Consider the following 72,089-nt stretch of genomic DNA (forward strand, 5'->3'; position numbering starts at 1 on the left):
CAGTATATACTATATATATATATATATATATATATTAGTACAGTGCAGCATTTTGGTGACCACCAGTATAGTAGTACAGTACAGTAGGCCATTGCTGTATCTTGCAGCTCCGTGTCATTTCAAGTATCCATATCTGTCCTGCATTGTTGTGAGCAGTATATATATATATATATAATAGTACAGTGCAGCATTTTGGTGACCACCATTATATAGTTGTACAGTACAGTAGGCCATTGTTGTATCTTGCAGCTCCGTGTCACTTCAAATATCCATATCTGTGCTGCATTGTTGTGAGCAGTATATATAGTAGTACAATGCAGCATTTTGGTGACCACCAGTATATAGTTGTACAGTACAGTAGGCCATTGTTGTATCTTGCAGCTCTGTGTCACTTCAAATATCCATATCTGTGCTGCATTGTTGTGAGCAGTATATATAGTAGTACAATGCAGCATTTTGGTGACCACCAGTATATAGTTGTACAGTACAGTAGGCCATTGCTGTATCTTGCAGCTCCGTGTCACTTCAAGTATCCATATCTGTGCTGCATTGTTGTGAGTGCACAGTACAGTAGGCCATTGCTGTATCTTGCAGCTCCGTGTCACTTCAAGTATCCATATCTGTGCTGCATTGTTGTGAGTGCACAGTACAGTAGGCCATTGCTGTATCTTGCAGCTCCGTGTCACTTCAAGTATCCATATCTGTGCTGCATTGTTGTGAGCGGTATATATAGTAGTACAGTGCAGCATTTTGGTGACCACCAGTATATAGTTGTACAGTACAGTAGGCCATTGCTGTATCTTTCAGCTCCGTGTCACTTCAAGTATCCATATCTGTGCTGCATTGTTGTGAGCAGTATATATAGTAGTACAGTGCAGCATTTTGGTGACCACCAGTATATAGTTGTACAGTACAGTAGGCCATTGCTGTATCTTGCAGCTCCGCAGTGTCACTTCAAGTATCCATATCTGTGCTGCATTATTGTGAGCAGTATATATATAGTAGTACAGTGCTGTTCTCGCTGCTCAGTGTCAGTTATCCGTAGTATCATCAGTGCTCAGTAAAATCAGTGCTCAGTATAATCAGTGATTGATCAGTATAATCAGTTCTCAGTATAATCAGTGCGCTGTTAGACGTGCGCCCGTTTTCCGCCATTAGTGTATTGGGATTTAGACAATTGATGAAGTTATTGTGTCCCCGGTACAAAATCCCATCTAGATTCCACTTCACTAGGCAGGCGATAGCGAGATTTTACCAATTAATATCAGTGATTTATAATTAATTATTAATTACACTGATCTTGCCAAATGATTCCAGTGATTTTGTCATTTTCTTCCAGTGATTTGGACCAATAATACCATTGATTAGAACAAATAATTCCTGTGATTTTGTCATTTTCTTCCAGTGATTTGGACCAATAATACCATTGATTAGAACAAATAATTCCTGTGATTTTGTCATTTTCTTCCAGTGATTTGGACCAATAATACCATTGATTAGAATGAATCATTCCTGTGATTTTGTCATTTTCTTCCAGTGATTTGGACCAATAATACCATTGATTAGAACAAATAATTCCTGTGATTTTGTCATTTTCTTCCAGTGATTTGGACCAATAATACCATTGATTAGAACGAATAATTCCTGTGATTTTGTCATTTTCTTCCAGTGATTTGGACCAATAATACCATTGATTAGAACAAATAATTCCTGTGATTTTGTCATTTTCTTCTAGTGATTTGGACCAATAATACCATTGATTAGAATTAATAATTCCTGTGATTTTGTCATTTTCTTCCAGTGATTTGGACCAATAATACCATTGATTAGAACGAATAATTCCTGTGATTTTGTCATTTTCTTCCAGTGATTTGGACCAATAATACCATTGATTAGAACGAATAATTCCTGTGATTTTGTCATTTTCTTCCAGTGATTTGGACCAATAATACCATTGATTAGAACGAATAATTCCTGTGATTTTGTCATTTTCTTCCAGTGATTTGGACCAATAATACCATTGATTAGAACAAATAATTCCTGTGATATTGAGGTGTTTGTGTTGCTTAGCTTAGCCGTCCAGCGACCACAGTGCACCTCTTTTTCTCTTTTCTTTGCATCATGTGCTGTTTGGCCCAATTTTTTAAGTGCCATCCCGTCTGACACTGCAGTGCCACTCCTAGATGGGCCAGGTGTTTGTGCCGCCCTCTTGGGTCGCTTAGCTTAGTCACCCAGCTACCTCGGTGCAAATTTTAGGACTAAAAATAGTATTGTGAGGTGTGAGGTGTTCAGAATAGACTGGAAATTAGTGGAAATTATGGTTATTGAGGTTAATAATACTATAGGATCAAAATTACCCCCAAATTCTATGATTTAAGCAGTTTTTGAGGGGTTTTGAAAAAAAAACACCTGAATCTAAAACACACCCTAATCCGACAAAAAAAATTTCAGTGAGGTTTTGCCAAAACGCGTCCGAATCGAAAACACGGCCGCGGAACCGAATCCAAAACCAAAACACAAAATCCGAAAAATTTCCGGTGCACATCTCTAATATATAGTAACAAGGTCGCCGTAAGGTAAGGACACAGCAGGCAGTATAAAGAGTTTGTGTGAGTATTTAATGGCATACAGTCAGCATACAAATTTCTTACCAAACAAAAGAAACACATTTTTTCCAATCCACGGTCCACATGCACGGTCTCTCAGTGACTCCGGGCACTGACTGTCCAAGACACTAGCACTGTTACAAACTTTCCCTACTCGCTGGATGCATTTCGACACCAGTGCTCTGAGCAGGGTATAAATCCCTGCCAGTACAATTAGACCAATTCCCTGCTGTGGCTGGAAAGGTCTGAAAGTGAAAACCTGGACCAGAGCCATGTGGTTGAGAGCCCACCCTTCTCTCCCTCAACCACACCTCAGAGCCCCTGTCCGGACATTACACTTAACCAGGTTCTTTCACCTGAAAACAAAGCACTTACTCTGAGAATGGACAGCTTTTCTTTAACAGATTACAGGGAAATTGTGACCAGTGACCAGTGAACCACTGCATTCCCTGGTGAAACTAACTCTGTCTTACCATACATTCCCCCCCCCCCCCCTCATGCTTCTCCACAAGTGGGGAAGCGCCTTGCTCCCCTCGAGGGGTCAGTCATCCTTGTGGTCTTTCAAATTTCATAGACAGGGCATCAGCATTTTTATGTTGAGCCCCGGGACGGTGCTCCACTTTGCATTTATATTATTGTAGGGTTAAAAACCACCTAGTGACCCTGAGATTAACCTATTTGTTGAGGTGCATCCATCTCAATGGTGCATGATCGGTAACCAGGATGAATTCTCTTCCCAATAAGTAATATTTTAGGGTCTCAACGGCCATTTTTATGGCAAGGCACTCCAACTCGACTGTAGTATAATGAGTCTCCCTTGGCAAGAGCTTTCTGATTTTCTTCATTGTCTATTATTTGTGATAGGACAGCACCGAGTCCAGTGGTCAACACCTGTTTGTACTGTAGGAGGAACGGCAGAGTGAAGTCTGGTGCCTGAAGAACTCGATGAGTATATAGGGCCATTCTCAGGTCCTCCAAGGCCCTCTCAAGCGGAACAGTCCATACTATCTTCTCGGGACAAGCCTTTTTTAGTGAGTCAAGGGCAGGGCTCTTGCAGCAAAGTTCTGGATAAACCTCTTGTAGTATCCCAGTAACCCCAAGAAAGTCCGCATCTGTTTCTTAGTGTTGGGTTTTGGCCAGGTCTTAATTGCCTCTACTTTTTTCATTTGTGGTTTTACTTCACCTCTGCCAATGACATACCCTATGTAATTGACTTCTGATAGATATATATATATATATATATATATATATATATATATATATATACACTGCTCAAAAAAATAAATGGAACACTTAAACAACACATCCTAGATCTCAATGAATGAAATATTCTTATTAAATACTTTGTTCTTTACATAGTTGAATGTGCTGACAACAAAATCACACAAAAATTATCAATGGAAATCAAATTTATTAACCCATGGAGGTCTGGATTTGGTGTCACACTCAAAATTAAAGTGGAAAAACACACTACAGGCTGATCCAACTTTGATGTAATGTCCTTAAAACAAGTCAAAATGAGGCTCAGTAGTGTGTGTGGCCTCCACGTGCCTGTATGACCTCCCTACAATGCCTGGGCATGCTCCTGATGAGGTGGCGGATGGTCTCATGAGGGATTTCCTCCCAGACCTGGACTAAAGCATCCGCCAACTCCTGGACAGTCTGTGGTGCAACGTGGCGTTGGTGGATGGAGCGAGACCTGATGTCCCAGATGTGCTCAATTGGTTTCAGGTCTGGGGAACGGGCGGGCCAGTCCATAGCATCAATGCCTTCGTCTTGCAGGAACTGCTGACACACTCCAGCCACATGAGGTCTAGCATTATCTTGCATTAGGAGGAACCCAGGGCCAACCGCACCAGCATATGGTCTCACAAGGGGTCTGAGGATCTCATCTCGGTACCTAATGGCAGTCAGGCTACCTCTAGCGAGCACATGGAGGGCTGTGCGGCCCCACAAAGAAATGCCACCCCACACCATGACTGACCCACTGCCAAACCGGTCATGCTGGAGGATGTTGCAGGCAGCAGAACGTTCTCCTTGGCGTCTCCAGACTCTGTCACGTCTGTCACATGTGCTCAGTGAGAACCTGCTTTCATCTGTGAAGAGCACAGGGCGCCAGTGGCGCATTTGCCAATCTTGGTGTTCTCTGGCAAATGCCAAACGTCCTGCACGGTGTTGGGCTGTAAGCACAACCCCCACCTGTGGACGTCGGGCCCTCATACCACCCTCATGAAGTCTGTTTCTGATCATTTGAGTAGACACATGCACATTTGTGGCTTGCTGGAGGTCATTTTGCAGGGCTCTGGCAGTGCTCCTCCTGTTCCTCCTTGCACAAAGGCGGAGGTAGCGGTCCTGCTGCTAGGTTGTTGCCCTCCTACGGCCTCCTCCACGTCTCCTGATGTACTGGCCTGTCTCCTGGTAGCGCCTCCATGCTCTGGACACTACGCTGACAGACACAGCAAACCTTCTTGCCACAGCTCGCATTGATGTGCCATCCTGGATGAGCTGCACTACCTGAGCCACTTGTGTGGGTTGTAGACTCCGTTTCATGCTACTACTAGAGTGAAAGCATCACCAGCTTTCAAAAGTGACCAAAACATCAGCCAGAAAGCATAGGAGCTGAGAAGTGGTCTGTGGTCACCACCTGCAGAACAACTCCTTTATTGGGGGTGTCTTGCTAATTGCCTATAATTTCCACCTGTTGTCTATTCCATTTGCACAACAGCATGTGAAATTGATTGTCAATCAGTGTTGCTTCCTAAGTGGACAGTTTGATTTCACAGAAGTGTGATTGACTTGGAGTTACATTGTGTTGTTTAAGTGTTCCCTTTATTTTTTTGAGCAGTATATATATATATATATATATATATATATATACCACTCTTAGGTGTGTGGTTGGTCACGCTCTGATATACACATGATGTGATACTGAATGAGGAGAAGTATCATTCACCCCCTAGTTTCATTCGTTCTAGTGTAAGCCAGTCCTACTCTGTGGTACCAGCTCCAGGTATACTACAAACTCAGAATCTGACAATTGTAGGCAGTAGCGTAACTATAAAATAGGAGTCCCCATTCCCAAAAAGTTTCAGGCGCCCCCTCGCCATGGTACCAGCTCGTCGTCAGGGGTTCTGCTCGTTGTCAGCGGGTCTGCAGTCCTGTCGCACCTGCCCCTATTGAAAATGTCCCTCCTGAAATGGCCGCCTGCTCCTCTCGCATCCTTAAAAACTGTCTCCTCTGAGGCGGTGGCCATTTTTTTGAGGGACATTTTCAATGGGGGCAGGCACGTTGGGACCGCAGACAAGTATCTGCAGGTCCAGGCTGTGTGAGCAATAACCCCCACAAGCCACCCAGCGCCTCCAAGCCACCAAGGGCCTAGTTCAGAGTTGATCGCAGCAGCAAATTTGTTAGCAGTTGGGCAAAACCATGTGCACTGCAGGTGAGGCAGATATAACATGTGCAGAGAGAGTTAGATTTGGGTGGGGTTTGTTCAAACTGAAATCTAAATTGCAGTGTAAAAATAAAGCAGCCAGTATTTACCCTGCACAGAAACAAAATAACCCACCCAAATCTAACTCTCTCTGCACATGTTATATCTGCCCCACCTGCAGTGCACATGGTTTTGCCCAACTTCTAACAAATTTGCTGCTGCAATCAACTCTGAATTACCCCCCAAGTCTGTGGGAGCCATTGCTACACCATGACTGGAGGTGTGAACATACTACTTTATGGTGTTATGTATTTTCTCCCTGGGAGTTCTCCATTTTGAGAGCATCTTCAGAGGCAGTAAAGGTGTTATTTCCTGTTACCTTGCTGGTCCAGATAAGCTGGTCCATACAACCATTCCCGGTAGGGTTTTCAATGAGGTGCTGACTCTTCATATGACAGAATCCATCAAGGCATATAAGGGGGAAATAACTTAGAACCTTATTCAGCATGGGACGCAGAAGTCCGAAAATCGCAAAGGAGTGATTTTCGGACTTCTGCGCATGCACAGTGGCCGCAGTGCACGTGCGCGAACTTTCATAGTGTGATCGCATACCGGAAGAATGCGATCACACTGTGATTGACAGCGGCAGTGGGTGGCGACGCAGCACTTTGTGGGCGTGGCATTTTCCGGCCGACTGTGTGGCATTACACGCAGCCACTGTGAAGGAAAAAATGGAAGCCAGGGTCAACCTATGTTGCTTCTATAGCGATTTAATTGCGAATTTGCGATGCAATACAATTAGATTGTGATTGCCGTGCTGGGTGGCACTTTACATGCTGGGCGGCCTTGTCCTGTGCTGCGCGGCCCCCAGCATGCGATCGTTAGCAGTAGCAGTGTCTGCTGCTGAAGCTGAATAAGGTCCTAAGGATAATAAATTGTTTTGGTGGAGACACAGGGGGTAAGTCGGGCAGTACGGATGGTGTAATGGTTAGCATTACTGCCTCACAGCACTGAGGTCATGGGTTCGATTCCCACTATGGTCCTAACTGTGTGGAGTTTGTATATTCTCCCCGAACTTGCATGGGTTTCCTCCGGGTACTCCGGTTTCCTCCCATATTCCAAAAATATACTGGTAGGTTAATTGGCTCCTAACAAAGGTGGTCATTCCAAGTTGAGCTCTAGCTGCTATTGTTCGTTGCGTAGCGATGAGGCTAAAAAACGGCACTTCTGCGCATGCGTACGCGGTGCAATGTGCACGCACGACATACTATTACAACGAACAATGTAGTTTCACACAGGGTCTAGCGATGCTTTTCAGTCACACAGGGAGCCGCAGATTGAGTGACATGAAGTGGGCATTTCTGGGTGGCAACTGATCGTTTTCAGGGAGTGTTCGGAAAAACGCAGGCATGCCAGGAAAAACGCAGGCATGGATGGGCGAACGCAGGGCGGGTTTGTGACGTCAAATCCGGAAACTGAATGGTCTGAAGTGATCGCAAGCGCTGAGTAGGTTTTGGGCTGCTCTAAAACTGCACATTTTTTTTGTAGCCGTTCTGCGATGAAAGCGTTCACAGTATTGCAAAGCTAAGATACACTCTCAGAGGGCGGCGGCCTAGCGTTTGCACGGCAGCGAAAATCTGCTAGCGAGCGACCAACTCGGAATGACCCCCAAAGGCCCTCATTCCGAGTTAATCGCTCGCTAACTACTTTTAGCAGCCGTGCTCAAACGCATAGTCGCCGCCCACAGGGGAGTGTATTTTCGCTTTGCAAGTGTGCCAACGGCTTTGCAGCCGAGCTCTGCAAAAACATTTTGTGCAGTTTCTGAGTAGGTCTGGACTTACTCAGCGCTTGCGATCACTTCAGTCTTTTTTGGGGCCGGTATTGACTTCAGACACCCGCCATGCAAACGCTTGGACACACCTGCGTTTTTCCAAACACTCCCAGAAAACGGTCAGTTGCCACCCACAAACGCCTTCTTCCTGTCAATCTCGGTTGTACGAATGGATTCTTCATTAAATCCATCGCTCAGCAACGATCCGCTTTGTACCCGTACGACGTGCATGCGCATTGCGGTGTATACGCATGCGCAGTAGAGGCCTGATCACTGCGCTGTGAAAAATGGCAGTGAGCGATCAACTCGGAATGACCCCCAGCTTTGACACTAGCGTGAATGTGTGTGCGTGTACATGTGGTAGGGAATATAGACTGTAAGCCCCACTGGGGCATGGACTGATGTAAATGGGCAAATATGCTCTGTAAAGCGCTGCGCTATATGTGTGCGCTATATTAGTAACTGGTAATAAGAAAAAATAATAATAATTCAGACCTGATCGCTAGGGTGCGGTTTTTGCATCCCTGTGATCAGGTAGTCGCCGCCTACAGGGGGAGGGTATTAGCTGTGTGCAGGTGTGCGTTCGCATTCGTGGAGACCTGCACAAACATAAGTTTGTGCAGTCTCTGCATTGCCCAGGACTTACTCAGCCGCTGCGATGATCGGGGCCGGAGCTGACATCAGAAACCCTCCTTCAAAACGCCTGGTCCCGCCTGCGTTTTCCCGGACACACCCTGAAAACGATCAGTTGTCACCCACAAACGGCCTCTTCCTGTCAATCTCCTTGTGATCGCCTGTGCGATCGCTTTTTCGCACCATCTTGTCGCTATGCACCAATGCCCATTGTAGTCGTCTGACGCATGCGCAGTTCAGACCTGATCACAGGCTGTGAGAAAACGCAGCCTAGCGATCAGATCTGAATTACCCCCACAGTTTGTTGGTGAATGAAAAGACAATGAAGCCACACAGATGATATACACAATGTTGATGCTTGAATTATTTAATGTCTAGTAACAGATTTCTGCACAAAAATTATGAATCAATACCAGAGTCTGATTTCTTATACATAGAGGGCCTATGGGGGTTATTCAGTAAGGATTGCATGCTGGGGTCCACCCATCGCAGGGCAAGGCCACCCAGTATGCTGAATGTGGACGACCCCCTGCAGCCACAGCTAGGCTGCGTAAGCAGCCGGCGGTCCAACGCCATTTTTCCCATAGGAGAGGCAGCTGCCCCGGAAATGCAGCCAACACTGCCCCCATTTTCCCCATTCTGCCCCAACAATTATCCTATCATGAGGCAGAGGCGTTGGCATCCATTACGAACTGATGACATTCAGCGACCGCGTATGCGCAGGATGGACCCTGCGTGTGCGCATTGGCACCATGGAGGGTAAATTGAATTCGCATTGCGAAAGCTATGTGACCTGAATAACCCCCCTGATTCATGTTTGTAAGTAAAGGAAAAAAGCTAGCAATGGGGAAAAACCATGCTGAACTGCAGGTGGGACAAATGTAACATGTACAGAGAGATTTAGATTTGGGTGGGGTGTATTCAAACAGAAATCTAAATTGAGGTGTAAAAATAAAGCCGTGAAACTTTCATTGGCTACATGCAAAAGCAGCCAGTATTTACCCAGCACAGAAACAACATAACCCACCCAAATCTAAATCTCTCTGCACATGTTACATTTACCCCACCTGCAGTGCAACATGGGTTTGCCCCGTTGCTAGCTTTTTTGCTTTACTTACAAACATTAATAAGGCCCATAAGTGAAGATGAGTGAAATGTAGGATTTAAGTGTATTAGATTCCGGCCTGTGCTCATCTAGAGAAGACTTTAGGAAAAGATCACTGATTACTTCCTTATGCTAAACTGATACATTACAGAGAATTACAACACTTACGCCTGTTTGTCTTGAGAATAATGCAAATACAAATTGACATTATTTTTTATATTTGTTAGATAAAAAAACAAAAGTAAACATTGTATTGGTACCTGTTCAATAAAGTACATTTTGCTCTATATTGTATTCATTATCTTTAGTAAAAACAGTGCAGTCATTTGCTTTCATTTCCAGTTAGAGATGTAAACGCCTTTTTGTGATACATTATTGCTTTTAAATATATCAGAGCGGCTGTTGCTGTGGAATCTAAACTTTTTTGACTGTAAAAAGGGTCAGTTGTATCAGGAAATTTAGTGAATTGTAGTCAAAAATAAAGAATTTCATACCTCCCAATATTTTGAAACACTTATCACTCTCCTTTGGTGCTTGTTCCCAAAACGGGATGTGGCCTTTGCAAAAGGGTGCATGGCTTCACGGGCGGTCCCCGTTTCCATCATTGTGGGGGCATGCTGCCCAGTGCTCTATGAGCTGCTAGCATGCCCTCAGTCCCTATGTCTCCCGTGGGGTGGTATTCATGTGACAGGCGGTCGGGAGACTGACAGTCACATGACCTCCTCCAGCATCCCAACCCCTCAATATCCCGATGGTCGGCATGCCGACCAACAGGGACTATTTCCACTCGTGGGCACAGCATCTATTCACCGCTGCCGCAGTGACAGAAGCCCCAGTGACAGAAGCCTCCCAACTGCCAACCCCCCCCCCCCCCCCCTCTCCCTGTTCCCCCCACTCCTCCACCGCCGGACACTGCAGATGGGGCAGTTCTAAAAAAAAAATGGGACTGTCCTGCAAAAATAGGGACAGTTGGGAGGTATGTAATTAGTATTTCAAATTAGTTCCATATGTGACAGAGGTGCATCATGTAATAAAGACATTATGGGACTTAAAGGTCTTTATGTACTAAGCCTTTGAAGAAAGATAAAGTAGACTAAACAAAGTATCAACCAGCCTGCTCCTAACTGTCATTTTTCAAACACAGCCCGTAATATGGCAGTTAGAAGAGCTCATTGGCTGGTACTTTATCTCTCTCCAAGGCTTAGTACATAGACCTCTTTGGGGGACATTTACTAAGCAGTGATAAGAGCGAGAAGTGAGCCAGTGGAGAAGTTGCCCCATCAACCAATCAGCAGCTCTGTATCATTTTATAGTATGCAAATTATAGATGTTACTTCAGTGCTGATTGCTTGCTATGGGCAACTTCTCCACTGGCTCACTTCTTGGCTCTTATCACTGCTTAGTAAATGTTAGAGCCTGATTCCGAGTAGGACTCTGCAGCGTCTGTGTGTGTGTGTCCTCTGCTGTATGGGACTTTATGCTAATATCATTACAAGGCCTTCCCCGGTGTACAGCCATGTGTCTGAATGTGAGGAGCCCACTCTTTTGTATCTATAGATGCAACCAGAGTGATTGGCAGGAAGGGATCGTTTGGGGGAGGTAACAGGGAGTGGCAGCAAAAACGCAGGCATGTCACAGCTGTTTTTGGGATGTGTATCTGCCTTCAGCTGTGATCTTGTACGCAGAGAAACATGGGCCCTCATTCCGAGTTGTTCGCTCGGTATTTTTCATCGCATCGCAGTGAAAATCCGCTTAGTACGCATGCGCAATGTTCGCACTGCGACTGCGCCAAGTAACTTTACTATGAAGAAAGTATTTTTACTCACGGCTTTTTCTTCGCTCCGGCGATCGTAATGTGATTGACAGGAAATGGGTGTTACTGGGCGGATACACGGCGTTTCAGGGGCGTGTGGCTGAAAACGCTACCGTTTCCGGAAAAAACGCAGGAGTGGCCGGGGAAACGGTGGGAGTGCCTGGGCGAACGCTGGGTGTGTTTGTGACGACAACCAGGAACGACAAGCACTGAAATGATCGCACAGGCAGAGTAAGTCTGGAGCTACTCTGAAACTGCTAACTCGTTTGTAATCGCAATATTGCGCGTACGTCGGTCGCAATTTTAAGAAGCTAAGATTCACTCCCAGTAGGCGGCGGCTTAGCGTGTGTAACTCTGCTACATTCGCCTTGCGACCGATCAACTCGGAATGAGGGCCATGGTGCCAGCGTCGCTACTGTTGCGTCCAGTCTACAGTATGTGGCCATAGACTCACTCAAGGAGTCAATGTTCCTCATTATTGCTTCAGTGCGTATGTGTATGCAGTTGCTGTGGACCTTATGATGGCTTCGGTGGGCGTCTATCTTTTTTTCTGGGCAGCAGCTTCACTTGAGATGATAGGCAAGTCTGTATCCTGATAAATCAGCGCTGCATAGGCGCAAACATGAATGCAGATCTCTGTGCCTCCGCATAGCCATCTCCCTGTCACCACCCAGTCACCGCCAGAGAATACTCAGCACATTTCTGTATACTACTGAGACCACGCATATCATTCTGTACTGCGGCTCTGTACACACACACACTCGAAATGTACGTGCAGTGCGACTTTTTAGTGACTTAGATGCAGACACAGTATGAAAAAAATGCATGAACATCGGTGTTGCGTCTGACTCAGACTCAGGACCTAAGTGTAGTACGTATGCTCTGATATGATGATATATGGTATGATAAACATAGTTGCCTTACCTGTAAGATTCTTGGGTGCTTCTTATTTGTATCTGTGCACCAATTGGGTGTTTCTTATTTGTATCTGTGCACCAATTGGGTGTTTCTTATTTGTATCTGTGCACCAATTGGGTGTTTCTTATTTGTATCTATGCACCGATTGGGTGTTTCTTATTTGTAGCTATGCACCGATTGGGTGTTTCTTATTTGTATCTATGCACCGATTGGGTGTTTCTTATTTGTAGCTATGTACCGATTGTGTGTTTCTTATTTGCATCTATGCACCGATTGTGTGTTTCTTATTTGTATCTATGCACTGATTGTGTGTTTCTTATTTGTATCTCTGCACTGATTGGGTGTTGTATCAACGCACCAATTGGGTGTTTCTTATTTGTATCTATGCACTGATTGGGTGTTTCTTATTTGTATCTCTGCACTGATTGGGTGTTGTATCAATGCACCGATTGGGTGTTTATTATTTGTATCAATGCAGTAATTATCATAACCCCCATACAGCGTTCAGACACACGCAGGACCTTTCCTCAATCAGCTCCAGAGATGAGACATGGTTTATAGGAATTTACAAGTATTTTAATTCTTTAACTATCATGATTAAATATCAATTATTACTGTCAAATTTTTGCCTCATTACTTATTTATTCTTAGCCTATGGTAAAGTCACTGTCACTAACACAGTTCCTATTTTGTATGCGTTCATTCCTATCATTTACTGAAAAGCATTTCAAACAGCTTTTTTTACTACAGCGGTACACAGGGATGAGCTTATCAATTCTATCTAAAGCCTCACAAACAGTGTCTTTGCTTTGTTCTCTGTTATAGACACAATTAAAAACAAAGGATCTATCATTATTATGTTCAAAGACAGGAAGCCTGTCTACGATGTTCAGAGGACCGTTAGGTAAGGTACATGTGTTTGTACATGGAGATAAGTAAGTGTAGAATATAACACATCCTGCACTGGGTGCTGTGTTTAGCAATTTTTGCACTGGTGACAGACCCGTGGCATCAGGGTAAAGGAGGCGATATTCTGCATGTAACCTTTTCTTTTTCCTATTGTTATCTATTATGTCCTGGAATGAAGCAAACACCATGTTTGTCCCCTGATAAATCTCTTGCCTGTGAAATGCATTGTTAACCTTCTGAGAGCTATCTTTTTTCAGAGCAGCTGCGATATCTCCATTATTCAGTTGCTTGCATTGCTCTTCTGAGAATTTCACAACGTAGGCGTGTTGATTGTTGACATCTCTGCATTTGGAGGGAAAAAAATATGTTCATTAAAATAACTATACTACCAGGTCAAAGAATCGTACAAATATTCCGGCACAGAGTTGTTTTTTAAGCACAGTTGCAGCAGACATTAAGGGCTCTATGGCCCTCATTCCGAGCTGATCGCTCGCTACGGATTTTCGCAGCGCAGCGATTATGGCAGAACGGGGCTAATCTGCACGTGCATATGCACCGCAGTGCGCTCGCGCGTCGTACAAGTACAAAGAGCTTTGTGGTGTTACACAGGTTCTAGTCGCACTGGCGGTCGCAAGGAGATTGACAGGAAGTGGGAGTTTCTGGGTGGCAACTGACCGTTTTCTGGGAGTGTTAGGAAAAATGCAGGCGTGGCCGGGCGGGTCTCTGACGTTATTACCGGGATCTTCGTCGCAGCAATCATCGCACAAATAAGTAACTACAGGGCTGGTCTTGTTCTGCACAAAATGTGTTTGGTGCCGTGCGGCTGCACAGGCGTTCGCACTCCTGCAAAGCGAAAATACACTCCCCCATGGGCGGTGACTATGCGTTTGCACAGCTGCTAAAAGTAGTTAACGATCAACTCTGAATGTGCCTATGTGCCATTAAAGATTGTTGCTGGTAAGATATATCCTTTAGTACTCATGCCTCTCCCAGTGATAGCAGCTCATTTCTGTGCCAGCCCATCACAGTTAGTGTGGATTCACCCGCGCATAAATCCGGGAAGGTGTAGTTTTCCTCACAGCTTCAGGAGCTGCAAGGAAAAGACTGTGAGAATCGGGGGTTCAGGTGCAGGGAAAACCCTTTGATTCTGCACTTTATGTGGAATCAGTGACTTTCTGTAATCCCAGAGTTTAGGCGCAGAGAAGAGGATATTTAAGGGAATAGCCTATACATGCGTCATGTGGTAATTAGCCAGCAGATAATAGAAAATGCCCCTAACTGTTCTAACACTGGTATTTACCATTACTTACCTGTCTGATACGGTCCAGCACTGCCTGTGCAGCAGCCACCCATGTCCACATAAGTTAGTCAACCTGGTAGTTGCAAAAAATTGCGCTGAGAGTGTTAGCAATGGGGCCTTATCAGTAACAGGTAAGCTGCCATTCTCATGGGGATGGTGGTAAATAAGAATGAAGAAATTCCTGCAGCATTAACCCTTTGATATATAGTATAGCCAGTGCTTAAAGTGGTCCTAGAGAGGTGGTGGAACTCACCCCCCTCCCCACGGCGCCCATGAAATAAAGGTATTGCGCGCGCCGTAGGCGCGCGCAGCAAAAAGGGGGTGTGGTCTCAAAAAGAAAGGGGCGTGGCCACACAATAGTAATAATGCCCACAGTAGTAGTACCCAAGTGGAAATTTTGAAGTGGGGGTATGGAAAAGTGAAGGGTGCAATTATGTGCGCGCCGAAGGCGCGCGCACTCCTGACAAGGGGGCGTGGCCACGCAAAAGGGGGCGTGCCCTTCAGTGTAGTTTACCACACCATATACCCCTTATACACATTATGCACCACAATAGTAGGACCCCTTTCACATTATAGCTCACAGTATGAGCCGAAATTCACATTTATACCACACAGTATGAACCACATTCATATTACACCACACAGTATGAGCCAAATTCACATTACACCACACAGTATGAGCCAAATTCACATTACACCACACGGTATGAGCCGAAATTCACATTACACCACACAGTATGAGCCGAAATTCACATTACACCACACAGTATGAGCCGAAATTCACATTATAGCACACGGTATGAGCCGAAATTCACATTATAGCACACAGAATGAGCCAAAATTCACATTATAGCACAGAGAATGAGCCGAAATTCACATTATAGAGTGACAGAGTGACATGGAAAATGACAGCAGGGACATGGAAAGTGACAGCAGGGGAATACAGTAGGGACTAGGGAGAGAGAAAGGCAGCAGGGTAAGATTACCTGTTTAGCAGCGGCGGTGGTCTGCGGTGCTGTGGATGAGTAGGCTGTGGTAGGCGTGACGTAGAGGAGGCTGTGGGCCTCGGAGATAGTGCGGAGGAGGAGGCTGTGGGTGCGCAGAGGTCCGAGGGCGGGGCGGCAGAAGAGGCTGAGGGCGGCTGCAGTGGATCTGGAACCAGGCTGGCTTTATTATCCCTGCGGCCGCATCGAGCTCCTGTGACCACGGCGCTAATATTTCAAAACTGCTGCGGACCGGCAGCCAATCAGCGACAGATTTGAACTAGTAGTGCCGCGGTCACAGAAGCTCGATGCAGCGGCAGGGATAATAAAGCCGGCCTGGTCCCAGATCCGCTGCAGCTGGGAGTCTGGAACCTGGGCTTCCAGTGCGGCGGCGATGGTAGGGGCGGAACGCAGCTTCTTTGTCGGCCCATACAGTAATGCCCCCAGCAGTAGCATCCCTTATACAATGCCCACAGTAGTAGTGCCCCTTATGCAATGCCCCCAACAGTAGTGCCCCTTATGAAGTGCCCCCTTTACAATGCCCTCATTAGCTGTGCACCCCATCAGTAATGCCCTTAATGGTAATGCCCCTGTGTAGTATTGCCCCTAGTCGTTTAGCCCCAGTAGTCCTGCCCATACTGGGAATGCCCCTGCAGTTATGACCCCAGCAATTTACTCCCCCCCCCTCTAGTTTAGCCTCTGAGTGGTAATGCCCCCAGTAGTTTTGCCCTCATGTAGTTTGCCCCATGTAGTTTAGCCCCCAGTGGTAATGCCCCCTGCAGTTGTGCCCCCAGTTGTTTAGCCCCTGTAGTTTAGCCCCCATGTAGTTTGCCAAAGTTAGTAATGTCCCCAGTAGTTTGCCCCCTTGTAGTTATACCCCCAGTAGTTTAGCTCCTGTAATTATGCCCCCTTGTAGTTTAGCCCCCAGTAGTAATGCTGCCAGTAGTTTGCCCCTTTGTAGCTTGCCCCCTTGTAGTAATGCCCCCAGTAGTTTGCCCCTTGTAGTTTGCCCCAGCAGTAAAGCCCCCCAGTAGTTTGCCCCCAGTACTAGAGCCCCCCAGTAGTTTGCCCCTCTGTAGTTTGCCCCAGTAGTAAAGGCCCCCAGTACTAGAGCCCCCCAGTAGTTTGCCCCTTGTAGTTTGCCCCAGCAGTAAAGCCCCCCAGTAGTTTGCCCCCAGTACTAGAGCCCCCCAGTAGTTTGCCCCTCTGTAGTTTGCCCCAGTAGTAAAGGCCCCCAGTAGTTTGCCCCCAGTACTAGAGCCCCCCAGTAGTTTGCCCCTCTGTAGTTTGCCCCAGTAGTAAAGGCCCCCAGTAGTTTGCCCCCAGTACTAGAGCCCCCCAGTAGTTTGCCCCTCTGTAGTTTGCCCCAGTAGTAAAGGCCCCCAGTAGAAACGCCTGTGGTACACATATAGGAGAGAGGGAGGGAGGGGGGGAAGAACTATACTTACCTAGCCCCGCTCCCGCCGCAGTCCTCTCTCGCCGCCCGCTCCTCTGCACTATGAGAGAGACGTCATGACGTCTCTCCCATAGCGCGCACTGACAGAGCCGGAAGCCGGAGCTCAGTACTGAGCTCTGCCTCCGGCTGCCGCTGCGGAGAGGGAGACGGGCGCCCGCTGGTAACGCGATCTCAGCGGGCGCCCGGCATCTCCCTGCAGCGCCGCTCGGGACATCGGGTTAGGTGAGCCGGGGGAGGCTCACTTTAACCCCTGAGTATAGCCCAAAGCAATGAAAAGACTGTATTCTGACAGTTTAGCCAGAAAATTGCCATTACATTGCTTCTTAATGGAGATGTGTGTGTTCGGATTTACCTGGATTTAGTCGGATTTACCCAGATCTCAAAACTGCATCTTATTGGCTCTCGGATGTCATGTGTTTTGGTTAGTCAATATGAAAAAATCTGGATAAATCCGTACTCACGTTAATTCTGGCGTTAAAAACCGAGTAAATCCGAACCTGCACATCTCTACTTCTTGATAAGTAGAACCCTAAGTAAGAGTAGTTTATGACAGAGGTTCTCATACGTGGTCCTCAAGGCACCCCAACGGTCCAGGGGGTAAATTTACTAAGATGGGTGTTCTATTTAAGATGGGATGCCCATAGCAACCAATCAGATTCCTGGTATTATTTTCTGGAAGGTGCTAGATAAATGAGAAGTAAGATCTGATTGATTGCTATTGGCAACAATCCATCTTAAATAGAACTTCCATCTTAGTCATTTTACCCCCAGGTTTTAACTCTCTCTGCACATGTAACATCTGCCCCCCCTGCAGTGCACATGGTTTTGCCCATTAGTGTGCTTTTTTGAGTTGCTAATAAACCTGAATAACCCCCTTAGTTGGAGTAAATATTATGGGGTATATTTACTAAAGTGCTGGTTTTCAGAAGTGGAGATCTTGCCCATAGCAACCAATCAGATTCTACTTATCATCATTTATCTAGCACTTTCTACAAAAGCTAGAATCTGATTGGTTGCTATGGGCAACATCTCCAATTCTGAAAACCCATACTTTAGTAAATATACCCTTACATCTCAGATACAGAAGGAGACAGGGATAGTCCACATAGATAAATTATGGGATACGGAAGGCAAAGCAACTAGTCCATTTACTCTGAAGGCCACTGTACTGCCCCCTCTCCCCCCATCCTCACACTAGGTGTTACCAGCTGGCATTATCTCTTGTGCATACCTAGCGGCTGATTCTGCGTTGTACACAAAGGGCCTAATTCATATTGTACGCTGTGGCCGATGTTCATACAATTAAGCGATTGTTGGCAGACTGCACATGTGCTGGGATCGCACTGCGCATATGCCAAGGTGCTGCTGGGATGTCTCTCGCAATAAGGATTTCATGGTAAAGTAATTGACAGGAAGTGACCGTTCAGAGGTGTTAATGGGGAGTAGTTGTAAAAATGCATGGCCATTTCCGCTTCAGGACATGTATCTGCCGTCATCTTTTAATTACAAAAACATGGCACCTGCATCGCTACTCCTGTGTCCAGCCTGCATAGTCATAGGCCTACCCTTAAATCTGATAATCCTCATTTTTACGCATAGACCACGAATGTGTACGCAATTGTGAATGAGTTTACGATACCTCCGGTGGACGTTTCTTTTCATTTCTGGGTGGCAGCTATAGCATGTGCGTATAAACATGAATTAGGCCCAAATGGTAGGCAGTCACGAAGGCCTGATTTACTGCCTTATGCTAATGTGAAAATCCATAGGGCTAATGCATGGATTTGTACTTCTGAAACGGGAAGCTGCGTCAGCCATTGATTTTCCGCCAGCTGCAGCAACTGTCATCATTAGTGTCGACAACCTCCACCAGACACATGCTAGGAGCAAGAGACCCTGTCAGGAACAGGCTTCCCTTCCCCACATGCATAATCGCATGGAGCTTTTGATATACACCCACCACACTCTTACAAAATAGGGTGGTACCGTGAGCATGCATTGTTGCCACCCCAAAATGCCCAATTTCACCTAAACAGATCCAGCCTAGCTCCATACGTCTCAGTATAAGACGGAGATATGCAAAAATGCATACCTCTCAACTCAGGGGCATAAGTTCATCCCAGTCGCACAGAGGCAAGCTGAAGCTTGGTGCCCCCCTTAAATAAAGGGGAAAACAAATATGGTGTGTGTGTGTTAGTGTGTGTGTTAGTGTGTATGTGTGTATAAACATACACGACTTACACAATTATATAGATATCACTCTCGACCAGTTTTCAGGAACCGGAGCCCGCAGTGAATTGGCAGGGCTCCTGCTACACTGTGATTCAGCCATCTGCATCATGCAGAATCAGCGTTTACTGGCGTCATCTCACAGTCCAGCAGCAGCGGCAGGTGCACCGCCATCCTGTCCCCTATAGCAGGTGTTGCAGGGCTCCTGGGACAGAGCCAATTAACTATGCAGTAGCAGCAGCGAGTGAGCTGCAGACTCTGTTTGCAGAGCAGAGGTCACAATTGGATCCCGCTGTGAACCACATGGGTGCTGCTGTACATGCAGGTGTCCCTTCAGGGCTTGGAGCCTGGAGGCAGGTGCCTCCATTGCCTCTGGGAGTTACGCACCTGTCTCAACTGTCATGATTTTGGTGGAACAGTACCAATTTTTGGGCATTGTCTCACCCGTGGGTCTCAGTGTCCTGCAGTGGAGGGAAAGTTGGGAGGCCTTCTCTCAATAGCTGCTCTGCATGCACACAGTGTCTATTTAAAGAGGGACTGGGAGCATGGTGAAAATGGGGGCGTGGCTTATGATCGTGTGGAACAGTTGGGGGACGCTTTGAACACCCGCTGCCCTGCTCTGCAAAGCAGCGAGTGATCTCTGAATAGATGCTGTGTGCACGCGCACGGCATGTATTCACTGCTGGGAGAGGAGCAAGGGGTTGACCAGCTACTCGATGAGCGTTGGGCACGCCCCCAAAATGCAGAAAAACGGGTCCATGACAACTGGCCACACACACTCGGCAGAGGCCACGATGCCTCCCAGCATAAGCCACACAACAAAGCCGCACGAGCGTCCTGACACTATCCTCTGCAAAGTTGGAAGGTAAAGAAAATGCGTACATTGGCATCAGCGCATGCGCTGTATGGAAAGCTTCGCCATCTGCGATTATGTGCAGAGATCCGTCCAGCTCTGACTCAGGCCCCTAGTCACTGAGATTTCAGTTAGGATTTACCCCAACTGTACTTAGGACTGAAGCTGATTGTCAAATGATACAACCTGCGCACAGGGCCACCTCTACCATTAGGCAGCTTTAGGCGGCTGTCTAGGGGCGCCGGCCTCTAGGGGGCGCCATTGAATTAATCTAGCAAGAATCTGAAGGATGTCTCTGTATGCAGCCTTCTCTTTTTACACTGCGCTGGTTGCTGCTGCAGGTCTAATCATATGTATAATGATGCAATTCACCCCAGCCCACCTGCATCTCCCCTCCGAGAGGTGGTGGAGGTGGTGATTGCAGGTTAGGGGGCGCTAGGCTGAAGCTTTGCCTAGGGTGCAGAGAGACCGTGCACCGGCCCTGCCTGCACAGCCATGTATGGTAATATGTATTAAGCATTAAGGGCCTAATTCAGACTTGTATGCTAACCCAATGGTTAGCGTCGTACAAGTCCGATGGTGGGGACACTGCGCATGTGCAGAATGGGTGCTGTGTTCATGCACACAGGGGGTCATTTCGACCCAATCGCTCGCTGCAGTTTGTCGCAGCGCAGCGATCGGGTCAGAACTGCTCATGCGCCGGCGCATGGCAGCCGTCGTTGCCTACCAATCGCCTCTGAGACAGAGGCGGTCGCTGGGCGGGAGGGGGCTGAACGGCGGTGTTAATCCGCCATTTAGGGGGAGCGGTCTGGCCAACGCAGGCGTGGCCAGACTGTTAAGGGGGCGTGCCGCGGCGGCTGTGTGACGTAAAACGCAGCCGCTGCGGGCCGGGGAGCAACGAGTAGCTCCCGGCCAGCACGCTAAAGCTGCGCTGGTCGGGAGCTACTCTTGAAGTGCAAAGGCATCGCTGCTGTGCGATGCCTTTGCACTTCTGGGGGGGGGGGGGGGCACTGACATGCGGGGCGGGATAGCCCTGTGCTGGGAGTCCCCCGCATGTCAGTGTGAATGATCGTAGCTGTGCTAAATTTAGCAGAGCTACGATCAACTCGGAATGACGCCCACAGTGTCTACTAGCCTGGTCTGTTCCCCAAAACTGAGTTTTGCCTGATGTTGTGGAAGTGTCTGCATCTGGCGATTCAGATTTACTGACCTCAGATGCAGATCATAGACGGAAATCTGGTTATTCAGATGACCGATGGTCCCACAGAGTGATCTGATGGTGCGGATCATGGAAGAAGACAGGAGGCATCTATTCACAGCACACACCTCCTACCCCATTAACATATTAGTTGTACAGTTTTGCACAGCCACTTCCTTGTGTTTCCCTGCTGCTCTGCAATACCGTACGACTCTGAATCAGGCCCTACTCTAAGTTGTAAGTAATTCTTCATTAAATCCATCGCTCAGCAACGATCCGCTTTGTACCCGTACGACGGTGCATACGCTACGCATGCGCAGTTTTGACCTGATAGCACCGCAAGCTAAATAACCTAGCGTGCGATCAGGTCGGAATGAGGCCCCATGTGCACTGCAGGGGGGGGGGGCAGATATAACATGTGCAGAGAGAGTTAGATTTGGGTGGGTTATTTTGTTTCTGTGCAGGGTAAATACTGGCTGCTTTATTTTTACACTGCAATTTAGATTTCAGTTTGAACACACCCCACCCAAATCTGACTCTCTCTGCACATGTTACATCTGCTCCATCTGCAGTGCACATGGGGTCTAATTCAGACCTGATCACTCGCTGGGGTTTTTTGCACTGCTGTGAGAAGATAGTCACCGCCTATAGGGGAGTGTATTTTTGCTTTGCAAGTGTGCGAACGCATGTGCAGCCGGGGCGGTACAAAAAAGTTTTGTGCAGTTTCTGAGTTGCCCAGAACTTACTCAGCCCTTGCGATCACTTCAGCCTGTTCGGTCCCGGAATTGACATCAGACACCCGCCCTGCAAACTCTTGAACACGCCTGCTTTTTTCCAACCACTCCCAGAAAACGGTCAGCTGAGACCCACAAACGCCTTCTTCCTGTCAATCTTGCGATCGGCTGTGCGAATGGATTCTTCGTTAAACCCATCGCCCAGCAATGATCCGCTTTGTGCCCGTGCCACACGCCTGCTCATTGCGGTGTATACGCATGCGCAGTTCTGACCTGATCGCAGCGCCGCAGAAAAAAAACTAGCGTGCGATCAGGTCTTAATGACCCCAAGGTTTTGCCCAACTGCTAACAAATTTGCTGCTGTGATCAGGTCTGAATTACCCTCTAAGGTCTTGGTATAAACACTTTTTGAGAATATATACAGTATGAAGCTGTAATATACTGTATGGTGGCACAAATATTTATTATTTATTAGCAGTTTCTTACATAGCGCAGCAAATTCCGTTGCGCTTTACAATTGGAATTGTAAACCGCTGTACACCCTGGGATTCTACTTACCTAGTTATATGTTTTCTGACATAAATAGTTGCCCTATTTATTTGAATATCTTCAAGACAGGTCCCTGTCATCACAGAAGTCCACAGAAAGAGCAGAACGAAGAAAGACCTCTTCTTTACCTTCTGCAACATCAGAAACACTTGTTAATCTGCTGATGAAAGCCTTGCATATAAGCCAGAGGTTCCCAAACGCGGTCCTCAAGGCACCCCAACAGTCCAGGTTTTAAATGTATCCATGCTTGGCCACAGGTGACTTAATTAGCACCTCAGCCAATTTGATTTAACCATCTGTGCTGAGCCATGGATATACCTTACACCTGGCTGTTGGTGTGCCTTGAGGACCGCGTTTGGGAACCTCAGATATAAGCAATTCACATGGCGGGTATATACAGAAATTAACCACCTAACTGACTATTTTTTCTCACACAAAACTGCTTAGAAATTGTCATTTTTTGTATTACTTAATAAAGTTTAAGAACTATTACCCATCCTCCCTGTGTCCATAGGCCCCCATTATATAATAACTGTCCACCCCGATTGGCAATGGGTATAGCTGTCTAAGTCGACCTGGAAAAGGTTGACAGTGCATAGGTCGACCGCAAAAGGCCACAAGGTAAACAAAGGTCGACATGAACAAAAGATTGATGCGGAAAAAGTCGACACAAGAAAAAGTCGACCTGAGTAAAAAAAAAATAATTGGATGTCGTTTACTCAATAATGTAACCTGGAACCCCGATGAAATTGTTAAAAACTCATGTCGACATTTTCCCATGTCCATTGACATGTCGAGCTTTTGACCATGTTGATCTTTTGCTCATGTTGACCTTTTGACCATGTGGTTGGCCATTAGTGGTCGACCTAATGACTGTCGACCTTACTCATGTCGACCTAGCATCCAGATACCATTAGCAATAGACCCCCCAGTAACATAGTAACATAGTTAATGAGTTTGAAAAGAGGCAAAATGCCCATTGGGTTCAACCTGTATTTTGTATTAAGCTGTGCATGTTACAATGCCCCAGCCGAAATAATGGTTTCGTACCAATTGACAACTATATTTCGTATCACTCCCAGATACTTAATGTCAATATATTAAATGCTATAGCCTTGGATACTTTTTTCAGCTAGAAAACTGTCCAATCCGTATTTAAATGCATTTACAGAGTCCGCCATTATTACCTTCTCCGTCAGGGAGTTACAAATCCTTATTGCCCTTATGGTGAAGAACCCTTTCCTACGTTGTGTACGGAATTTTCTCTCCTCTAGCCTCAGTGAGTGTCCACGTGTCCTATACAGAGTTCTATTAATAAACAAATCCCCTGCTAACTCCTTGTAATGACCCTTTACATATTTGAAGATATTAATAATGTCTACTCTTAGTCGCCTCTTTTGTAGTGTATACATATTTAACCTAGTAAACCTTTCCTCGTACTCCAGTGTCTCTAACCCTTTAATTAGTTTAGTAGCTCGCCTTTGAACTCTTTCGAGTTCCCTGATTATCTTTTTTATGATATAGTGCCCAAAACTGAACAAAATATTCCAGGTGCAAACGTACCAATGCTTTGTACAGCAACAAAATTACATCCTCGTCCCTTGTCTCAATACCCCGTTTTATGCACGCAAGGACTTTACTTGCCTTTGCTGCATTTTGACATTGTGTACTGTTATTAAGCCTATTATCTATGAGCACCCCCAAATCTTTTTCCACTACTGTTACCCTTATCTTTTCCCCATTAAGTGTGTAGAATGCAAGTTTGGTTTTAATCCCAAAATGCATAACTTTGCATTTTTCAATTGAACCTCATTCCGCATTTAGACGCCCGGGTTTCAAGTTTAAATAAGTCATTCTGTAGAGACTCCACATCTATTTCTGAATTAATTACCTTACACAGTTTAGTATCATCTGCAAAGATTGACACTGTGCTTCCCGGGCCTATTCCTAGATCATTAATAAATACAATGAACAGTAGCGGGCCAAGTATGGACCCTTGTGGTATTCCGCTGACTACTGGTGCCCAGCTGGAGAACATCCCATTGACCATTACTCGTTGTACCCTGTTATCCAGCCAATTACCTATCCAGGTTCAAATAGTATTTCCTAGGCCAAGTTCCCTTAATTTGATGATCAGTCTCTTGTGAGGCACTGTATCGAATGCTTTTGCAAAATCTAAATAGACCAAGTAGTCTTTAAGTAGTCTTAAATCCTAATAATAGTAACCCTCACACCCCCTTAGTATAAAAAAATCCTTGTTTTTGTAAACCCCCCCACCCCCATGTAAATAGCCCCTTTTTTTTAAATCTCCTAATGACTAAGGGCCGTACCCCACTGCATACCAGTAAAACATTGAGACAACTTATACTAATAAAATAATGACACAGATGCTTGCATTTCACATAAGATTGATAGCTTTTTATTAAAATGAATCTAATAACTAGTAAAGCTGTAATCAAAAGAAGATTAAAGTCAAAGAGTTAAAGAATAAGATGGAGATGAGCGGGTTTGGTTCGTCGAGATCCGAACCCCCCGAACTTCACGTGGTTTACACGGGTCCGAGGCAGCCTCGGTTCTTCCCGCCTAACACGCAAAACCCGAACCGGGGAAAATGTCATCATCCCGCTGTCGGATTCTCACGAGATTCGGATTCCATAAAAAGAGCCGCGCGTCGCCGCCATTTTCACTCGTGCATTGTCGATTGAGCGGAGAGGACGTGGCTACGTTCTCTGCCTGAAAAGCTCAATATCTGTGCTCAGTGTGCTGCATTGTGGGGACCAGTATATAGTAGTACAGTGCTGCATTGTCGTGACCACCAGTATATAGTAGAACAGTACAGTTGTCCATTGCTGTATCTTGCAGCTCCGTGTCAGACTCAGTTCTATTCTCCGGATCAGTGCTCAATATCTGTGCTGCATTGTGGGGACCAGTATATAGTAGTACAATGCTGCATTGTGGTGACCACCAGTATATAGTACAGTATAGTTGTCCATTGCTGTATCTTGCAGCTCCGTGTCAGACTCAGTTCTATTCTCCGGATCAGTGCTCAATATCTTTGCTGCATTGTGGGGACCAGTATATAGTAGTACAGTGCTGCATTGTGGTGACCACCAGTATATAGTAGTACAGTACAGTTGTCCATTGCTGTATCTTGCAGCTCTGTGTCAGACTCAGTTCTAGTATCCTGATCAGTGCTCAATATCTGCTGCATTGTTGTGACTAGTATATAGTAGTACAGTGCTGCATTATGGTGACCAGCAGTATATAGTAGTACAGTACAGTAGTCCATTGCTGTATCTTGCAGCTGGCATATAATTCCACACATTAACAAATGGAGAACAAAAATGTGGAGGGTAAAATAGGGAAAGATCAAGATCCACCTCCACCTAGTGCTGAAGCTGCTGCCACCAGTCATGGCAGAGACGATTAAATGCCATCAATGTTGTCTGCCAAGGCTGATGCCCAATGTCATAGTAGAGAGCATGTAAAATAAAAAAAAACAAAAGTTCAGTAAAATTACCCAAAAATCGAAATTAAAAACGTCTGAGGAGAAGCGTAAACTTGCCAATATGCCATTTACGACATGGAGTGGCAAGGAACGGCTAAGGCCCTCTCCTATGTTGCTCATGACTAGTGGGTCAGCTTCACATGAGGATGGAAGCACTCATCCTCCCGCTAGAAAAATAAAAAGAGCTAAGATGGCAAAAGCACAGCAAAGAACTGTGCGTTCTTCTAAATCACAAATCCCCAAGGAGAGTCCAATTGTGTCAGTTGCGATGCCTGACCTTCCCAACACTGGACGGGAAGAGGTGGCTCCTTCCACCATTTGCACGCCCCCTGCAAGTGCTGGAAGGAGCACCCACAGTCCAGTTCCTGATAGTCAAATTGAAGATGTCACTGTTCAAGTACACCAGGATGAGGATATGGCTGTTGCTGGCGCTGAGGAGGAAATTGACAAGGAAGAATCTGATGGTGAGGTGGTTTGTTTAAGTCAGGCACCCGGGGAGACACCTGTTGTCCGTGGGATGAATAAGGCCATTGACATGCCTGGTCAAAATACAAAAAAAATCACCTCTTCGGTGTGGAATTATTTCAACAGAAATGCGGACAACTGGTGTCAAGCCGTGTGTTGCCTTTGTCAAGCTGTAATAAGTAGGGGTAAGGACGTTAACCACCTAGGAACATCCTTCCTTATACGTCACCTGGAGCGCATTCATCAGAAGTCATTGACAAGTTCAAAAACTTTGGGTGCCAGCGGAAGCAGTCCACTGACAACTAGATCCCTTCCTCTTGTACCCAAGCCCCTGCAAACCACACCACCAACTCCCTCAGTGTCAATTTCGTCCTTAGACAGGATCGCCAATAGTCCTGCAGGCCATGTCACTGGCAAGTCTGACGAGTCCTCTCCTGATTGGGATTCCTCCGATGGATCCTTGAGTGTAACGTCTACTGCTGCTGGCGCTGCTGTTGTTGCTGCTGGGAGTCGATCATCATCCCAGAGGGGAAGTCGGAAGACCACTTGTACTACTTCCAGTAAGCATTTGACTGTCCAACAGTTCTTTGCGAGGAAGATGAAATATCACAGCAGTCATCCTGTTGCAAAGCGGATAACTCATGCCTTTGCAGCTCTGTTGGTGTTAGACGTGTGTCCGGTATCCGGCGTTAGTTCACAGGGACTTAGAGAATATCTTGAGGTATTGTGTCCCCGGTACCAAATACCATCTAGGTTCCACTTCTCTAGGCAGGCGATACCGAGAATGTACACAGACGTCAGAAAAAGAGTCACCAGTGTCCTAAAAAATGCAGTTGTACCCAATGTCCCCTTAACCACGGACATGTGGACAAGTGGAGCAGGGCAGACTCAGGACTATATGACTGTGACAGCCCACTGGGTAGATGTATTGCCTCCCGCAGCAAGAACAGCAGCGGCAGCACCAGTAGCAGCATCTCGCAAACGCCAACTCGTTCCTAGGCAGGCTACGCTTTGTATCACCGCTTTCCAGAAGAGTCACACAGCTGACAACCTCTTACGGAAACTGAGGAACATCATCGCAGAATGGCTTACCCCAATTGGACTCTCCTGGGGATTTGTGACATCGAACAACGCCACCAATATTGTGCATGCATTACATGTGGGCAAATTCCAGCACGTCCCATGTTTTGCACATACATTGAATTTGGTGCAGACGTTTTTTAAAAAATGACAGGGGCGTGCAAGAGATGCTGTCGGTGGCCCGAAGAATTGCGGGCCACTTTCGGCATTCAGCCATCGCGTGCCGAAGACTGGAGCACCAGCAAACACTCCTGAACCTGCCCTGCCATCAGCTGAAGCAAGAGGTGGTAACGAGGTGGAATTCAACCCTCTATATGCTATATATCCTCCAGAGGATGGAGGAGCAGCAAAAGGCCATTCAAGCCTATACATCTGCCTACGATATAGGCAAAGGAGGGGGAATGCACCTGACCAGTGGCGTAACTATTGCCCCCGCAGCCCTCGCAGTGGCTTGGGGGCGAGGGGCTGCGGGGGCGCCACTGATTTACAGCAGACTGACATGCGGACGAGCGTCCGCATGTCAGTCTGCGGTCTCCTTCCCTCCGCCGCTTGTTGGAGGGACACGGAGGGCACAGTGCGCATCTCCCTGTGTCCCTCCTGCATCATCTCCGGAAGTGCCGTCCGTGAGCTCTAATTGGCTCACGAACCGGCACTTCCCCCTATTAGACCCGCGGCCGCCGGAGATGATGCAGGAGGGACACAGGAGAGGCGAGCTGTGCCCTCCGCGTCCCTCCAAAAAGTGGCGGCGGCGGGTGGGGTGGGGGGTGGGGGTTAGGGCGGGAGGTGGGGGAAGAAATATCTGGCACTGGGGGCATATATGGCACTGGGGGGAATATCTGGCACTGGGGGGAATATCTGGCGCTGGGGCATATATGGCACTGGGGGGGAATATCTGGCACTGGGGGCATATATGGCACTGGGGGGGAATATCTGGCACTGGGGGCATATATGGCACGGGGGGGTATATCTGGCACTGGGGGCATATATGGCACTGGGGGCATATATGGCACTGGGGGCATATATGGCACGGGGGGATATCTGGCACTGGGGGGAATATCTGGCACTGGGGGCATATGTGGCACTGGGGGGGAATATCTGGCACTAGGGGCATATGTGGCACTGGGGGGGAATATCTGGCACTGGGGGCATATGTGGCACTGGGGGGGAATATCTGGCACTGGGGGCATATGTGGCACTGGGGGGGAATATCCGGCACTGGGGGCATATGTGGCACTGGGGGCATATCTGGCACTGGGGGCATATTTGGCACTGGGGGCATATCTGGCACTGGGGGCATATGTGGCACTGGGGGGGAATATCTGACACTGGGGGCATATGTGGCACTGGGGGGGTATATGTGTACCTGGCACATGGGGGGGGCTATATTTGGCACTGGGGCATGTGAGTACCTGGCACCGTGGGGGAATATCTGGCACTGGGGACATATATGGCACTGGGGACATATATGGCACTGGGAGCACAGCCCTAGCAACAAGGACTACCTCCTAGCAACGAGCATGACACCCAGTGCATGAAACACCTGGCAACGAGCATGACACCCAGTGCATGAAACACCTGGCAATGAGCATGACACCCAGTGCATGAAACCCCTGGCAACGAGCATGACACCCTGAGCATGAAAACCCCTGACACCGTGCATGGAACCAAGAGCATGAAACCCCTGGCAACGAGTATGACACCCAGTGCATGAAACCCCTGACAACGAGCAGGTAATTGAAAAGTAATTAGAAGCCTTACTGTAGGACTTAATGTGTAATGGGCATTACGGTGTGTGGCATAATGTATCACGGACATTGCGGTGTGTGTCATAATGTGTCACAGGCATTACGGTGTATGGTATACTATATCGCGGGCATTGTGATATGTGGTATAATGTCTCAGGGTCATTGCAGTGTGTGGCATAATGTATCACGGACATTGCGGTGTGTGTCATAATGTGTCAGGCATTACGGTGTGTGGTATACTATATCACGGGCATTGTGGTATGTGGTATAATGTCTCAGGGTCATTGCAGTGTGGCATAATACATAACGGGCATTGCGGTGTGTGGCATAGGGTATAACGGGCAGGGCATTGCGGTATGTGTCACAGGCATTACGGTGTATGGTATACTATATCACGGGCATTGTGGTATAATGTCTCAAGGTCATTGCAGTGTGTGGCATAATGTGTCACAGGCATTGTATGTGCTATAATGTATCGGGCATTGCAGTGTGTGGCATAATGTATCACGGACATTGCGGTGTGTGTCATAATGTGTCACAGACATTGTATGTGCTATAATGTATCAGGGGCATTGCAGTGTGTAGCATAATGTATAACGGGCATTGCGATTCCTGTCATAATGTGTCACAAGCATTACGGTGTGTGGCATAATGTGTCACAGGCATTACGGTGTGTGGCATAATGTGTCGGGGGCATTACAGTGTGTGCATATTGTGTCATGTGCATTATTGTGTGCGGCATAATGTCTAAGGGCCATTGCAGTATGTGGCATAATGTATACTGGGCATTACTATAAGGAGGAAAAATGACAAATAATGTAAGGGGCATGAATCAGGATTATTTTTCTTTCCTGTGGTGGCCAACGTATGGGCGTGCAGGTTGCAAAACTGGGGTATAAGGTAGTCTTTTCCTGCAATTCCACGCCCCTTTATGCGAAACTACGCCCATTCCAATGAAACAACACCCCTTTTTTGCTGCGCGCGCCGAAGGCTCGCGCATATTTATCCCTTTCTTGCTCCCAATTATGGAGCATGAAGGGGGGGGGGGGGGGGCCGCCGAAGAATTTTTTGGCTTGGGGGAAAAAATTTCTAGTTACGCCACTGCACCTGACTCAAGCGCAGTGGAGAATGATTTCAACATTGTGCAAGGTTCTGAAACCCTTTGAACTTGCCACACGTGAAGTCAGTTCAGACGCTGCCAGCCTGAGTCAGGTCATTCCCCTCATCAGGCTTTTGCAGAAGAAGCTGGAGACATTGAAGGAGGAGCTAAGACAGAGCGATTCCGCTAGGCATGTGGGACTTGTGGATGGAGCCCTTCATTCGCTTAACCAGGATTCACGGGTGGTCAATCGGTTGAAATCAGAGCACTACATTTTGGCCACCGTGCTCGATCCTAGGTTTAAAGCCTATGTTGTATCTCTCTTTCCGGCAGACACAAGTCTGCACATGTTCAAAGACCTGCTGGTGAGACACTTGTCAAGTCAAGTGGAACGTGAACCGCCAACAGCTCCTCCTTCATTTTCTCCCGCCACTGGACCTGCCAGGAAAAGGATCAGATTTCCAAAACCACCCGCTGGCGGTGATGCAGGGCAGTCTGGAGCGAGTGCTGACATCTGGTTCGGACTGAAGGACCTGCCAACGATTACTGACATGTCGTCTACTGTCACTGCATATGATTCTCTCACCATTGAAAGAATGGTGGAGGATTATATGAGTGACCGCATCCAAGTAGGCACGTCAGACAGTCCGTATGTAAACTGGCAGGAAAAAGAGGCAAGTTGAAGGCCCTTGCACAAACTGGCTTTATTTTACCTAAGTTGCCCCCCCTCCAGTGTGTACTCCGAAATAGTGTTTAGTGCAACCGGTCACCTTGTCAGTGATCGGCGTACGAGGTTACTTCCACAAAATGTGGAGAAGATGATATTCATCAAAATTAATTATAATCAATTGCTCCGTGGAGACATTCACCAGCAATTGCCTCCAGAAAGTAGACAGGGACCTGAGATGGTGGATTCCAGTGGGGACGAATTAATACTCTGTGAGGAGGGTGACAATGTTAAATTCCTTTGTCGTATAAACAACCCTTTATGAGGTCTAAGAACACTGTACGCTGTTTACTTAAGAAGTACCGTAAGGGTACGCTGGTTGCGTAACGATCGCTCAGCCGAAGGCGAGACGCTCAAGCGTCACGTTCGCTCACGGCCCAGTGATCACAGGACAACACGTTATTGGTGATGACTAGAGTAATGATTCGCTATGGCGTAGCGGACGCTCGAGACCACGAGGAGATCACCAGCGGCGCAGACGCTCACAACGCTATACCTTTATGTCTAAACCTTTTATCAATGAAATACACAGAATACCTTAATGTGAATACAGGGTGTAAGTGCAACCTTGTGTAACCTGACTAACTACAAAGCTGCTTGAGCGTCACCGACGCTCAAGTGAACACTTAAAACTATAGGAAATACACAGATACTGGTTTAGGGTCCAAAGCCTATTATCTGTATTATAACTATTATACTTGCAAAAAGAATCACAGTACAAATGATACACTACAATATAACAGAGACTTCCTAACCAAAATAGCTACACTAGAAATACAATACAATACCAATCTAATACAATACAATACTAGTCAATGGGAGATACGAGAGAAAGAGAATGGAGAGAGAGAGAGAGAGAGAGACGGAGAGAGAGAGAGATTGGCTCACAGTAAGACAATATGATTACGGAGAAAAACTTACGCACAAAGGGTATGATCGCATGCGCCTCTGGACATCCAGCTTCCCGATTATCAGCAATGAGAACCGTTTGATGAGAAGTGAAAGCTGGATGCCACAGGCCCGTCTTTTATGCTACTCACACAATGCAATCTAATGGTCCCTACAACCTCATTGTCCATTGGACGCAGGAATTCGGCTTCGCACTATAACAAAAGGTCATAGGGTGATTCATACAGGTGGGCTGTGACGATTTCAAACGGCTCAGGTGGGTGGGAAACTAGGTTTCCCGCCGCATACCTGAGTATGAGTAAATAATAGAAATGGACATAAACTTCTTATGTCCATAACTATCCGCACGAGCGATTAATACGCTCCAAACCAACACCGGAATATTGCTATTTAAATACTCTTCCGATGGGTACCAAACACTGCTGTATGATTCCTGTTAGACCCTTAGCACAATACAAAGAGGGATTCCTCCGCTCAGGGACATTCCATATTAACCAAACTTTCAGAATCTATCAAAGGGATCATGGTCTACAAACTACATTAATTGTGAAAATATGTAACGATTGGGTCGCACGCTACGACTACATACTCTTTACCGTAAATACGCATACCGATGCGAGCGGGTGCACGCATCAGCGGGTATGCGCTATCACGGGAAAGCGCACGCATGCGCAGCGCGGACCAGTGTGAGGTGCAAATATGGCAGCGTGTATAGGGATATTTTTCTGACTTTGACAGTCCACCCTTTGGCAGTCAATAATAACTGCCACCTTCAAAACAAAAAAAAGAAGAAAAATATAAGTCAGGGGTTAATTCATTTCCATGGTTGGGTAAGGAAGAAGAGAGGAGTAGGTGTGAAGAGGGTATGACCTAGTGAGAAAGCAGAAGCATGTGTGTATGAGTCCATGTTTGGAGGGTCATGTATCATCGTGCCGTACGTGTGGTAAATCAAGCTTCGAGGTATTGCGAAGTATACATTTGAATTCCTTCTTATCCCGTGGTACAGGTCTGTGGATGGGCTGTCAAACTTTACCGAGCTCATTTCGGCTTTCAGTTGTAACAAAATGGGGATGCACATTTTAGTTGATGATACATGAATGGGGGAAGTATGTGGTTGCTGATATCTGTGCCTGTATTCCCTATCGACTATGTGTGTCATTACCTGAGGGTTGTAGAAATGAAGAAAAGACATAATTACGGTAAATGCGGAGGTATTCTATGTCAGGGAAATGTACATCTGTTGTTGAAGTTTTGTTCGGTATCTGTTGAGAGTCGTCTTCTTTGCGCTGTATTGCTCCTTGGGCATGAGCAAATAGCTTTGTCAGTGCCATCAGATTTACAAAAATGTTGGGCTAGCGTGAGTTTAAAAATACTAGGGAAACTGGGGATCCATGGCAAAGTTCATCAAGTGTCCATATCATAGGTTGTCAAAACTTCATCTTTGGTGCTTGTCTGTTGTCTGTATAGCGTCTCGTCAACTTCCTCGTCCAAGGGGGTCTTTGTATCTTGGAAGAAAGCAGAAAAACAGGTGAAAGAAACGGACCGTATAATCGCATTTTTCATCACATCCTGGTTTCTATCATTGGGTCATAAATCAAATCCAGGTTAATTACAGTTTCCTCACTCCTCAAGCTCATCACTCTTGTACTTTGTTTGCACCTCATTAAAGCCTGCCCGCATCTAAATATCAATCCAATAGATATAACAACACCTAAAATACATAGGAGAAACTTTCCAACATCCATTATGACTCCTTGAGCCCAGTCTCCTAAACCGGAGAACCAATTTCGCGGGTTCAACCATGACACCCAACTAGTCAGCTCATTACCTACAGCGGCAAGGGTGAGATTGTGTTTTCGACGAAATTCCCACTTCAATTGGAGAATATCGTCCATCTTTTGGTCTATGACCTCTACCGGATCCTCGGTGCTATTTGTGATATACGTGCAACACTTTATGCCGTACTGTGTTGCCAATGTAACACAATATCCGCCTGTTACTGCTGTAAGATAATTAAGAACCATCCTATGCTGAACTAGTTCTGTTTTATAAGCTTGAAGTTCTCTTCCAGTGTATCTGAACGTGTCATCATACATTTCAGTGATATTATCTAACAAATTGGCGAGTGCGGAAATGTATCTATAATTCATCACTCCCCGAGCGGTGCGAGTGAAATCTAACGCTACCAGAACCTGAATCCCGGTGGATTCATGGATAAGATCAGAGGCCGGATGCTCTAACCTTTCTGACAGTTGTCTTTTAACTCGGTGCTCGTAATGAGTGTGAGTATAAGGAGCTTGGGCACCACGGTGTATGTCCTTCATTTTGTCATGTGTAACAGTCATCACTTCAGGCAATACCTTTCCAATATAACACAATCCTTCAGAGTTTGGGGCAAGCCACTTGTACGCCTTTCTCCCGCATATGAAATATGCATCATCGGGGAGAACATATGGGACGGAGAAGGACATTACCATATTACAAACCTTCCATGTGAAATCTCCTGACCCTAATTCTTCCATCTGCTTAATGCACGTATCAGACTGTACGATATGTGCACAGTATCCTGGTGATACTTCTCCAACTCTAGTAATTCTATTTCCTAGGGTGTATCTATACCGGAAAGATTTTCCTCTACTGGCTATGTGGCGTACAAGCTCTGTATCTGTAGGCATTCTATCTGCTCTGTGTGAGAAGGTCATGGTAAGGTTGCTCCATGACACTTCCCAATTTCCCGGCTTACGGGGATTGGAGATATTAAAACATAAGAGGGACCTATCCACATGGTATTGGTGGAGCTTCAAACTAGGAGGGCTGGAGATGTTAAACCTCCGGTCCACCGGTCTCCCACCACTTAGCTCAAGTACCTCCCCTAACGTTAAAGGAAATGGTACTAGCCCTGATTTGCTATGACCCTGAGGTACTTGAGAGCATACCCAACAATCTGTTTGGTTTAATACGTTACCCACTAAGGAGTGATAGTCACTCAATGGATGCCGGTCCATATGGATATTAAAACTGGATTGGCATTTCTTTATGCACCCATCCTCAATCAAATTGTCACAGAGCCTACAGATACAGTTTTCTTCAGCTAACAATCCATCACAATTTCTTCTATCGGATCGTTTTCTGATACTCGCCTTTGCTTGTTGGTTTGGTTGATCTTGGAAAACTACGCCTCCATCATCATAATCGGAACCCATTCCAGAACCTCTCTCGACCTCTATGGTACTCTCGCCGGAACAGACTGCTCTGGTCAACATCATGGTTAACATCAAAATCCGGATCACAGTCTCTTGGGGCAAGTCCATCTTCGAGGAGAAAATAGAGAAGAATGAGAAGGGGGAAAAAGAATTTTTAAGGGAGAGGGGATGGGAAGTGGAGAAAAACAATAAAAGGGGGAAGGGAGTCAACAACTGCTTTCGGTCTTCAAGGCTCAGGTGCCGCCTTAGTCCTCCTGGAACAGACACTCCAGTGATACAACCTCTACCGTCTGTTCCTTATCACGGGACCTCTCTGGATCAGCAACCTTTTTGCAGTGGGATGAATGGACCCAAGTCTCTCTCTCAGCAACCTTCAATGCTGTGGTGCTAGTCAATAAGACTTGGTATGGTCCTTCCCATCTATCAATAAGACAACCTGAGCGTAGAAAATTTCGTATCATTACATAATCCCCAGGTTCAATGTCATGACAATTACTATCTGGTAAATCAGGAATCACCAACTTCAGATTATCATTTTGATTCCTCAACTGCTTACTCATGTTAATCAAGTATTTTACAGTTACTTCATTGTTACATTTCAAATCATCCTGAGGGTTAATCATGACATGCGGTTGTCGACCAAACAGAATTTCAAAAGGGGACAGGTTAAGAGGGGACCTGGGAGTGGTTCTGATGCTATACAAAACAATGGGTAAAGCTTCTGGCCACGTCAATCCTGTCTCTGCCATTACTTTACTCAATTTATTTTTAATAGTGCTGTTCACTCTTTCGACCTTCGCACTCGCCTGTGGACGGTACGGAGTGTGCAGCTTGCTATCAATACCCATTAATTTACACATTCCTTGAAAGACATCACCGGTAAAATGGGTACCCCTATCACTTTCAATGATTCTAGGGATACCATATCTACATACAAATTCCTGCACAATTTTCTTAGCTGTAAACATAGCGGTATTTGTAGCTGCTGGAAATGCTTCGACCCAATTCGAGAAAACATCTATACAAACAAGTACATATTTCAAATTTCGACATGGGGGTAATTGAATGAAGTCAATTTGTATTACCTGGAAAGGGCCGCCGGCAGGTGGGATATGGGATGGTTCTGTAGGTATTGCTTTTCCAATATTCTTTCTCAGACAGGTAAGGCATGACATTGCTCTTTTACCCGCATGAGAGGAGAATCCTGGGGCGCACCAGTATGCTCTTACCAATTTGCACATTCCCTCCTTGCCTAGATGAGTCAACCCATGAGCTGCTTCAGCCAGACATGGAAGATATGCTCTGGGGGCCACTGGTTTACCATGTCCATCCGTCCAGAGCCCTGAGGACTCCTGGCCATATCCCTTTGCCTTCCAGACTGCTCTTTCCTGTGTGGAACACAAATTCTGCATTTCACACAACTTCTGTGTGTTGATGGTATTAAATACCATCAGTTGTGTGGTGTCTGTCTGTATGGGGGTAGCAGCTGCAAGCTTAGCTGCTTCGTCTGCTCGGCTGTTACCAAGTGACACTGGGTCTTGACTATATGTATGTGCTTTACATTTGATAACAGCCACTCTGTCGGGTTCCTGTATCGCTGTTAGAAGCCTTTTTATATAAGCTGCATGCGCTATCGGTGTACCAGCTGCCGTCATGAAATTTCTGAGGCGCCATAGGGCTCCGAAATCATGTACTACCCCGAAGGCGTATCTAGAATCGGTGTAGATATTGGCTGACTTACCCTTAGCCAATTCACATGCTCTGGTTAGGGCGACCAGTTCAGCAACCTGGGCTGAGTGAGGTGGACCTAGCGGTTCCGCTTCTATGGTGTCTTGGTCATCTACGACTGCGTATCCAGTACACAAGTCTCCCGAGTCTGACTGTCTATGACAACTACCGTCAGTGTAGAACGTGAGTTCTGCATCTTCCAGTGGATTGTCACTGATGTCAGGCCTTGCGGTAAAATTTTGGGTCAAATATTCCATACAATCATGTGTGTCTTCCTTTGTATTAAATTCTCCTTCCCCACCACTCTCACCTTCCACCCTTTGTGTCTGACCAGGCACACCTGGGAGAAATGTCGCAGGATTTAATGCGCTGCATCTCCTTATGGTGATGTTTACTGGGGCCATTAATGCCAATTCCCATCTTGTAAACCTTGCTGATGAGACGTGTCTGGTTTGGGCAGAATTCAATAAGGCAGATACTGCATGTGGTGTATGGATTGTGAGGTTGTGGCCTAGCACGACATCTTCGCTTTTTGTCACTAGCAATGCTATCGCCGCAACGCTACGCAAGCATGTGGGGAGGGATCGCGCTACCGTGTCTAGCTGAGCGCTGTAGTATGCAACTGGCCTGCTGGCATCACCGTGTTTTTGGGTTAGTACACCTGCTGCGCAACCAGCACTTTCTGTTCCGTATAGTTCAAAGGGTTTCCCATAGTCTGGCATACCTAGTGCTGGTGCCTGCGTTAGGCACTGTTTGAGTCTCTCAAATGCTGTTTCGGATTCGTCTGTATGCGAGATCCTATCAGGTTTGTTTGAGGAGACCATTTCCTGCAAAGGTAACGCCAATATGGAAAACCCTGGGATCCAATTACGGCAATACCCACACATTCCTAAAAATGTCCTGATCTGTTGCTGGGTTTGTGGCAGTGTCATGTCTCTAATGGCTTGGACTCTATCAGCGGTCAGGTGTCTCAGTCCTTGTGTTAGACAGTGTCCCAAATATTTTACCTTAGGTTGGCATAATTGCAATTTGTCTTTGGAAACCTTATGTCCTGTGTCTGAAAGATGAAACAGGAGCTGTTTCGTATCCTTCAGGGAAGCTTCCAGCGAATCTGAACACAGTAGTAAATCATCTACATACTGTATCAATACTGATCCACCCTCCGGTTGGAAAGACTGTAAACAATCATGCAAAGCCTGAGAAAATATACTTGGACTGTCTATGAAACCTTGGGGTAACCGAGTCCACGTGTATTGGACTCCTCTGTATGTGAATGCAAACAAATATTGGCTGTCAGGGTGCAGAGGTACCGAAAAGAATGCGGAGCAGAGGTCAATAACAGTGAAAAATTTGGCAGTGGGAGGAATTTGCATTAGGATGACAGCTGGATTTGGCACTACGGGGAACTGACTCTCAACTATTTTGTTAATCCCCCTTAGATCCTGCACTAGCCTGTAACCCCTCCCCCCACTCTTTTTAATAGGGAAGATGGGACTATTTGCTGTGCTGGACGTTCTTACTAGAATGCCCTGTTGTAGCAAGCGCTCTATTACTGGGAAAACTCCTAACTCCACCTCTGGCTTCAGAGGATACTGTGGGATTTTTGGAGCTATCCTACCATCTTTTACTTGTACAACTACTGGAGCTACGTTTGCCATTAATCCAGTGTCCTGTCCATCTTTTGTCCAAAGTGACTCTGGTATCTGAGATGTCATCTCTTCTATTTGGGATGGATTCCTATTTGTCATAATGGGATGTGACATTAATTTTGATGGGGAGTCTAACATGTCTCGTACTTCCTGAGCGTGATTCTCAGGAATGTCCAAGAATACACCTTCAGGAGTACAATAAATGACGCAACCCATTTTACATAGTAAGTCTCTTCCCAGGAGATTGGTTGGTGCCGATGCAGCTAGCAAAAATGAATGCTTGGTATGCAAAGGCCCTATTGTAATCTCGGCTGGTTTGCTAACAGGGTAGTGCTGGACTACTCCGGTTACTCCCATGGCTGGAACTGTCCTACCAGTGGTTCTCATGCCCACTGTCGAATTTATCACTGACTTGGCCGCCCCTGTGTCTACAAGAAAGTTTAAGGTTTTACCAGCTACATTGATTGCAATCTCTGGTTCACTTCCAAGACTGGCAATCAATTTCACTGGCTGCAGATTACAGGTATGGCCACACCCCTATTGGGTATGCTGACCTCCCTGAATCCCGTTGGCAGCAACTACTTGTGGGGGAGTTAGCTGGGAACTACCAGAGGCATGCCAATCTCTGTTCGGGGGGTATCTTTTTGTTTCCCCTGTATGTGGCTCAAACCTCCGCCTCTGTGGACCCTGCTCCCAATGTCGTGTGTCGTGTCGTTGTCTAGGGGGTTGAAAAGATCTTTGTACACTCTTTGTTCTACAGTCTCGTGCATAGTGTCCCTGTTTGTTACAAGAAAAACATGTTATTACACTTGACTTACCCACAGGATTCGGTGGTACATACGCAGGCTGCCTTGTGGTCAGCGCCTGTATACTTACTGCCATCAACTTATCACTTTGCGACTCCCTGTGTCTAGTGATGTTTCTGTCGTGATCAATAGCAGCCTCTCTCAATGTGGACACCGACAGACGTCGCCAACATGGTTGCGTGGTCTGAACCCTAGTCTTTAATGTTTCCTTTAAACCATCCATCAGTACAGATACTGCTACTTCTTGGTGGTTTGGGTTGGTCCTAATGTCTTCTATTCCAGTGTACTTTGCCATTTCTAATAGTGCCCGATGAAAATATTCTGTTGCCGTTTCGGACTCTTTTTGTCTAATGGAGAATATTTTGTTCCATTTAACAACAGCTGGGAAATACTCCTTTAGCTGTAAATTTATCCTTTTTACGTTATCTTTGTTGTATACATCTGAAAGTGGTACATCTTTATCTAGTCCACAATCGGCTAAGAATTGAACTGAGTCGACATTTGAAGGTAAACAAGCTCTTAGCAGTATCTGCCAATCCTTGTTGTTGGGTTCTACAGTGTTACCTAGATCCCTGATGTATTTTTGGCTAGCAACTAAGTCTTTCCTGGGGTCAGGAAATTCGGACACTATTGTCCTTAATTCCATTCGGGAAAATGGAGTGTACATGGCAATGTTCCTTATGGGAGTGGCTCCTGATACATCTGTTTTCCCATTGGGAACTGCTATTACTCTAACAGGGTTAACTCTAACAACCTCATTCTGTGTAGATTCTACAACTTGTGGTGAAATTGTTTCAGTATAATGCATGGTGCCGTACTTACCCGTTGACACGACCTCACCTATCCCTCCGCTAGGGGCCTTCGCTAATCTCGTGGGTGTTGCTGTGCCTACTGTGGTCTCTGCTATGGTGGCCGCTAGAGAGAGAGCTGAAATTGTTGCTGGATCGTCTTCTTGATCACACTCCTGAGGAAAGTTCAAAACAGGGTACAACTTGCACGGGTTAATACTTGCATGAGTTACTTGGTTAACATCATTAACATTTACAGGGTTACTAAGTGTTTGTGTTTTACAACCCAGTGCGTTTCTCTCCGTAATCAACTCCTCTCCTGCTATGTATGGTGGTGGTGGGGCTGTGGCTATCAGTTTCCTGGCTGCCCCAGATCCCGCCGCCAGAGCCAAACCTCTCTGTATCTCACCTTCCTGTTGCCACAACTGTAAATAATCATGATGCTGAATTCGTCTCTTTGTTGATTTTATGAGACATATCCTGCTCCTTAAATTTTGTAACACTTCTGGACTGAAGCTACCTATTCTTGGGAATTTCTCCCTGTCTTGTACAGTCATTCTCTCCCATTCATCACATAAAACCTCTGTGTGACTTCCGTATTTTTCACACATGATGTATCTTGCCGACCCGACTGGTCGGTTCTCTGAATCAACCCGAACCGAGGTTGATCGCCCCCTACCTGAACAATTGGCCCCCATAATCTGCAGGTGTTGCTTATTCCTCCTTGGATCTTTATATCAAGGTTTTCAGCGAACCCTTACAAACAAACCAAGATGTCCTGGGCAGGCTGGCGGTGGCGGTTTACCAAGTACCCCACTCACTTCTCGCCCACGTTGGCCAGTACTGCAATCACTGTATCCAGAGCTGTTGTACCCAACTCAGGGCCCCTGTGAACCTTTATTTACTGGAACATATGAGGGTTACCCGCAGGACACTTACTCTTTCCAGTAAAGGTGAGGCTGTTAGATAGTTCCTGAGTGACCAGCGAACTTCCCTTTAAAAATAAAAAATTACACAAATCACGTCAGAATGTACAAATAGCGTTTGTGACCACTTTACTCTAATGGTATTAGGTCAGATTACTAACTACTGCACACAATTACGTGCGGTACAATCGTTCAGTACATAAGCACTACCTGTTATGTACTGAGAGATCAATGGAATCGAAAATTGCGGCTGCGAATTCCTTCAGCCAGAGCTTCCAATGGCCTATATGGGTTTTAGCACCAACCCCCGGGGTTGTGCTTCTTGTACCTTTATAGCGGACCTTCTTGTACCTTATGACCTCCTGGTCTTGTTACCTTGTGACCTCCTGGCCTTGTTACCTTGTGATCCGCTATACTCTAATGCTCATATTTTATTTAACCAAGGATGCCTCCCTAGCCACCGTATATGTCACTTACACGTATGTTCCTTGACGAGTACCCGACTTTCCTTTTGGTTCAACCTCTAAGTTATATAGCTTATGTAATAAAAAACACACTCACTCAACACATGTACACTTTTGCTTCTATTTCTATTTCTGCGCAGAAATTTTCTTTAGCCCAGCTGTGTTACCAATTAGGAGCAGGATCTGTTAAACTAAATTTCAAATTTTCCAAAAAATAGATTTTGCGTTATTTACCGCGTCGCGTTATCTACCGCTTTGCGCTAATTATCGCTTATCGTGACTTGAGCTACGTGGGCGTAACCGGACGCTACGTTGCGTAATGAACGCTGCGTGCGTCGGCCTTTGGATTGCGTACGCTAGTCTTTGTTAGAGACACGTGTACGCAAAACAAAGATCCACCGTAACACAATATACTTTTATCAATGTAAATGATCCCTGATCATCTACCGCGTACCCCACTGGCTTTGCCTTATCTCCCAGGCAAACCTGTGTGTTTGTCTACACTTTTAACTATTACCTCTATTATGAAATAACAGCAAATCTTTTTTTTTTAGCACTTTCTATCAACTATAAAAATTGGCAAACAGGAATAGTGATATACGAAATTTATGAAATACACAGATGGAAAAGAAATGCAGATATATATATGTATGCGTGCGTATATACGCAAGACAGAAGAAAAATAAACAGTTTTAAAAGACACAAGCGTTTTGTTCTTACTTCCGGTTCCCGGATTCCTTCAGCACTCTTTATCTAAGTGAAGCAGACGCTTATCCCGTCAGCACTGCGAGACAACCTCCCACCCTTTGCTGGGGGATAATGTCTGCTGATCTACCTAGTGCAGATATGAGAAGGACAGGACGAGTCCCCCAATTGACAATGTTAAATTCCTTTGTCGTATAAACAACCCTTTATGAGGTCTAAGAACACTGTACGCTGTTTACTTAAGAAGTACCGTAAGGGTACGCTGGTTGCGTAACGATCGCTCAGCCGAAGGCGAGACGCTCAAGCGTCACGTTCGCTCACGGCCCAGTGATCACAGGACAACACGTTATTGGTGATGACTAGAGTAATGATTCGCTATGGCGTAGCGGACGCTCGAGACCACGAGGAGATCACCAGCGGCGCAGACGCTCACAACGCTATACCTTTATGTCTAAACCTTTTATCAATGAAATACACAGAATACCTTAATGTGAATACAGGGTGTAAGTGCAACCTTGTGTAACCTGACTAACTACAAAGCTGCTTGAGCGTCACCGACGCTCAAGTGAACACTTAAAACTATAGGAAATACACAGATACTGGTTTAGGGTCCAAAGCCTATTATCTGTATTATAACTATTATACTTGCAAAAAGAATCACAGTACAAATGATACACTACAATATAACAGAGACTTCCTAACCAAAATAGCTACACTAGAAATACAATACAATACCAATCTAATACAATACAATACTAGTCAATGGGAGATACGAGAGAAAGAGAATGGAGAGAGAGAGAGAGAGACGGAGAGAGAGAGAGATTGGCTCACAGTAAGACAATATGATTACGGAGAAAAACTTACGCACAAAGGGTATGATCGCATGCGCCTCTAGACATCCAGCTTCCCGATTATCAGCAATGAGAACCGTTTGATGAGAAGTGAAAGCTGGATGCCACAGGCCCGTCTTTTATGCTACTCACACAATGCAATCTAATGGTCCCTACAACCTCATTGTCCATTGGACGCAGGAATTCGGCTTCGCACTATAACAAAAGGTCATAGGGTGATTCATACAGGTGGGCTGTGACGATTTCAAACGGCTCAGGTGGGTGGGAAACTAGGTTTCCCGCCGCATACCTGAGTATGAGTAAATAATAGAAATGGACATAAACTTCTTATGTCCATAACTATCCGCACGAGCGATTAATACGCTCCAAACCAACACCGGAATATTGCTATTTAAATACTCTTCCGATGGGTACCAAACACTGCTGTATGATTCCTGTTAGACCCTTAGCACAATACAAAGAGGGATTCCTCCGCTCAGGGACATTCCATATTAACCAAACTTTCAGAATCTATCAAAGGGATCATGGTCTACAAACTACATTAATTGTGAAAATATGTAACGATTGGGTCGCACGCTACGACTACATACTCTTTACCGTAAATACGCATACCGATGCGAGCGGGTGCACGCATCAGCGGGTATGCGCTATCACGGGAAAGCGCACGCATGCGCAGCGCGGACCAGCGTGAGGTGCAAATATGGCAGCGTGTATAGGGATATTTTTCTGACTTTGACAAGGGGGATGTACACAGTGAAAGGGGTGAGGAATCGGAGGATGATGATGAGGTCGACATCTTGCCTCTGTAGAGCCAGTTTGAGCAAAGAGAGATTAATTGCTTCTTTTTTTGGTGGGGGCCCAAACCAACCAGTCATTTTAGCCACAGTCGTGTGGCAGACCCTGTGGCTGAAATTATGGGTTTGTTAAAGTGTGCATGTCCTGTTTATACAACATAAGGGTGGGTGGGAGGGCCCAAGGACAATTCCATCTTGCACCTCTTTTTTTATTTATTTATCTTTGCATCATGTGATGTTTGGGGCAAATTTTTTATAAGTGCCATCCTGTCTGACACCGCACTGCCACTCCTAGATGGGCCAAGTGTTTGTGCCGCCCTCTTGGGTCGCTTAGCTTAGTCATCCAGCGACCTCGGTGCAAATTTTAGGACTAAAAGTAATATTGTGAGGTGTTCAGAATAGACTGGAAATGAGTGGAAAGTATGGCTATTGAGGTTAATAATACTTTAGGATCAAAATGACCCCCAAATTCTATTATTTAAGCTGTTTTTGAGGGGTTTTTGAAAAAAAACACCCGAATCCAAAACACACCCGAATCCGACAAAAAAATTTTAAGGGAGGTTTTGCCAAAACGCGTCCGAATCCAAAACACGGCCGCGGAACCGAATCCAAAACCAAAACACAAAACCCTAAAAATTTCCGGTGCACATCTCTAGTACCAACACGAAGGATCAGAGAAGACTGAGAGAAGAAATAGTTCAGAGAACAGACTAAAAGGCCTGTAATACTTCTTTTACACCACCAGCTAGTAACACGGGTCATTGCAAATGAACATGCATAACCCGTGTTGTTGGCTGGTGTAAAAGGGTCGAGTTGGAATAGTCCGGGTCGAGTGACCCGGTATTCCAACTCGGGAGGTTTGCGGGGTTGAACACATGTTCAACCTGGCAAACTGTGCAGTGTAAATGGTAGCCAGGTTGATGCAACTCGTCTTCCCGTTTACACTCATGTGCGGACGGCGCTTGGAGATCATGTGATCTCCAAGCGCTGCCCCCATTGCGTCACCGGCAACGCCACCATTATGCCGGGTTGGTGACTCCGGTGGAAAAGGGGGCAGACTCGGGTCTCAGCCGGGTAGCACCCGTGTCAGGCTCCCGGCTGCGACCTGCTATTTTAGGTTTAAAAGAGGTAGACCAATGTACACAGATAAACAGGCCAGAGAGAGACTGTAGTGGAATGTAGTGGAATGGGACTGAGAGACACAGGTGGTGGTATGTGTAAAGCAGCTATATGCAAATGAAATTATACTGGATAACAGAAAGACCAAGATACAGACTTGACAAAGAACAAGTATAGTGTGGAGAAATCCCCACTGCAGCTAAAGCCAAGACAGACGGGAACCAGACAGGACTGGGTCTGGCAAGGACACTTTAGCACAGGATCTCACAGGAAAAGAATATGAAACTGAGAGCCAAAGGCTTACGCGGCAAACAGGATCTATTACCAGCAGGGAGTAATGGGCAGACTGGGAATATTAAGGCAGTACTAACCAATGACAAGGTTCAGTACAGACAAGCCCCCTTTAATTACTAACTCAGTGCAATTGTGCTGCTGCACATTCACCAAGCTCCTGACTTTAACAAGAAACAACATGCTGGAGTAAGGTAACAAGGCATTTCCCAACAGATGTGCTGCTACAGCAATTAAGCAGGCAGAATAGAGCTGCAATTAAACTGACAGAACTGAGCTGCGACAGCACACATAACACATATGGGGGCCAGATTTACATATGCCCCCAATAGTACAATGCCAGATACACATATACCCCCAATAGTGCCAGATACACATATGCCTCCAGTAGTGCAGTGCCAGATACACATATTCCCCCAGAGTGCCAGATACACATATGCCCCCACAGTGCCAGATATGCCCCCACGGTGCCAGATACACATATGCCCCCACTGTGCCAGATACATATATGCCCTCACTGTGCCAGATACATATATGCCCCCACAGTGCCAGATACATATATGCCCCCACAGTGCCAGATACACATACAGTATGCCCCACAGTGCCAGATACACATATGCCCCCACAGTGCCAGATATGCCCCCACATTGCCAGATACACATACAGTATGCCCCCACTGTGCCAGATACATATATGCCCCCACTGTGCCAGATACATATATGCCCCCACAGTGCCAGATACATAAATGCCCCCACAGTGCCAGATACACATATGCCCCCACAGGGCCAGATATGCCCCCACAGTACCAGATACAAATATGCTCCCACATTACCAGATACATATATGCCCCCACGGTACCAGATATACCCCCACAGTGCCAGATACAAATATGCCCCCACAGTGCCAGATACAAATATGCCCCCACAGCACCAGATACACATATTCCCCTACGGTGCCAAAGATGCCCACAGAGTGCCAGGTATGCCCCCACAGTGCCAGATACACATATGCCCCCAGAGTGCCAGATTTGCCCCCACAGTGCCAGAAACACATATGATCCCATGGTGCCATATCTGCTCGTACAGATCCAAATATGCCCCCACTGTGCCAGATACAAATATGCCCCCACAGTGCAAGATACATATGCCCCCATGGTGCCAGATTAGGGATGAGTGGGTTCGGTTCTCTGAGAATCAAATCCCCACGAACTTTGAGTTCCAAGCCCAGATCCGAGTCAGGCTCGGTTTAGCGTGCTTAACTCGGATCCGAAAATGAAGCAAAACAAGATCATCCCGCTGTCGGATCTCGCGGGTTTTGGATTCTATATATAGTCCCGGTGATCGGCGCCATTTTCACTCCGGACTTCGAGAGTGCACAGTAAGGATGTGTTCCTTCTGTGCTGTATTCTGTGCTATTATCAGATAGGCAGGTTAGGGAAGGGGGCAGGAGAGAGCAGAGAGGTTGCAGCAGGAGAGTTGAGTTATCCTGGGGTGCTGCTTGTGTAGGTGTGCTGTGACTGTCACTGTTTTAGGGCTCTGCATAGTAGACAGTGCACTGTATATAGCATACTGTGGCTGTGTATAGGACCAGGTGTTGTTCTCTGTCTATAAGGGGCTGTGTACTGCCTTACACTAATGCTATATATCCTCTGTATGTGATCCAAAGCAAAAAATATATTTCTATTGGTGCGTCACTCTGACTACTAGTGCTTTGGCTGCCATACACTACTGCTATATATCCTCGGTATGTGATCCAGAGCAAAAAATATATTTCTATTGGTGCATCAATCAGTGACGACAACCAGTACTGCCGTACACTATTGCTATATATATATATGTGTGTGTGAGCCAAAGCAAAAAATATATTTCTATTGATGCCTCACTCTGACTACTAGTACAGCGGCTGCCGTACACTACTACTATATATCCTCTGTGTGTGATCCAGAGCAAAAAATAGATTTCTATTGGTGCGTCACTCAGTGACGACTACCAGTACTGCCATACACTACTGCTTTATATCCTCTGTGTGTGATCCAGAGCAAAAAAATATATTTCTATTGGTGCATGCGTCCCTCAGTGACGACTACCAGTACTGCCGTACACTACTGCTATATATCTGAGTGTGATCCAAATAAAAAAATATATTACTTTTGGTGTGTGTATTTCTATTATGTATTTGAAAGGGGTGCTCTGTCTGCTGTATCTGAAAGGGGTGATCTGTCCGTCCATCCAGGGGCTCCGCCCCAGTGTAAAATTAAACTAATAAAAGCTAAAAACAAAAAGCCTAAAATTATAATTCTAAAAAAAAATCTATGAACTATACAATTTTTTCATTTATTTTCATAAGTACAGTGACACTACCAGTCAGAATGCAGTATATTATTTCCTACTCATAAACGCATTGTGCAACGCTGTCGGTATAGTCAACCGCAGTGTGTAATTATTATATATATATATATTTCTGATTCATTTGTGCGACACTGTAAACGCCAGTGTGTGATATAAAAAATACTTCTACATATTTTTGACTTTTTTGTGCAAAACTGTAACCACAGTGTGTGATATCAAAAATAATATATATATTTTGATATAAATTAATATTTTGTGCTGTGTCATCTCAGTATACAACCAGTGACTGCAGCTGCTCCGTCCATCTAGGGGTGTTCTGTCAGTCCACCCAAAATAAAAGACATCTTTTTTTATATACAGTATTTTGTGCTGTATCCTCCCAGAATACATCCAGGTGTGCTCTGTTCATTTCAGGGTGTGGTGTCTGTAGCTCATATTCTTATTATAATTTATTGTCCTATTTTCATAACTCTTCTTATTACCACATTGTAATTAATTAAAGTTAATATTATTTCTAATAATAATAATAATTATAAATTAGATAAATTTAAATTAAATTAATATAAATAAACTGTCCACACTCATACAGTGAACTTTCTGCATATTGAAGATATCTTGGAGGAAATTAAGAATTTGATTCTAAATAAATGAAATTAAATAAATGAAATGAAAATAAATTGAAATGAAAATAAATTAGATAAATTAAATCTAAAATATTGTCTTTTTTATTCTTTGCCTTAGTTATCTTTTTGGGAACTGAAATCTTGAGCCTTGCCTAAGGCGTCTTTTTTTAAATACATTCTTTTTTTTAAATATTTTGTCCTCCCAGTATATACATCCAAGGGCTGAGCGTCCAGCTACCTTGGTGCAACCTTTTGGCCTAAACTGGATAAAAACCATACTGTGAGGCGTGAGGTGTTCAGAATGGTCTGGAAATGAGTGGAAATGAATGTTATTGACATTAATAATACTGTAGGAACAAAAACACCCCCAAATTCTCCTCCTGACATTTTTTAAACACAGCCTCTAACATGGCAGATAGGAGCTGATTAGTTGGTACTTATTTCTCTCCAAGGCATATGCTTTTCTATAATGGGTGCAGTGTGTGCAGTGCACATGGGCCCCTGGGTCCAGGGGTGGGGGCACACTGCACACACTGCACCCATATATTATACTTACCCCTCCAGCTACGGTGGCCCTGCACTGAGGACAGAAATCACTTGGAAAATGGCCGTGGCCATTTTCAGAATGATTTGCACATGCGCACTGGAGATGTCCCCAGGAACTAGGCGCGGGCGCCATGTTCCCGGAGACCTGCGCATGCCTCTGGCATTATGCCAGAGTACTGCTGCCGGAGAGGAGGGGGCCTGCAACGGAGGCTGCACGCCGGTCCACTCCTTAAAACGCCCGTTTCAAGGCTTAGTACATCTCCCCCTCTAGAGTCTCATATACCTCAGACTCTGATTCAGGTGCTGTTAGTTTTATACTGTGTAATAAAAACTGCATCAGTATTTAGAAGAAAACTTACCTGAGACATCATTAGCAATGAATTCACCCTGAGACTCACAATGGTGCTGTATCTCTGATGTGATTCCTGTGCCCTCGTTTCTGTGCCAGCTTTTATACTCTATACAAATGCTTGTTTACTCAGTTAGATAAGATAAAACCAATGAAATATACAGTCAGTTGTGCAATTTCCAGTTATGGGTGGAGAGCGGGCGAGACTGTTTATCAAAATGCAATATTTACTTTAACAGTAACTGTATTGCTTTTACCAGCCACAAGATTATGGGGGGAATTTATCAAAGTGCAAAACCAAACATTTTGGTGTCTGATTCAGAGATGGGCGCAGATGCTGCCATCTTTGCTTCTTTTGCCACAGTAGTAACTGTGATTTTATTCTAATGCCGATACAAAGCCATTCCCTGGTGTACAGCTGAGCGTCCATTGTGCAAGGACTGAGATCCCCATTTACAGCGTGTAAGGATGCCAAATTAAAATCTGGTGCGTATTCAGATGCACCATCGGTCACAGCATCAAAACTTGCATGAGATCTATGGCAGGTGCAGTTTCTCTGTCTGAGCATGGCGTCCTATGTGAGCGGTTGAGCATGTCTGTACGCAATTGCTTTCAGCGACACATCCGCAACTCTCCCATAAGACGCAACATTAGTGTACATGTGATTAGCTACCTTCCGGTTACCTGCCTGTCGCCTCCCATCCACTGCCGAAAATTGTTTGTGCGTGCGTCCAAATCTGTACTGTGTTCTGTATGATTACAATTAATCAAGCAGTTTTGATTCAGGGCCGGTGCAAGGTTTCTCGACACCTTAGGCAAAACTTCAGTCTGCTGCCACCCACACCCCCCACAAACCAGACACCAGTACCCACTTTCCAGCTGTATCTGCATACAAAATGCTACATTACAGTGATTTCCAGGAAAACAATGTAATGTAGCATTTCGCATGCAGATACAGCCGCAGTCGCACGCAGTCGTTGTAATGTGTAAAAAGGGGACTCTGCCTGCCGTAATGTGTAAAAAGGGGACTCTGTCTGCCGTAATGTGTAAAAAGGGGCTCTACCAGGCGTAATGTGTAAAAGGGCTCTACCTGGTGTAGTGGCACTACTGTGCAGCGTAATATGAATAATGAAAACTACTGTGCAGCATTGGTATTTTTTGTGGCCATACCCCTTCCCCATGAAGCCACACCCCTATATTGTTGGCGCGCGCCTACAGCGTGCACTGGCCCTGTTTTAAATAAGGGGGCTCCGATGCTGTTTCTTGCACTGGCACTGGCTATGAGTCACTGGCATATTTATAATGGGTGCAGTATGTGCGGTGCACATGGGCCCCCAGGGTCCAGGGGGGCCCACACTTCACACCCTGCACCCATTATTTTGAATACTCACCCTCTGGAGTCCCGTGGTGCAACAGCAGCGCCGCAGAAATCACTGGAAAAATGAAGCGGCACCATTTTCCCGGGGATTCGTGCATGCGCAGTAGAAAAATCACTGGGAAAATGCCCACAGCACCATTTTCCTGGAGATCTGCGCATGTGCTGTAGAATCTGGGACAACGCTAGGGTCTAGTGCCCAGAGCTAAGCGCTGCCCGATAGAGAGGAGGGGGCCCTGACAGAGCTTGCACACTGGCCTCCTCCTCTGTAGAAACGCCCCTGCTATGATTTTAATGTTGTATCCAGGAGCGGCTCTTGCCCGGGGCACCGCAGTCCTGAGGGCGCTGCCACCGCCTGTCCCTCCCACATGCTCCCTCATACTGCTGTAGGCACCACAATGCTGCACACCGCATGGCATTATGGGAGCGGCCGCAGACGCTAGGGGTCATAATTGACCTCTAGTATCTGTGCGGCGCTATGGGAGAGACATCATGATGTCTCACATAGATCCGAGGAGCGGTGGCCGGAGACAGAGGACAGCAGGAGTGGTCGTGAAGCAGGACCGGGGCTGGTGAGTATTTTTTTTCTTGTAGGCAGCGCTACTAGGGGCTCATCTACAGGGGGCACAACTACTGAGGGCACTGCTACCGGGGGCACAACTACTGAGGTCAGATCTACTTGGGGCAAAACTACAGGGGGCACAACTACTGAGTGCACTGCTACAGGGGGCAAAACTACTGGGGTCAATGCTACAGGGAGCACAACTACTGAGGGCACAGCTACAGGGGGCCAAAGGAAACTTTTGCCCTGGGTGCCAAAAGGTCTAGAACTGGCCCTGGTTGTTTCACAGTGTTAGGTAACAGTTAGAGCAAACCTGTAGCTGTATACAAGTACAGCTCTCCTGCACTAATCAAAAATTACAATATTGCCACCAGTGGCGGAACTAGCGAGCGGTGGGCCCAGGTACAACAAAATGCTTTGCCGCCCCCCCCCCCCCCTCCCTTCCCGTCCAAGTCCACCCCCTCACCCCTGGAGAGGATCTGGTGAGGGGGACCAGCTCAGGGCCAGGGAAGTGGATACCTAGCAACAGTGCGGTAAGTAGACATTTTAGCGCCGTGTGCAAGAAATGGCATTGGAGCCCCCCCCTCTATGCAAAACAGGGGCAGTGCTTGCCGTAGCCGCTCGCAAAAAATATAGGGGCGTGTCTTCATGGGGAAGGGGTGTGGCCACAAAATAATACCAATTCATATAACGGTGCACAGTAGTCTCCATTATTCAAATTACACCGCACAGTAGCTCCACTACACCAGGTAGAGCCCCTTTTTACACATTACGGCGGACAGAATCCCCTTTTTACACATTACGCCAGAGTCCACCTTTTACACATTACGGCAGACAGCGTCCCATTTTTACACATTATGGTAGACAGCATCCCCTTTTTTACACATTACAGCAGACAGCGTCCCCTTTTTTACACATTACGGCAGACAGTGTCCCCTTTTTACACATTACGGCAGACAGATTCCCCTTTTTACACATTACGCAGACAGCGTCCCCTTTTTACACATTACGGCAGACAGCGTCCCCTTTTTTACACATTACGGCAGACAGCTACCCTTTTTTACACATTACGGGAGACAGCGTCCCCTTTTTACACATTACGGCAGACAGCGTCCCCTTTTTTACACATTACGGCAGACAGCTACCCTTTTTTACACATTACGGGAGACAGCGTCCCCTTTTTTTACACATTACGGGAGACAGCGTCCCCTTTTTACACATTACGGGAAACAGCGTCCCCTTTTTACACATAACGGCGGACAGCGTCCCCTTTTTTACACATTACGGCAGACAGCGTCCCTTTTTTACACATTACGGCAGACAGTGTCCCCTTTTTACACATTATGGCTGACAGCGTCCCTTTTTTACACATTACGGCAGACAGTGTCCCCTTTTTTACACATTACGGCAGACAGCTTCCCTTTTTTACACATTACGGCAGACAGCGCCCCCTTTTTACACATTACGGCAGACAGCATCCACTTTTTACACATTAAGGCAGACAGACAGAATAGATAGACAGATAGACAGAGAGAAAGAATAGATTATACTTACTGTCTCCGCTGGCAGTCAGGCTCCTCGGTGCAGCAGCTTCTGGTAGATCCCGGGCAGGGGAGAAGGAGGAGGGAGGGGGACTCGGGAGCCGCAGCAGCGCAATGTAAATGGTGGCGGCACCGCTGCAGCATTCTCTCTCCTTCCACATAGGCTGTCCTCCGCCGCTGTGATGAGGGAAGCGCATCCCAGCATTCACAGCGGTGGCCAGCCTATGTGGAAGGAGAAGGCCAGCTGCAGCAGCGCCTCCACCAATTACACTGCACTGATGCGGCTCCCTCCTCCACATCCCTCCTCCTCCTCTCCCCCCCCCCCCGTGGCCACTGCATGCTCTTCTCGTCGGCGGCGGCGGTGGCCCGCAGCACACAGCGGCAGGCGGCATGTAATGAGTCAGTTTGACTCATTACATGCTGTGCTGGCATTGGGCACCTTGACAGTGGCGGGGCCCAGTGCAAGGCACCGCTTGCACTGGTGGTGGTTCCGCCACTGATTATTATTATTATCCTTTATTTAGATGGCACCACAAGGGTTCCGCAGCACCCAATTACAGAGTACATAAATAATCAAACAGGAAAACAGCAACTTACAGTTGATTACAGTATAGGACAAGTACAGGGTAAATAAACATAGTTACATCAGCAGATGACACTGGAATAAGTATCAGGTGGCAGAAGACTGCTGGATGTGGTACAGTTGAAGATTAAAGTAAGACAAAGGATGAGAACATGAGGGAAGAGGACCCTGCTCGTGAGAGCTTACAATCTAAAGGGACGATGTGCTGAAGCCGCTGATGTGCTGAATTGATTTAAGGCGGGGAAACGCATCTCGTACTGACTGTTACATGAGACCCATACTGTTGTTATTTCTTTGCACTGTATGAACTCTCTTCTGCTTTTGGGACCGTCTGTAACTCCGGATAAGGTCGTGAAGCACCAGAGCCGGGAGTGGATAGGAGCCCGTTTACCAGAGGGAGGACGCAGTAAATTATTTGCTACATAACAGCATGGCCATGCTTAACACCGATCACTAATTATAACCCCGCAATATGATCTAATTATGCATGCATATTAATATCACTCGCTTGGCAAACAAACAACTAGCCATTGGAACATTTACCACATCTTTTGGAGACGATCTCTTTAATTTGTGACCATCTGTGTTACAGGAACTATTATTGCAACAGTTATCCATTCAAGGAACGTTTATTTATTTTGTTGCTAATCATTACATCTAAACATCTTGTTGTATTGAGTATATTGGCATTGCTGCATATATTTGTAAACATCTTTTTTCTGTTTAAAATTGCACTGATTAAATGTTTTGAGAGGTGAAATTTAATGCTTGCTTTTAACAACATTATGTCAGGGAACCATTAGGTATCATTGTTTGCTGTTTCTCATTCTAGCCAGTATAATTGGTCTATGGACAGTCTTTTTATGTATTTTATAAACCTATATATTTTAATAAAAATGAATAGAATTTTAGTATTGTTAGTCTGTCAGCGCTTTTCTAGTTTTCTTCTTTTTAGTATTGTTTGTTTGTGAAGGGCGGGGTGGTCCCTTCAAGTTAGGAGAGCTGAAGACAGACTGCTATTTAAATTACTGAGCATTCAAATTGGCACCAGGAAGTACTTTGTACCAGTGGCGTGCGGTGAGGTCAGTGGCTGGTGAGGCACTGCAGCCATAATCTCTGTCGAGTCCCGCCGATGTCATCTACCGCCACCGAGCTAATGCTCGCTACTGCCGCCACTAATGGGCGCTGCCCTGCCAATGACCTACAAAATCGCCGCCATCAATTGCCCGACCCCCAGCTGCTAACCTGCATCTCAGTCTGATGCCGCCAGTGCCTGCAGCCTTCCTACTCATTAAACGTGATGAGCAGGCGGATAACATATTGTCAATTTTTATAAATTTATGGAAGAGAGAACAGAGAAATATGGGGATATGGGAGAGAGAGGAGAAATATGGAGACAGGAGGAATAGGGATAGACGAGAGAGTAGGAATAGGGAGAGATGGCAGAGAGACAGGAGGAATATGTGGGAGACAACGCAGAGGGAGTGAATGAGGGAGATGGTAGACAGAGAGGAATAGGGTGAGAATGAAGAGAGAGACTGAATAGGGGCAGAAGGAAGAGAGAGGAGGAATAGAGGGAGATGGGAGAGGAGGAACAGAGGAGATGGCAAAGAGAGAGGAGAAATAGGGGTGTACGAGAAAGAGGAGTAGCGAGGAAACAGGAGAGAGAGAGAGAGAGGAATAGAGGGAGATGGCAGAGAGAGAGGAGGAATAGGGGGACACTGGAGAGAGGAAGGAGGAGCAGGCGGGCAGACTGGGAGTAGTAGTGGAGAGCAAGGGGTGGGATGGAAGTAGTGGTGGAGAGAGGGGGACAGGATTGGAGTAACAGTAGTGCAGAATAGGGGGACAGGCAGACAGTAATAGAAGGGGCGGCAGGATGGGAGTAGTAGTGGTGGAGAGCAGGGGGCAGGAATGGAGTAACAGTAGTGCAGAATAGGGGGACAGGCAGGGAATAATAGAAGGGGGGAGGGGGCAGGATGGGAGTAGTGGTGGGAAAAAGTGGTCAGTATGGGATCTCACCTCTTAGGCAGCTCCCGGTTCCTGGCTACCATTGCTCCTTTCATGCAAGCTCACACAGGACGGACAGCCTGAAATTATGGGTTCTGCTCCTCCGGTAGCTCGCACCAGTCTGCTCTCTGCGTAGTCCAGGGGAGCGTAGAAGTGGCCTGCGATCCGGTTAGTTGTGGGGTCGGGGCCGCACCTCCGCACCAGCTGAGCTGTACATAAGGCTGTTCATGTTTCCTGGCTGCCCTCCTCATCACTGGTGACGGGCAATGTTTGCAGGCTGGAGCCCACAGACATTCCCCTGAGCATGCTGACGCTGTCTATCCCAATTCCTTGTCTGACAGTCAGCGGCGGTGTGCAGCCCTGGGAAGGGGCTTGATCTCTGCTGCAGTCCTGCCGCCGCTGGCGTTTAGAGCCGCGGCATAGAAGTTGACTCTATGCTGTGACTGTAAACTCCAGCGGCGGCGACAGGGGGTAAGGGGAGGGGGGCTTCACTATCGGCTACCACTAGTGTAAGCTCGGTGGGGTGGGGAGGTGGCTATTGTTCCCAGCCCACTGCCCAATCATAATGAGCCTCAGGATCTGGAATACACATTTTCAGAAATATACTATTCGACTGTCATTTAATACAGAAAAAAACAGAGGAGGAACTTGAAGTACAAGAATACCTAGCAGTCTTTGCACTACCAACTAAGTCAGCATCCTAGTAGGAACACAGCAAATGCCCCGCATATAGGCAGTAACAATATAAATTACCTCTGACAGGTACCTGTTCCAGTACTCCCACTGCACGACAAACACCTACACTACCCTACCCCGGCAGTGACCTCTACTGTACACCCCACTGGTAGGTCCTGCCGCAGAAAGTCATTATCCTCACCCCAGCTGCACTATTATCATCTCCTGATGGGTGGCATGCTGGTACTTGTAGTACTTACCACACACTGTGAGGTTGTGCAGCAGCTGGGAGTCCAGCATCTGGTTCCAGCTATTGAGCAGCACTAGGAGGCAGGTTACCCTTTTTCCTCCACCTGCAGACCATGTCAGCGGAGTCTGCTGGGCTCGGCAGCCACCACCCCAACATCCACGGCAACAGTAGGTGTGAATTTGGTGCCTGGTCCGGCAGGCACTCATGGAGAGACAACGACACGGCGCTGCCATCATTTGCAGTCTGGCGCCGTCCACAGGGACGGCTCCTAATTGGCGCCAGATTTGAAATGACAGTGGTGCCGTAATGCTGTCTGTCCATGTATGCCTGCCAGAGCAGGCAGCCCGGCCTTAACTACTGTACGATACCCTTCGGTGTCCCTGGTCGGGCCAGCCAGTAATTAAACCAGGTGGCTGGCCAGTAATGCTGTCCTCACCGGGCGCTGCTGGAGGGGATTGGCCACTCAGCAATTATTACAGGTGTGTGTGAGGAGGGTGCCGGCAGCTGGACATAAGGCACACCCGTGTGTTCGATGAGCGGCGGCGACGGGGGTAAGGACCACTGGTGTATGCTCGGCAGGGTTGGGAGGTTTGCAGCAGTCAGTGCCCTGCCCATTGCCCAATCATAGTAATGCTCAGTGACAGGGCGTGCTATCATGAGCTGAAAGCACGCCCCTTGTCAAAGAGGCACCTCTATTAGGTGCCGCTTTCAAGGCTTTTTCTAATGGGCTTTCACAGCCCGCTGCCTAGCCCCGCCCCCTGCTTCCGGCCCTTTCACATACACAGTGGGAGGCACTGAGAGCGGTGCCTCCAAAACACATGTAGACTGGGGTTTTTTTTACAAACTAAAAATGAGTAACATATAAAGTCTAAAGTACATACTTATGACACATAGGGGTATATGCAATTCACGGCGAATCGCGGCAATTTTTCGCCGTTTTTTAATTCGAATCAATTCGCCAGGTGAATTCCGACAGGTGGCTGCCGGAATTCACCATATTCAATGGAAAACGGATTCGCCAGAATCACGGGGGCGAAAATCGGCCGATTTGGCGGATTTTGCCGCGATTTTAAAAAACGGGAAAAAACGGGAAAAACCCGGAAAAAAAAATGGCGTGGGGTCCCCCCTCCAAAGCATAACCAGCCTCGGACTCTTCGAGCTGGTCCTGGTTCTAAAAATGCAGGGGAAAAATTGGGCAGGGATCCCCCGTATTTTTAAAACCAGCACCGGGCTCTGCGCCTGGTGCTGGTGCCAAAAATACGGGGGACAAAAAGAGTAGGGGTCCCCCGTATTTTTAACACCAGCATCGGGCTCCACTAGCTGGACAGATAATGCCACAGCCGGGGGTCACTTTTATGCCGTGCCCTGCGGCCGTGGCATTAACTACCCAACTAGTCACCCCTGGCCGGGGTACCCTGGGGGAGTGGGGACCCCTTCAATCAAGGAGTCCCCCCCCCCCAGCCACCCAAGGGCCAGGGGTGAAGCCCGAGGCTGTCCCCCCCCATCCAATGGGCTGCGGATGGGGGGGCTGATAGCCTTTTGTGATAATAAAAAGATATTGTTTTTTCCAGTAGTACTACAAGTCCCAGCAAGCCTCCCCGCAAGCTGGTACTTGGAGAACCACAAGTACCAGCATGCGGGAGAAAAACGGGCCCGCTGGTACCTGTAGTACTACTGGAAAAAAAATACCCAAATAAAAACAGTACACAGACACCTTGATAGTAAAACTTTATTACACACTACCGACACACACATACTTACCTATGTTGACACGCAGACTGCCACGGTCTCCGACGATCCGAGGTACCTGTGAAAAAATTATACTCACCTTCCAGCGTCCAGAGGTACATCCACGTCCAGAGGTAAATCCACGTACTTGGCAAAAAAAAAAACGAACACCGATCCACCGGACAAGAAAGGGGTCCCATGCTTTCACATCAGACCCCTTTCTCCCGAATCCCGGGACATCACGTGACTCCTGTCACTGAAGTCCCTTCAGCCAATCAGGAAGCGCTACTTCCGTGGCGCTCACCTGATTGGCTGTGCGCTGTCTGTGCTGTGACAGCGCATCGCAAAGCCGCTCCATTACTTTCAATGGTGGGAACTTTGCGGCTAGCGGTGGGGTCACCCGCCGGTCAGCCGCTGACCGGCGGGTGACCTCACCGCTAGCCGCTAAGTTCCCACCATTGAATATAATGGACGGGGCTGTGCGATGCGCTGTCTGCTCAGATGCGCAGAGCCAATCAGATGAGCGCAACGAAGTTGCGCTTCCTGATTGGCTTTAGAGACCTTTCTGTGACAGCTGTCACTGACAGGTCTCTCTGCATTCGGGGTAAGGGGTCTCGTGTCAGCATGGGACCCCTTTCAGTCCGTTTGGTCGGGTATTTGCGGTTTGTTATTTTCTACAAGTACGTGGATTTATCTCTGGACCCTGGTTGAGGTGAGTATATTGATCTTTTATTTTCAGGTACCCCTGGATTCTACATGGAGAAGAGGACCGATGTCGGCGTGTGAACATAGGTAAGTATGTGTGTGTCGACGTATGTAATAAAGTTTTACTGTCGACGGTGTGTGTGTCCTGTTTTTATTTGGGTATTTTTTTCCCAGTAGTACTACAGGTACCAGCGGGCCCGTTTTTCTCCCGCATGCTGGTACTTGTGGTTCTCCAAGTACCAGCTTGCGGGGGAGGCTTGCTGGGACTTGTAGTACTGCTGGAAAAAACAATATTCTTTTCATTATCACAAAAGGCTATCAGCCCCCCCATCCGCAGCCCATTGGATGGGGGGGGACAGCCTCGGGCTTCACCCCTGGCCCTTGGGTGGCTGGGGGGGGGGGACTCCTTGATTGAAGGGGTCCCCACTCCCCCAGGGTACCCCGGCCAGGGGTGACTAGTTGGATATTTAATGCCACGGCCGCAGGGCACGGCATAAAGGTGACCCCCGGCTGTGGCATTATCTGTCCAGCTAGTGGAGCCCGATGCTGGTGTTAAAAATACGGGGGACCCCTACTCTTTTTGACCCCCGTATTTTTGGCACCAGCACCAGGCGCAGAGCCCGGTGCTGGTTTTAAAAATACGGGGGATCCCCTGTCAATTTTTTCCCCGCATTTTTAGAACCAGGACCAGCTCGAAGAGCCCGAGGCTGGTTATGCTTTGGAGGGGGGACCCCACCCATTTTTTTTAAGGATTTTACCGTTCCAGCAATAAAAAAAATAAAATAGAAATAATATTTTAAAAAATATATAAATAATATTTGTGCCTCCAAAAAAAAAAAAAAAAAGTACCTAATCCCTTCTAATATAAATAGATATGCTATTCCTAATAAAAAAAACACCAAAAAAAACATGTTTAAATTTTTTTTTATTGTTTTCACCCTCCAAAGTGTGGCGGATTGAAAATGACGAATTTGCTGTCTAAAAGCACTGCTGTCGAATTTCTAAACTTGAATTGAATATGCTTTGGTCGAATTGCAGCACTTGTATCATTGCAGAAAAGTCGAATTTGCAAAAAGTCGAATTTCAAAAAGTCGAATTTTGAAAGTCCGTTTTTTGGTCGGAAAGCACTGAATTGCATAGGCAAATTTTTTTTTTGGTCGAAAATGACCCGAAATTCGACAATTTCGGGAATTCGACCGCAATTGCATATACCCCATAATATGTGTCATAAGTACAGTATGTGCTTTGTATTATTATAATCATTTATGACAGGGGAGGCACTGCCTCCCCTGCCTCCCCTGACTGCACGTCCCTGCTTTGTACATACCTCCCAACATTGGGTTCTTGGGTAGAGGGACATCTGCGCGGCGAAGCCGCGGCCGATTTCTGAAAGGGGCGTGGCTTATCAGAAAGGGGGCATGGCTTCGTGGGAATGCCGCGATCGCACACCACGCCCCCCATTTTCGTCACTGAGGGTGCATGCCCAGCACTCTGTGAGCCGCTGGCATGCCCCCTCTCCCTCTGTCATCTGTGAATAGACGCTGTGCGCATGCGCACAGCGTCTATTCACCGCTGCTCTGCTAAGCAGGGTAGCGAGTGACAGAGCCTTCCAACTGCCCCCCCCCCACCACGGGACACTGTGGCCCGCGGGTGGGACAGCGGGACAGTCCCCAAAAAACGGGACTGTCCTGCGAAAATCGGGATAGTTGGGAGGTATGCTTTGTACCAAAAAAATTTTTGTATATGATATAGAGCTTTGGTTTTATCCTATTGCACAGACTTGAGACTATGGGGGTCATTCCGAGTTGATCGCTCGCTAGCTGTTTTTAGCAGCTGTGCAAACGCATAGTCGCCGCCCACTGTGGAGTGTATTTTCGCTTTGCAAGTGTGTACGAATGCCTGTGCATCCGAGCTCTGAAAAAACATTTTGTGCAGTTTTTGAGTAGCTCTGGACTTACTCAGCCGCTGTGATCACTTCAGCCTGTCTGGTCCCGGAATTGATGTCAGACACTCGCCTTGCAAACACTTGGGAACGCCTGCGTTTTTCCAACCACTCCCAGAAAACGGTCAGTTGCCACCCACAAACGCCTTCTTCCTGTCAATCTCCTTGCGAACGGCTGTGTGAACGGATTCTTTGTTAAATCCATCGCTCAGCAACAATCCGCTTTGTACCCGTACTACGAACCTGCGCATTGCGGTGCATACTCATGCGCAGTAGTTACCTGATCGCTGTGCTGCAAAAAACAGCAGCGTGCGATCTGGTCGGAATGACCCCCTATAGGCATCAGTATACACATCAGCATAGAACACTGGAAAATAATGAATTTCTTTTTTTTAATGGCATTATTTTTTATTGTTTTTTTTCTTGCATATAAAAAAAACAAGTATTAAACATACCAAAAGAAAAAAGAAAAAAAAAGTGAGTAATGGGAGTGGAGGGGGAAGGTTAGCTGGCAATCAATATGCATTTAATATATATACATATTCATTACTACAGGTTATTTTGCGTTCAAAATTAATCGATTAGCAATACATCTAAGTGTTAACAAACTTCACTCAGAAGCTTAATGGAAATTTAGAAAATGGTTTTATGTGTGTTACAATTACTTTTATCTATTATTTAATATACCCTGCTCAAGTCTGAGCAACAGCAAGCATGGTTGCAGACACCTTTCAGTTTGCTGTTTTAATGGTTTCAGACATGAGACAGTGCTCCCGATGGTGAATTAGTCGCCCAGGTGATGGGCCAGGGGGGTGGCTACTGTTAGAGGTCCTGGATCAATGGTCTCTGGAGAATTTACACTGTATGCTAAGAACTGCTTTGAACTATTTTGTAACCTGTGACTTGCTAATGAACTTGCTGTGAACTGCTAATGTTCAGTTGTTAATTGCCTATCTGTGGAAAGCTCCCCTTTCTCTCTCACCCCTCTCTGTCTCCCTCTTCTCTCTCTGTCTCCCCTTCTCCCTCTGTCTCTCTCTGTATCTCCCACCTTCTCTCTCTCTCTCTCTCTCTCTCTCTCTCTCTCTCTCTGTATCTCCCCCTTCTCTCTCTGCCTACCTCTTCTCTCCTTGTGTCTCCCCCCTTCACTCCTTCTGTGTCTCTTTCTCTCTGTACCTACCCCCTTTATCTCTCTCCCCTCTCTCTATCTCTGTCTATCCCCTCCTCTCTCTTTGTCTCACTAGGGTTAGGCACTAGGGTCAAGGTTAGGGTTAGACTGCATGAGGAGAAGGTTAGGGAGAGGGTAAGGGGTAGGGTTAGTTTACTCACCAAGAAGTGTCAGTTTTCTGACCTCCGGCATCCTCACTGTTGGGATCCCATACCCAACCCATAGAGGGGCACATATAGACATATTCACATACTGACATAGCAGTGTACATACAGACATAGGTACATATGGACATACATGAGCACATTCAGATATAGGCACATTTGGACATAGAGCAGCACATTCGGACATAGAGCAGCACATACAGACATAGGCACATAAAGACACATACGGACACACCTGGATGCCGCCCCACAGCAGAGGTCACACCCCCACATCACTACTCACACCACCATAGCACTGGTCACACCCCTGTGGTGGCACACAATAGGCCCTTCAGCAATTTCAGCTCCGGGCCCATGTGGACCTTAAAATATATAGAGAGAGTGCACTGTCAGTGGCAGCCCATATAGGGAAGGTCAATTCCTTTATAGATAAATAAATAAAGAGAAAATGGGTAAATACTGGCGCCGGCTGTTACTTCAAATAATAAAAGACAGTTTCACCAATAGTTTTTTTTAAAAATGTATAAAAAAACAATTTATTATATATTCATAAGAAAGAGGTTTTTTCTACTCATTAATAAAACAAAGCAATTGCTAAAAAAAGACTTATATTGTTAAAAATACCACTGGTTGTCCCTTCTATATTGCAATGTCCACAAAATCTGACTAGGACTCAATTCCACATATGCCCACAAGTTCAATTGTTGAGTAGATTGCTACCAGACTTTTCTGGAACAGTCCCCTAGGTATCTCATTTATAGCAGAGATCCAAATGGCAAAATAGGGATGGATCCGGGTTTGAAAGTACTTGTGTTGGAATTTATCCGGTGGACGCATAAGAGTCCATGAATGTCACCAGAGATGTGGATGGAAGAGTACAGTATTTTGTGGTCCTGAAAGGTGTAGCTCAATGCGTTTCGCTGGACTCGTGACTGCCAGCTTCCTCAGGAGCAATTCCAACTGATAAGCTATATATACCCTTATAATTAAGGGATAATCAGGAACATCTGTTATTCCAGCTCTGATAGATTTTATCATATATCACAAAATTAATATCTAATAACAATAGAAGGCAATCTCTATCATATAATATCTTAATATTAACTTTATTCTGAAAAACGAGGCTTATAACTCTTATAAAAAACATAAATATAAATGTAAGCTTTCAGTCATGTGATTATTTCCGATCACATGATGGTCACTGACCAATCAGCATGAGAACTACAGGGCTCTTGGCGTCCCACCCGCAGTCACGTGACCGCCTCCGACCACGTGATATTGGCGGCGAATCACTAAGGGCCCATGTTGTTTCACAAACCCGGAAGCAACCCAGTGCTCCGTGGAGCGCATCGCTGGGTGACAGGCAACGGATGCCATGCTCCGCCTAATGTGGAATGCAGCGCTGATGACAGGCAATAGGAGGGATGAATACAGTGCAAAAAACTCCATGCTCCACCTGTTAAAGCTGATTAACTTACAGGACAGAAAAGCAATACCTTTAACTTATATTTGTGCAGGCCGCTGCGACCTCTAAGCGTGTGTGTGTAACCCCTAACAGATGCGTACACGTTGCGTAAGCACGCCGTCATGCTGTAAGCACGGAGTAGCTACACGTTAGGCGTAATACACTTTATAACCCTAGCAGGAAAGGAACACGACACCAATTGTATTTAAATATGTTGGGATCCGACCCACCAACAGTTATTTACTAACAGGGGGTTACAATAATAATACAATCACAATAAGAGATACAGGCTACAATCAATTATACATACGTTTGTTTCGCCAGCTCCACCCGGTCCCGGTCCTCGGTCATCAAGATAGATGACCTTCAGAGAATGTGTGTCAGGCCAGGCAGCTTGGCTTTTTATACAATATTCCAAAGCATGAAACAATAGAAACGGTATGCTCTTCTTCCATTGGTTCGGGGGTGGGACATATCATGTGCACTGGGAATCATTGGTCAGCTCAAGTGGTGTGCGATGGCTAAGTCTTGAGATGTGATTACTGTTGTTTGCATCTGAATTCCAGCCCCATGACCAGTTAAACCCACCACATTAATCATACATAAATCTGGTATTACTAATAACTTATTGTTTCAATATGTGACAATATTCTCATACCCACCGGCTTACTGCTTATGTGACCCTGAACAATATGATACCACACATATGATTATCCATTTCCATCCTCAAGAAATACATATACATATATATATACATATACATCCATACATACACCCACACATACATTCCTGCTATTACAATTTGTTAGGAAATATATATATATATATATATATATATATATTTCCAAGAGTTTAGACTATAAATGTTATACCTCTGATATCTAAATGTCTGGTATGTAGTTTGTCAGCTGTTAGTGATTTGTACAAGCAAGGCTTGTGTTTTGTATATCTTATTGTCTTCTTGTTTGTCCTGGCTTCTAGTAAAACAATGACAGTCCAGTATGTGCTGTCTTCGACAGATACTGGACAACTCTAGAACAATGGGGGTAACCAAAGGTATTTGCCTTCTTCATAAGATTACAAAGCTTTGCGTAAACAAGGCAGTCTGATACATTCAAGGCACTGTTTGTGCTTGAGTTTCTAGAAGAATCACCTTTCTATGCGTATGAGAGGTTTGATTAATTTATGTGTGAACAGTAACTTGCTATTGAAGGATGGACAGACAGTGTGTGAGTTATGCACTATGTCTCTCATTCTGAGTTGTTCGCTCGCTAGCTGCTTTTAGCTGCATTAATACACGCTAGGCCGTCACCCTCAGGGAGTGTATCTTAGCATAGCAGAATTGCTACTAAATAATTATTTGCAGTTTCTGAGTAGCTCCAGACCTACTCACAGATTGCGATCAGTTCAGTCCGTTTAGTTCCTGGTTTGACGTCATAAACACGCCCTGCGTTTGGCCAGCCACTCCACAGTTTCTCCAGACACTCCCGCATTTTTCCCTGACACACCTGCATTTTTTAGCCAACGCCGTAAAAACGCTGAGTTGCCGCCCAGAAACGCCCCTTTCCTGTCAATCATTTACCGAACAGCAGTGCGACTGAAAAGCGTCATACGTACACCAGCAAATCTACTAAGTTTTGTGTTAAATAACTTAGCGCATGCACGCTGCGTACCATGCGCATGCACATTTAGCAACAAATTGCAGCATAGCGAAAATCGGCAACGAGTGAACAACTCGGAATGACCACCTATATGGGTAAAATATTGAATATGGCTTTTGTGGCTTTTGCATGCAAATGCATATGGTACCGTATTTACTCATACCACGTGCTAACACGCAAGACAGCGTGAGCGATAATACGTAGCTTGCGAGTATGTGTATGCACGGCAGAAGAAGCACCTGCACGGAGGCCATTTTTGTGGTGTTTGTACGTGATGAGTGTGCCTATAATATTTTCGACTTTGACACACCTAATGTGGAACATAGCGCTAGTGACAGGTAGTGGGAGGAATGAAAACTTTTTGGGGTTAATTCAGAGAAAGTAAAAATGGGGAGCAGGGGACACTCTGAGCAAGGACTATATTCTAAATAACAGAAAACATTTTGTTTATTATAATGAACGGGCACAATGATGCAAGCCTAATTGATTCTCACACATTACTTTTATAAATTCATATAACTATAGAATTCACATCTTCCACACATATACACATTAGTACCGGGGATAAACATCAATCCCCCAGTGCCAAACAAGGAGGAGGAACATACGAAGGGAGGGAGCACACATGATCTAAAGAAGAGACATCCCTTGTGAGTTTGTGTGTATACACACAGCTCTAAAAGAGGATGGATATTCAGCCATTAGGAATTTTTTTTTTTATGAATTCTTGATCGATCTCAATGTTCACAATCAGTCCAGGCATAACATGTATCTCAGGATAGGAAAGAGAAAAAAAGAAAGACTCGGTGTTGGGGCACACTTTGAAATTTGTGAATTTATTAAAACGTAACTTTTAATTTAGTTCAACATAAAGAAAGGGGGTTGATACAGAAAAATTTTCAAATACACAAAATATACATATGTTATTAACAATCTCCACAGAGAAATGTGTTCAAATGCATAAAGTATATAAATAAATAAATAAATAAATTTGTGGATAACTATCAACACAGGGAAAAAGAATAAGATTCAAAATGATTAATTTACAAAAATCAGGATAAACCTGATAACAATTAGGAGCACCTATTGTGAAAATATATGGAAAATATTTATATGCCTAATTGATCAAGATAAAGGGCACACATAGATATAATTGAAATGTAAATCACAATTGTAGTGATAGTTAATTGCTAGAAGTCCATTTGCCTAATTGATCAAGATAGAGGGCACAGGTAAGTATAATTATAATATAAATCACAATTGAAATGACAATTAACTGCTGGCAATCCCCTGGTAGGGGCTAAGTTTGCTACAAAGAAGATCCTAAGATAAAAAGACATTTTAAAGGATTTGATTCCAAACAAAGTTCATAAGAAAACAACAACAAGATTACCAAAAATTAAAGTAACGATCTTAGGGTAATTGGAAGAGTAGTCAAGAGTTAGGTACAGACTTTAAGATTCAGAAGTTGCTCTAACACTTCTGCTGTTTGCGTTCAGAGGTTAAATCTTTACTGCACCTGATATTCCCAAGTGTTCACCCAACTGGGTACTAATCAGGCTTATCACGCTTAGTTCCAAGATCGGATGAGATTGGGCGTTGCCACTGAAATATGGCAGTAATTGAAGCACAATGACACAAATGAGAGAGTGTAATAGAGGATGAGCAACAAGAGTACTTCTGCTGTACAGTTAATAGCGCAGATTCTCTGTTACTATGGGCATTGCAGAGAGTAGTCTCGCATCTGGATGAGAGGATACAGAATTATAGGTGAGATTAGTGAAGTAAAGGATAGGGAGAGGACCCCACCTTCTGCTGTCTACTGTCTTATATGTTATAGTGGACAGTAGATGAGAGAGGTGGGTTAAGCTCACCTATTGAAAATAAAGGTTTGAAGACAATATGATGCACTCAAAAAAATCGATTTTAACAAGCTACTTTGCTGAGCCATAAGACCAGTGTGCAGAAGATTATGAAAGAAAAGCACATAGATTAAGTTACATAATGAGAGTTATAAAATAACTTGGTAGCGGAAGAGCCAGTCATGTAGTGCTGATAAGTAACACGCACAAAATACAATTAGGTAGGCTTAAAGACAAATAGTAGAAAGTACTGCTATGCACGTAAATTTCTAGCAGACATATGCATACTGGAAGAAAAAAAGGAAAAAGGGAGAGGTCTATGGCAATCTTAAGAATTAAGGATAATTTTAGCAAACAAAGAAAAAATGAATTAATTAGTAGTAATGCAGAGAGTCCCAATAGACACATACAATACCAGGGGATACCAGAGAGTGAACAGAACTATAAAAAGTTCAGCATCACTGAGCACAGACGGCCGTTTCACCGGGTTGGCTTGTTCACTGTGTCAGGGCATTAGGAGTAGCTGCTGTATTTAAGGTAAAAGGGTGAGGGGACAGAGGGGGCTTGGTGTCATTTCAATTGCCGATTGGTTGGAGACCAGAAGTCAATATTGGTGACGTCATCTCCGTATAAGAGGAACTGTGCTGCTGGTAAGTCAAGTGTCTAATACCTACTTGCAGTTGTTATGTAGGATCATATAGAGGTGACTGATCTGCAGCCGGATCACTCTTTGGACTGTGTTGAAGATCCCGCGATCGTGTCTGACCGGAAGTCATGTCTGACCGGAAGACCTGCTATCGCGTCTGACCGGAAGTCGCGTCTGACCGGAAGTTGCGTCTCCGGCTTCACTGGTGCCTGGTGCTCAGCGCGTTTGTTGATCTTGGGTTGCTAGGTAGCCGTTGCTTGGTAACCAAGTTCACAGAGTAGTTTGTATGAGAGGCTAACAGCGGTGTAATGCGTCCATACTGGTTAATAAGTCATTGGGTGGCCACAGCACACACAGAGTGGTATTCCAGAACAATTGGAACATATCCTAAGGGATTTATTAGGTTGCGGGTCACTGAAAGAATAAATAGAGATTTTAACATACTGGAGACATGAAAAAAAGGGAAGAGAGATCTCATAAATTATTAACTGATGTTAATAAATAACAGAAAGTAAATCAATATGGACGGTTAGTTCCTAAGGAGGCTGGATATGAGGAAAAAGGCATGATTATTGTTAACTGGATAGTGATAATTAAAATATAGTATATAACTTTGGCAGGTGCGTTGTTTATATATGAAAAATAGGCGATGGTGTGTAATACAACCATCTTACACGGGTTGATCAGTTGCTAGGCGGCCTTATCATATAAATTCTCCAAAACAGGGGAATCAGATAGGTTGTGGGTTAGTTTTGAATCCTGAAAACTATTATAAATAGTGGGAAAAAAGGTTATTAAATAACAAACAAGAATTAACATAGTTTTTAAAGGCGCATAATATGAAATTGTTAGGGTCTCCTGCCCTGTGCTGCCACGTCGTCATACCCGTTGGTAACCCTTTAGGGTTTTGCTGTTGCCCTTAGCAACAGGATTTCGGGTTCTATACGTATTAAATCACAACATCTCGCTTCTTTCCATCTGAGCATTCCTAATACTAGGGAGACACCCAGTTTCTTAGCCTTTGGGCTTCTCTGTTCACTTTGTGTTTATTTTGTTACTCTATCACCTTCTGTGTATGTAATGTCATATTCCCCAGTCTGTCTGTGAGTTCATTTGTTTTGCATCCCTCTCCGTTCAGACACCAGTACATTCCTGCTGGCACTGGTGTGCATAACATATTCAGCAGCCTAATACTCCTGTTGAAATTTTGTGGGAATATGGAGCATACCCCTCAAAATACTTTGCAACAGGTGGTCGATCAGGTGCAGGTCCTGACTCGACAATTTAATGATTTGTCCATTAAAATGCACACCTCGCAGGCCGCTGGCGTAGCTCCCGCAGCAGCACCAGTAGCAACTTCAGGGGTTAAGGAGCCAAAAGTAAATCTCCCGGATCGTTTTTCTGGAGATCGCTCGCAGTTCTTTTGTTTCAAGGAGAGCTGCAAGCTATATTTCCGGCTTAGGCCTCAGTCTTCTGGGTCAGAGATTCAGCGGGTGGGCATAGTGATTTCCTTGCTACAAGGAGACCCACAGGTCTGGGCATATGGGTTGCAGCCTGACTGTCCGTCGCTTAAAAGTGTTGATGCTTTTTTTACGGCACTGGGCATGTTGTATGATGACCCTGACAAGACAGCCTCAGCCGAGGCTCAGATTTCGATCCTTAAGCAAGGGCGATGGCCAGTTGAGGTTTATTGTACGGAGTTTCGGAGGTTGGCCCATGATACCCAGTGGAATGACCCAGCCCTGAGACACCAGTACCGAAGAGGTCTTTCTAACCAGATAAAAGACCAACTGGTACAATATCCCTTGCCTGATAGCTTGGATCAGCTCATGCAGTTATCCATCCGGGTGGATAGACGGCTGAGAGAGCGTAGGCTTGAAAGGGAGACCGAGGTTTCCTTCTTTCCCAAGGGAACCTCAGACTCTGAGGAATTTTCTGAGGAGCCTATGCAGATTGGGGCTACCCGCCTCTCCTCGCGTGAGAAGACGCGGAGGAGACAGCAGGGTTTGTGTTTATACTGTGGGAATAAAGGTCATGTGGTAGTATCATGCCCAGAAAAGCCGGAAAACTTCAGGGCCTGAGGGTGATGGGAAATATCCTGTCAGGCCAGAAGTCAGAATTTCCCAAGAAGACTTTTATCATTTCGGTGACCTTGAAGGTCCTCGGTCAAACTGTCAAGACTGAGGCCTTTGTGGACAGTGGGGCCGACGGGGTTTTTATGGACCGCCAATTCGACCTGGAACACTCTGTTCCCTTAGTACCCTTGGCATCAGAAATTGAGATCTGTGGGTTAAACGGGGAACCATTATCCCAGGGTAAAATTACCTCTTGCACTAGCCAGATTTCTTTGTTTATTGGAGCCACACACTCTGAAAAATTGTCCTTTAATGTGACTGTCTGTACTTTTGCTCCATTGGTGTTGGGGTTGCCCTGGTTAAGGGTCCACAATCCTCAATTTGACTGGGTCTCTGGGGAGATTCTTAGTTGAGGTACTGATTGTTTCAGGAGTTGCTTGAGCCTTCCAGTCAGGCTTTCGCAGCTAAGTTTGCCAGGATTGCCAGGATGTTATGCAGATTTTTCGGATGTGTTCTCCAAAAAAGTTGCAGAGGTACTACCTCCCCATCGCCCCTATGACTGTGCCATTGATTTGTTGCCGAATGCTAAGCTTCCCAAGAGCAGGTTGTACTCCCTGTCACGTCCTGAGACTCAGGCTATGGCAGAGTACATTCAGGAGAACTTGGCTAAGGGATTTATCAGACCTTCACAGTCTCCAGTTGGGTCGGGGTTCTTCTTCGTGGGTAAAAAGCACGGTTCGTTGCGACCCTGCATCGACTTCAGGGAATTGAACCGTATGACGATTAAAAACTCATACTCACTGCCTCTCATTTCGGTCTTGTTTGACCAGCTTCGTACTGCCACCATTTTTTCTAAGATTGACCTACGCGGTGCGTACAATCTAATCCGAATAAGAGAGGGGGATGAATGGAAGACTGCCTTTAATACCCACTCAGGGCATTATGAATATTTGGTGATGCCTTTTGGGCTCTGTAATGCCCCAGCAGTCTTCCAGGACTTCATGAACGATGTGCTCAGGGAATATTTGGATAGATTCTTAGTTGTATACTTAGATGACATCCTAATCTTCTCCCATTCCCTGGAGGAACATCGGAAGCATGTACGCTTAGTCCTCCAGAAACTCAGAGACCACCGGCTTGGGGCGAAGCTGGAGAAGTGCGAATTTGAAGTTCAGCAAATCGCATTTCTAGGATATATTATCTCCCCAGAAGGTTTCCAAATGGAGGGTTCCAAGGTACAGGCAGTCCTGGATTGGGTGCAGCCCACTAGTTTGAAGGCGCTTCAGCGTTTTCTGGGCTTTGCAAATTTTTATAGACGATTTATCGCTGGATTTTCGTCTATAGTGGCGCCCTTGGTGGCACTCACTAAGAAGGGGGCGGATGATGCTCACTGGTCTTGTGAGGCCAAAGCGGCTTTTGCCCATCTCAAAAGGGCATTTGTCTCGGCCAAGGTGCTGCGACACCCAGATCCAGAGCGTCCTTTTGTGGTGGAGGTGGATGCCTCTGAGATGGGTATTGGGGCAGTGCTCTCTCAGATGGGCGTGTCTGATAATCGCCTTCATCCCTGTGCTTACTTTTCCCGTAAATTTTCACCTGCCGAGATGAATTATGACGTGGGTAACCGGGAATTGTTGGCTATTAAGGATGCACTCGAGGAGTGGAGACACTGGCTTGAGGGGGCTAAGTTTGTGGTCTCAATTCTTACCGACAATAAGAATTTGGCATATTTAGAGTCAGCGAAGCGCCTCAATGCCAGGCAGGCACGATGGGCTTTGTTTTTTGCTCGCTTTAATTTTTTGATAACATATCGTCCTGGGTCATAAAACATCAAGGCTGATGCGCTCTCGCGGAGTTTTGCTCCAATCCAGGAGACCACCGAGGAGCCATTGCCCATTGTGTCCCCATCATGTATTAAAGTGGGCATTACCCAGGACCTCTTGTCATTAGTCCTTAGAGCACAGGAGCAGGCTCCTCCAGACCTTCCGGTAGGTCTTTTGTTTGTGCCTCCTAGTTTAAGACAGCGAGTGTTCCTCGAATTCCATGCCAAGAAGTCGGCAGGTCACCCGGGTATTGCCAGAACTCGGGAGTTGCTATCTAGGGCGGTGTGGTGGCCCTCGGTGGCTAGGGATGTGGATCAGTGGGTTCGGGCATGTGACATCTGTGCCCGAAATAAAACTCCTAGAGGGGTTCCTGTTGGCCCATTACATCCACTCTCTATTCCATCTAAGCCATGGACCCACATTTCAATGGATTTTGTGGTGGATTTGCCCAAATCCTCGGGGATGACAGCCATCTGGGTTGTCGTTGACAGATTTTTGAAGATGGTGCACTTCTTTCCACTGGTTGGGCTGCCATCGGCCAGACGCCTGTCTGAATTATTTATGCTGCATGTTGTGCGCCTCCACGGGTTGCC

General features: G+C 46.1%; 1 protein-coding gene across 1 annotated transcript; it reads right to left on the reverse strand.

Moving 5' to 3' along the window:
• Window positions 1-12,890: 12,890 nt before the first annotated feature.
• LOC134934684 (uncharacterized) lies at window positions 12,891-49,838 on the reverse strand. The gene is made up of 4 exons (XM_063930058.1): window positions 49,728-49,838; window positions 49,281-49,379; window positions 22,557-22,678; window positions 12,891-13,587 (listed from the first exon to the last, which is right to left on the reverse strand). Exons 1-4 carry the CDS (start codon window positions 49,836-49,838, stop codon window positions 12,984-12,986), a joined length of 936 nt encoding a protein of 311 aa, XP_063786128.1. The 3' UTR covers window positions 12,891-12,983.
• Between the last annotated feature and the right edge of the window lie 22,251 nt (window positions 49,839-72,089).

The sequence above is a fragment of the Pseudophryne corroboree genome, chromosome 6, assembly GCF_028390025.1.
Source record: "Pseudophryne corroboree isolate aPseCor3 chromosome 6, aPseCor3.hap2, whole genome shotgun sequence".
Taxonomy (NCBI): domain Eukaryota; kingdom Metazoa; phylum Chordata; class Amphibia; order Anura; family Myobatrachidae; genus Pseudophryne; species Pseudophryne corroboree.

Bases quoted from the DNA above. Each gene is read 5' to 3' on its own strand.
- LOC134934684 (XM_063930058.1), bottom strand. From the start codon at position 49,838: ATGCTCAGACAGAGAAACTGCACCTGCCATAGATCTCATGCAAGTTTT. The intron at 49,380-49,727 runs GTAAATGGGGAT...GCATTTGTATAG, and splicing joins ATTTGGCATCCTTACACGCT to AGTATAAAAGCTGGCACAGA. The intron at 13,588-22,556 runs GTAAGTAGAATC...CTCCAAATGCAG, and splicing joins GTCAGAAAACATATAACTAG to AGATGTCAACAATCAACACG.